Genomic DNA, 72,089 nt, shown 5'->3' on the forward strand with positions numbered 1-72,089 from the left:
AAAAACACTCGGCAGAACTTGAACGACAGCGGTAGATGTGCTAACCAGCTGTGTCATTTAACAGCTTTCGTATCGGGCTTAATAAAAAATGCTTTATGCCGTCATTAATCTTTGAGGCACGGCTGTGAAATTGTCATGTTCTGTTGAAATTATTAAAAAAAGCATAAATCTCTGCCGAATTTTCATCCACCAGCAATCGCACCACATAAATCACTGTCTTTTTTTTTGTTTTGTCCCGTACATTTCGTCCGTTCGCTAGAGGAATATTATATATATATATATATATATATATATATATATATATATATATATATATATATATATATATATATATATATATATATATATAGATGTACTGTCGATAAACATTTACTGCTTTCGAACAGTTTGTTTTGTTGGGAATTAAACGCGTAGAATTTTGTTTAGTGTTGCAAGACTTCGCGTTCATAAAATTTGAACTAGTGTTTGTCGTGTTTGCCTCAGGGAATGAAGTGTTACTTCTTGATAAGTCTATTTAAACAACTCAGTTTTAAACAACTCATCTCTACAATCCGGTGTTGGGACAAGCGGAACAAGTGTTGCTCAGCTCGTCACCCACTCTACTATACAATTGCTATTCTTTAGGAACAGTGAGAAGTGAGGGGAAATTTTAGCCACTTTTAGAGTATTTTTAGAAATTTCTTAGAATTTGGAAACTCAATTTACTAAATTGTAATTTTCTCTTTTTTGCAGGTTAGTTACGAGTTACTTCTGTGAATGACACTTAGCCTATACCTTCTAGTAAGTTACTTTTTTTCTATTTCAAATGATTCTTAGACGTATGAAACGTGATGTCATATTCAATCGACTGGTGTGTATAGTATTACTGTACGTCTTGGTCTCTTTCTTGTAAAATATCGTTGTGTTTTTTTCAGCGCACTTTCGTACGGCATGTCTATAACTTCGATCTAAAAGGGTCTATACAGTGGCGTGCCCAAAGGGGGGTTGATGAGGCCGAGTATTCCTAAAAAAAAAATGTCAAAGGTAGGAAAACATGACAAAATGAGGGCAGACTACCAAGAAAAAGTATACATAACCCCTACCTTCCGAAAATCTTGGGCACGCCACTGGGTCTATATAATTATTTTGCTGAAAATGAGACTGTATTGGAAAAACGTATCTGGACGCCAAAAGGTTGAATGGACAGCAGTTTTCAACCTAAACTATTGTCCATGAGCGTATCGTGGGGCCTAATTTTGAGGGGTCAGCATTGATGCTAAGTTGTAACTTTAGTGGAGAGAGGACTTGAAAAGTTTTCTCATCTCAAAAATAGCATCCAGAATTATTTGCTAAGTAACTCACATTTGCGAAATGACAAATATTACTATGTATTACTTTGTTCCTCAGGTTCCAGGAGTTGAACAAATTGTAAATTTTTATAAAACCGACAAATTCGTAGGGGCAGCTTTGTTCCAGCCAAGTTATGCGTATGCTATTGTCCATTCAATTTCGACCTTTTGGGACAGTTGAATTTCACTACAGAGACATTCGTGAAATATGATATTGTCCATTCATACAGGCTATTGTCGGGTATTAGTAGAATATTTAAATCAAGAAGACGTAGGTGGGCAGGAGATGTGGCACGAATGGGAGAGGAAAGATGAGTTTACAGGATTCTTGTTGGGAAACCTGATGGTAAGAAACCTGTAGGAAGGCCAAGACAAAGATGGAGGGATAATGTTGAGATGGACCTAAAATAAATCTGAGGATGAAAAAGATTGGTTGGATCTTGCCCAGGATAGAGACAGATGGAATGCTTGTGATGATGCTGCAGCCATAAACCTTCGGGTTTAAGAAGGCGAGAGTTAGTTAGTTAATATGGAGGCTATTGACGTTCAACACAAACCTATAGGTTTAATTTCATAACAATGAATATATTGTTGCTAAACCTAAATACTCAATGGCATTGAGTAGCAAGACTTTGATTTGTATAGCATCAACTACCTTACTCTCCATCCACTGTAAGAACGAAGTCAATTTAAACAAAAACACGTGGCTTGTGAGGAATCCTATTGGTTTTTCCAGTGGCAGCTGTGCAAAAATCTTGCGCGTTGGAATATAGTGCACGTGGTAAAGCCATGCCAATTAACGTAGCTGGTATGTTGAAGCCGTGGTTCTAATATTATGAGCTGTACAATGTATTCGTGGGCAATATAACACCAGAACTAACGCATAGGGAAGGAACTATTTCTCAGAAGTCACATTGCTTTGTTTATATTAACCTTGATTTGCAGTGGATGGAGAATAGGTGCAGTGGTGCTAGGTACGCAACTGCGTTGTGGCCGTTCATGTGATGTTTATTAGAAGTGAACCGTTCGTTTCTGCCTCCAGACGGCGAAGCCTTTATGTGAAATTCAAACAAGGGAGAGGTAGGGTGTTGAGGGAAAGTGGGGTGAGGCCAAACGAATTTCACCAAGCCGTGGTAATCAAGACAAAGTTTATGTGTGCCCTCCACGCTCTCCCCTTTGCAACCGGCCGACGATGTTATCGTAGGAGGAAGTTTAATTTCGAAACTCGAATTTGATTATCAGTTCGTAGTTGTGTCCTGCAAGCCCCGGTGATTTCTACAAAGGGAGGGAGGGACATCGGAAAATGCCCCGAACGGACACTGTCGCAAAATTGATTTTCCCCCCTTTCCAATTTTTTTTGTTAACTGGAAGGATGAGAGGTAATTTGCATTACAGCTAAAAGTACATTCGCGACAAGTAATTGCACTTAATTGAATTTCCGCTTTAGCTGAAATTACTCTGCATTGGAGCAGCACCAAGAAGGGGGTGATTTTTTTTAAAGATGAATGGATAAATAACGAATCAGACGTAAAAAGTGTCTGAATTGCTCACTAGATGGTACAATGAATAGTGATTAATCGGAGCGATTTTAATTCATACTGTAATAGCTAATAATGAGCGAATGTGCATAGTATTGAGATGTACGTTTCTACTGTACTAATACTTGTATGTTCACGTTATTGAAACCCATGGGGCAACAATCCGTGAGGGTTTACCTACCACCTGCCGAGGTGGGAGATCATCCAACTAGTTACAGGGTGACGTGTGGTCAGCACGACGAACCCTCAGTCGTTGTTGTTGGTTTGTCATTTGGCATTTGTAGCTCCCCAATATCCTCACGATGGTGGATGGTCACCGGTCCGATACAGAGGCCGAGATCTCAGGAGAAAAGTTGTTACGTTTCCTCCAGGAGACTCGAACCAGTAGCCGAATCCCAAAGCCTTAGACCGCACTGCCACGTTGCGGGACATCGATTTGTATATTCTTTATCAAAAGATGAGGACGAAATATCAGTGTTTATATTCATTAGTTGACAACTATTCTTAACTGTATACGTTCTAATGTATGATTTTACTTCACTTTTCTGCCACTTTTGGCTAATCGCGAAGATGAGGATGAGTGATGTGATGATATTGTGAAATTAATGAAGGAACACTCACAAAGAACACCCACGCCAAGGCCAGGATTCGAACCTGCGATCCGTGGCGTCGTGTATACGTTCTAAACATGACGTTTATATATAAAAAGAATATACATTGAGTGTTAAAATATAGCCGTTAGATGGCTGTTTTAATATGCCAACATTACCTCAGTAAATAGCACATTAATGAACTTAATAAGTATTACATTTCGTCCGAGTAAACAGCATAGATAGTTTTTGTGCACTTTAAAATCTAAGTTCTAACTGATATGTTCCAATAATGCAATTTTGATTTCAACCAACTAATATCGCGTGTATCATAAATTTAGTTTCATCTGTTTGAACTTTTGGTAGCATTGTGACTATATCGCTTCATATTGATCCTTTTTTAAAGCTCTTTGTTATTGAAATATTAGTAATAAAGTTACCCTTAAAGGTGAATACAAAGATAAAATAAGCTCGCCACTTTCATTATGGATGTTAATGGAGATGGGATTATTAGCATAATGCTTTGGACTCGTGCCAGCCATAAAGAAGCGACGTATCGAACCAAGAATGCGTTCCAGTATTGCCCTCGCTCCAGTCGCATTGTTTTGTGTACCAAAAACGCCCACATGGCGTCAAGCGGGAGGGTATGCACAATCAACGACGCGTTTAATATTTCAACAAACGTAAGTATTGCCTTGTGAATCTCTCAGTGGATACTTCATTTTTCACCGCACTTTTCTATGAAAAATTAACTAGGCAAACCAAGAAGAGGAACGAACCTGGTCATACGATATTGATCAAACTAGGGAAGAGCATTTCGATTTGGCTCTAAGAGGAAAGAACAAAAGAGGTCGAGGCGTAAGCGGGGTATGGGAGGAGGGGGAGGGTCGCTTCTTTTTCGCCAATATTCTTGGATCGAGTTTTATATGGGCGATGGCCGTCGTCTTGAAACGGTCGCAAATCTTGCTTTTTAAAGTTACGATTTTGGAAGAGACTTAGTTGCGTCATAAAACTTCGTCACACACAAGGACATCACTTTCGTAGCTGCAACCTTCCCCTCGGCTGCCAGCTGGAAGCTGCCCCGTGCCAGGGTTCCATAAATTTATCCAGGACAGTGTCGTATGCTTAACTGGAGGTTGAAATTTGTCACAAATGCCAGTCTGGAATCTTGGAAGGAAACTGGAGGACTCCGTGTTTAGAAAGAGGTATTAGGCTCTTAAAACGAAAAGTGCCAGTCTCGAGGATTTGGGTTTTATTTGTAGATATCTGGATACCCTTTTATGTCAGAGGCGAGCAAAGCTCTGTCAGCTCTCGATATCTCTGAAACTACTATACCTAGCAAGTTAAAATTTGATCCACCGGCAGTCCTTACAAATACTAGTTTATTTAAATTCCATGCGACTTACCGATAACTTTGAAAATGCTAGAGTTAAGGTGAGCTGCAGGTATCTAGGTAAGTGCAATTGTAATATAAACTACAGGGTGATCTGTTTGAGATGTCAAAAGAGTAAACCCTTATATAGGGAGGTTATCGTACGTATCTCTAAACAGCATGCATGGCAGACAAAGATGGTGGTCACACCGCAGCAGTGCTCACAGTGTGTCGTATGATATGCGAATTTTTCGAGTGTGACATTATCACCACCCCATTTCTTAGTTGTACAATAGACTTGGCAACGCTACATCACATGCTCTGACGTCACGCTAAGTAATATCGAGGCCTCGTGTCCGAGCCAGGAGAATCGCTCGCGCACTTGGTCTCGGGTAGCGAAGCTACACACACACACACTTGGGAAATTTTTACTACAGTTAAGTATTTCAATTAAACTATGAATTAATCATTAACTTAATCCGCTTTAGACTATTTATCGGTCATTAGGGTTAAAATTAACATACTTAAAATGTTTTTTTTAATAAATTAAACTTCCATAGCTTTTTTATGGTCGATAATATTACGTGTCTTAATGTAAAGAATTAATATCGTCCTATTTCAACATATACGGGTGGGGGGGGGGGGGGGTGAACACTCAATTTAGGTGCCAAGATGTCAAGGTTATTTACTGGTTATGTACATAAACGTTAGTGGTGTTGGAATTCTTGTTATTAGTAATTACTATTTATTGTTAATGCTTTGATTGTAATAAACAGGAAGGTGAAAAGATACCTTTGCTTGTAATTTACACTTACTTGATATGGTCTATTGCTCTCACTACTAGGTACGTATTTGTATGGCTCTAGGATAATGGGGCCCAGTCTAACTATCCACTGCATGATACGATGTTCGCACTTAATTTGCTTCCTATATAGAGGCAAAATACGTGGGGATGTCATAACATGCATATGCTGGCGCCGCCACGTGGCTAAGTCTGTAAACCTCCACTCACTCGAAACAGATAAAGGATAGTCATTCCATTCCAAATCAACACAGATATGTGCAATTTTTAACCTGACCATCTCCGATTTTTATGAAATTCGGGGAGTTGAAAGTATGCATGGAACTTAGTAATTATGAAAATTTTGAGTATCGTTAGTCTTTTAATTGCAAAATCATACAAGGTCAAAGTTCGCACAAACTGCCCATTCTGAGCTAGTTTAGCTGCACTAAATGTGCTGTAACTCTGCTCCTGTTTGGCCTAGGAAGCTGAAATAAAGTTTATTGTGCAGGGAATAGAACAAGCTTTCTTTTAACAAGCCTATCTTTGGATAAAAATAAAATTTTGTGACGTGACCTTGACCTTTAACCTTGAATATCTCAAAACATGGCACCGCCAAAATTAGTGAAAAAAATATATATTGCACACCATGCTATACTGTGAAACATATGAAAGAAATGAAACTGGGACTGCAATGGAATCAGAAGATACAAAATAATATGCGTAGCTATGTGACTGACAAAAGCCTCATTACAATGTACTAAGGTGAGTCAAAAGTCCCTTTACACCACCTATAAGATGTAAGAGAGTTATGCTGCCTACATTTGGCCCAGGGGGAACCATAGTTGTGTGTGTCAAGCGGAAGTACGCCATATTGTTGGCCGTCGTATTGAATTCAACTCAAACGTTTTCAATGGAAAGGGTCAGATGTGATGTTGAAATCAGGCTAGAATTCCATGAGAAATTCAGCGGCGTGAATTTCATGAAAATCGGAGATGGTCAGGTTGGGAGCTGTGTTGATTTCGTATGGAATCATTCTTATATTACAACAAACTGCTGAGATATACGTACATTAACCTATTTTTGATTACTATTCGGACATCTCAAACGGATCACCCTGTATATTGACAGTTCGAGTTAACATCGATACTCTCACCAGTATTCCAAGAGAAAGAAAAAGCGAGTTAGTCCGAAGCGAGGAGTGTACAATGCAGAAACCAGCCAAGAATTTGAAGTTTCATATCCTGTGGATTGACCACCCGAGTCATTTGCACGTTGGAACTGTTTGATATTGAATCAAAAATGAAAAAAAAATGACCGACTGGTTGATTAAGGTTCTCTGTGGGATGATGATTAAAAACGTTTACAGCGATAATGTTCATATTGAAGAATCATGTTCAATTCGGTCAGTTTCCGGCTGTGGAGCAATTAGCTCTTCAGTTTCCCTGTGCCTTGCACGTTATCAACTCTCCAGTTGGCGAATCTAATATTCTATTTTTGTCTGCATTTGTTTCATGTCTAGTAATAATTGTTTGGTTTTGAACACATATTGCGAATGATATGGGTCTTTCTTTGTGCACTGCGCGAAATGAGTGCACACAAATACACATATGAGAAATTATGTGCATATTAATGTAGTTGTAGGATCTTATTTTGTGAAGTTCAAGTGGTTAGTGAGATCCGCGTTGGTCTAGTAAGGTATAGCTCGACCACAAGGAAAAAAACCTTCCGTCCAAAGCATTCGCGCAACTTCCCTGCCGTTATCGGTGTTCGGGGCAGTGTTGCCAGGTCAGGTTTGAAAAATTCGGGAGATTGTTCCTTGGGAAACCAGAAGATCTGCTACAAAATCCGATGATCTAATAGTAGCGGATGAACGACGTTCTTGGGGGCGGAGGGGCGGCATAGTCATGCGCACTGCGGGGGGCAAGGGGAGTGGCCTGCATTGTTTACGGTGTAAACGTCACAGATACTTTTGTAACAATGGTGCTAAACCCAGCACCCTGTGTTTGGCGAAAATATACCGAAGATCTCCATTTCAGGAGTGGACATGTTTCAAACAAAAGAAAGTAAACCGCCCGAGGGAACCGACCAACATCTTTCATCTCTTCCGCATTTTCCCGTTAGAGGGTGCGTGGAAAACACCCTCAAATTTGCCTTTTCTCAGCACCGACACAAGGGGTTTGCGATGCCTCTATTATCGCGAGGAATTTTTATGACAGGAAATGGTAGAAAGTTGTGTTCACAGATGAAGCTAACGTGCCGCCTTTCGTTGTCGGCAATTTTCCACAATCTTTCAAGTCGAATGCTGACAATAACAAATCAATTTGCCTTCTGCTGGTGTTCGGTGTACAGCTATCGATAGGGGTGGGCACGCGTCCTGCACCATAATGAGAAAATGCATTACGTATGTGAAATATATTTGGTGAATTAGACAGCATGTCTTCCTCAATAATTCAAGATAGCAACGCTTCTGCTAGGGTGCCACCCATCCTCCCCATCTGCTAGAAATACACCCACACACCCACAAACACATACATGTATAACATAATTTGCCCACGCTACGAAGTCAGTGTTTCTACCTCGTAAGGCAAGGACGTTTCACTGTGTTTGTGCCACATCATCCATTTCATCAGTTTTTCATTCATCCATAGTGTCGTACTTACCCGTAGAGGCACAAAAGCGACGTAAAATAACTAAAATAGAAATAGAGTTTGGGGTGGGATAAAATACAGCCATCTAAAAATAGTAATGTAGTAAAAGTAATAAAATAATGTCCTAGCACAATTGAGTAGGGTTTGACATAATTTCACAGTTCAAACAGCACTTTTCACGGCTGAGTGGAGTTCCACTCCACATATCCCCTCCATGTTGAAGTAAGATGAGCAGGAAACGTGTTTTTAAGCTGGCCGTTGGAGGTTCCATAGCAATAGTTTATTAAAGAATTCTCCCGAGAAATCAATAGGCCTGGCAACGCTGACGTTAGCCGGCTGAATGTTCCTTCCCCCCTGGCCTTTCCCGCACCCGCCGGCGCGATGTGCTTCTGCGCAGGTTTTTTTGCTTGTGGTTCCACTATAGTGGATCTGACTTCCTGGATTCGATTCCCGGGGTGGGTGATCTAAGGTCGGAATTTTTCCGGACTTGTCCCCGCATAAAGCGGCTCTGTGGTCACGAAGCCTCAAATAAGGGGGGTAAAGGTGGCCGGAGCGTGGTGTTGATCACATCACCTCCCATTTCCCCTTACATCCCCTGAATGTGCCTTCATGGCACGGTGCTTATGAACGGGGAACTTTACCTTTTACCATTTTACCGAGTGGTTAGCGTAGCGCGCAACAACGCCAGGAGTTTCGGGTTCGAATCCCAGCCCGGGCGTGGGTGTTCTATGTTGAGTGTCCTTTCATCATATCAGTCATCCACATCTTCGCGATTGGTCAAAAGTGGCAGAAAATTCGAAGTAAAATAAACGAAATCAATTAATTTATGGAGTATGTATACATACGCACGCACACACGCACTATCAATTTGTCTATATTTCAACTGAATTAAGAAGGAACGAACTATTCCTTTCCAAAAATTTCGCGATTTTGTGTGTGTGTGTGGGGGGGGGGGAGGGGGTGAAAGTAATATATTTTTGTATCAAGCACGAATTTTTTTGTGGGACGAAACTAGAAGATTTTCATTCGTCGTGAGAAAATTTCACGTATTTACTTTTTGCAGTTCTCACGAAATTACAATGCACTCCCATACTTTACGTACGATCATTTTATTTCCATTCTACAACACGTTTTTAGACCACGGTCGTCAACAATGTATTTAAATAGATGAAATTGTCTGCACGAATTACATTGCTTACGGGTGGATGTAGACTGTCGTTTGCTCGTTAGACACACATCACTGGTTCTGATCTTCCAAATGGTCTTCCGACCCACGTTCCGATCCTACTGTTGTCGAAAACGTCCCTCTGGAGTATCGTGCAAGAGGAATATGATTCAGACGCCAGAATGGGGAACCAATCCAACTGCACGAAGCTTGTAGGGCTTGAAATGTCAGACAAGTTGAAGTCACGCTCCGAACTGCAGCCGCATGGATTTCTTATTCCGTGTGTGGTCGGCGACCGCTCTCAGCCGGCATTAAAACATTAATGGTGCCCTCCCAGGCCCTGCCTCTAACATCAAGACATCGATCAATATTCTGCTTTTCATTCTTCCACATCAAACAGCATTAATGAATTGTTCATGTCAACACTCAGGCTTTGTTTTTAACTCACGCTAGTTTCAACAACTTTTGAATTCAGTTTATAATGTGTATCGGCTATTTACATCCAGCGTTCGACTTGTATAAACTGCAGTGGAGGGAACTTATGGACCGTAGTGTTTATCTCGCTTTCATATGTGGCAGTTTGATGGAATCATGTTTATTATTGCCACCAGATGTCAATAAAATCAGTTACGATATGACTTACTTCATGTAGCGCATTTTGGATTCTGACCCAGGGAGAGCAAGTGGTATTTCCTGCAAAGTGTCCGATCAACCACGATATGGACGAAAGGCTAAGTATGTACATTCCAATCTCTTTTTAAGTTCCAAAGTTGCACTCACTCACATACTTATTATTTATTTTATGAACTTTCTTTTCCATGCTATGTGGAGTAGTGGCCGTTGGCCGGGAGCGCACAAACAAAAGGCTGCGTGCTCTTGTGATTAAAAGTGTATACCACGAGCGCACAAAATCCATGGCGATGTTGCCACGTTGTGTCAACTGTTTTACCTAACCTAACCTTAAAGTTATGGGGTATCTTTTCTGCGTTAACAAATAAGTTACAAAAAAGTCATTCATTGTATTCATGAAAGTTTTGTTATAATAAACACGTATAATACTTCTTGATATTTGACTTTTTATGCAATTAAATGATCATCTTCACAGGCCAGCCATTACGCAATCATAGATGTGGCAACGCAGCATTGGATGTTGTGCGCTCGTCGCACCTTTCATATACCACGAGCGCACACTTTCACATTTTTGTGCGCTAGTGGACCTCATCCGGAGTAGTTTTTATTTAAAAAGGCAAGAGACAAATTTAGTTCATTATTAGTTCAGTTGAATGAATATCCATCCATCAAACTGGCCGAAGTCATAAGATACCATGTTTTTCTTTCAGCGAGTTTATTGAACAAACTATATTTATGTAGTCTTATGGTGCTTGCACATTATGTAAATAAACTCGCATCAACTGTTGTATCGGTGTTGTATATGTACATTCGTATAGCTTAGCTGCCTCATAGGAAATAAGTGGACAAGCCATTTTAACTTGCATGGACTTCAGAACTATGTCTTTCCACATTTTGATATTTTCGAAGTATCGTGACTGTGGGAGTGGCAGTGGTAACCATGAATTTATACCACCTTGGATAAATATATTGAATTTGTATTTTGAGTGCCGGGAAACGGAAAAATTAGTAACCTTCGGAAATTGCGTAAAATACCAAAAATAGTGACATACCCTCTCCTGTGTGAATACCTTCGGTCTTTTGATGGTTCGTAGTGTGGAAGTTATTCATATCGTTATTTTGTGTGAGTAGAAAATAAACACACAAAAGCATTATTTTATAGGAGTGGTACCCATTATATATACTTCTAGACTAGAAGTAAGGATATCCAAACGTTGTCCAGCTTTTCCGACTTTTATCAGAGTATTGAATATAGATAAACGATATGGAAATACCAATACCCCAAAATTTATAGCTGCTATGGACAATAATCACAGGGGCAATGAGCTTCCAAATATACAGTTGACTCTTTATAGTTCGCAGAAAAGGAATCTCCATCGGCTGAATGTTTTGTGCAGGCACCCAAGTGGATTCATGGATTCAAACCCGATTTCCTTGGTTTCACCATTACGCTGTTGGGTAAGCCTCCAGAAAATTGTTGGTGGTGTGCCCTAATGGTTCATTAAAGAAACTCGGTTGCCCTCTTCCGTAAATTCCACCTATTCTGCCTCATAAATACTATTATTGACATTTCGGTAATCAGTATGCATGCGAATCAACGATTCAATTTGAAAGTCTGTTTTTTTTGTTTCCAAATTTGGAATGCGTCATTGTTTGCTCTTGCAAGAAAAAAACAAAAGCAGGCGTATGTTTATAACACATCATTGTTTACAAAGCCTTAGCGCAGAAGGCGAAAATTGTACAGAACTTTTAAAGTCCTTCAAGTTGTAATTTTATGGATGAGACTAAACTTCCTAAGCTATTGCTGCTGATGAGAAAAAAATACTGTAATTCTGAATACAGAAAGAAAAGTATAATAACCTTTGTAAAGGGAGTATAATATAACTTATGACATTCACATTACATCTTCGTATATTTTAAGTTTTCGACGTCTTCACTAAATACGTTTTCATCCTTAGTTTGAAAGAAGGTGCTTTCTTTTTAATTTAATTCAAGTTAATAAGAAATGGTGTTTATTCTATTTTAATTTTAAACAATTCTACATTAACACGACATTCCATCTATGAAAATATCTTGTTTTAAAAACGTTATCTCGCAGATAACCGTATGTGCTGTAAACATAACAAAATTTATCACTTAAAAACATTTTGAAATTTAAAGTAGATTTATAACATTAATAATGTGGATTATCAGAAATAACTTATTGTAATCCCTACTCATATTTCTCTTGAAGTTCGAAATATAAGAAAGCATGTATCATTGTATATTGTGAATTAGCGCAGAGATTTAATATGTAATGTATAGGTAAAGTGTTCCCCTGTGCATAGCACCACGCCATGAAGGCGTATAGGGGGTGTGGGGGTAACGCCCCACACTTTCTTGATCCGGTCGTGTGTGGGGGGATATGTGATCAGCATCACGCCCCTGACCGCCTTTACCCTCCCAGGGTTTCCCCCAGGTACCCATGTTATTCGACGCTGGGTAGGCGCCGGGGCCGCTTCCACCGTTAGAAAAGTTCCCGGATTTGAACCGGCCGGGGATCGAACCCGGGACCTCTAGCATGGTAGTCAGCCACCGCGGCCCAACGTAATGTATAGGCAAAGGTGATAAACTCTTTGAGTTGGGTTTGGTTTGAGTTGGTTTTAATTCCACTTTATGCACAGTAAGACTAATCGGGACTGGACCTACGGTTTAAAGTGGGATCCGAACCACTGTGCCATGTGCTTCCACCGGGTATCGAACCCGGGACCCCTTGACTACAAGGCGACGACGCTACCACTGCGCTATCGGGAAGGCCCGATATATAAACTCTTTGAGTCATAAAGTACAGCTCCATCTATCCACTACATAAACATCTATATTCCTCTTAATGAGCAGTTTTCAGGAAATTCTGCGTTTGAGGCAAAATTATCGTTATTGTATTTGTTTCATTTTCTTTTTAAGGACGTATTTGAGAGGAATCTTGGATATTATTATCCAGATTTCCTGAAGGTAGGCTCGGTTCGTCATAGCGAATTACCATTTTATTTTATCATTAATATATTTTTAAAGGACATCCGTGGTTTTGCAAACTTGCCGTCTCTCGTTCTGCGATTTTAATGCCATTTAAAGTACCTTTTGCAAACGCTAGCCTGTTCTGCTCCAAAGACACGGGTGTTTTATTTTTTTAAGCAAGAAGAAGACGGGTTCGTCGTTTGCCATAAAAACGTCGGACATATATAACATGAGTCAGCTTTGCGTGGATGAAAACTGGAGAAATTTTGCAATTTGGATGGGCGTCCCTTTTTTATGTCGTTTCCGTCTCCCTTTTATGACGTCACTTCCGAGTGCCATTACTTCTGAAGATGCGTATTCATCTACTCAATCTGTGGTTGCGGGGGCCGCTGCTCCTTCGCTTCATGTCACGTTCTGGTTGTCGGTTTTTCAGATTGTTTTTGGGGAGAAGAAATTCGCATTGAAATAGAACTGCTTCTAAGTTTGCTCGGAGTTTTCTTGTGCAGCAACCTTGTTTGCATTTTACCTCTCTTGGAAAGTTTTCTCTTGAACTTACTCCTGTCTGTATTTTGTGAGAGTTACTTTATTCTGAGGATCGTGTATTGTGATTTGTGTATTACTTGTATTTTTAAAAGCTGGGCTACATAGATTTCACTCTTCTGCGTTTGAGAAATTTTCTTTGCTCCAGATGGAAGTTCTGACAAATGTTCACACAACGGCATTTCTAATTGGCCTTTTTATTATTATTATTATTAATAATATTAGGGTGTTTAAAATGATAACGTTTAACAACACATGAGTGGAAAAATGAAAAACATAAAGTGTTAATGAAGTGTTATTCTTCTGAAAATCTTAATACCTCTGTCCTCATAACACCATTTAATTGTATTCGTTTAGTGTCTACGGATGACCCTCCCAGCATCATCATCATCAACCAATTTTATTGGACTTACAGTTTTTTATCTGGCTGTTTACGCCCATCATACATTTTAAGTACATAAGACTATGATTTTCCAGCATTCATATTTGTAATGGTCCAAGACGTTAACATGCAGGCGGGTCAATCGCAGATAGAAGATGGTCATTGGTTGGTTAAAATGACGTCAGGTGTTTGTATGGTGACATAGTAAAAAACACAACTATGTGGTAGATCGTAGTGAACTACAATACAGAGGGTCTTCGTAGCAAATTTTTTTTAAAAAATAATCTATTTATATTCAGACAGTCTAGTATTATTTGAGAGCCGACCTCGATGATGCAGTCGGTAAGGCGTCTGGCTGCCACGCGGGAGACTCGGGTTCGATTGGCGGGATGAGTGAATTTAGGGGGGAATTTTTCCAGCATCGAGTGGCTCTGATGTTCTAAGAAATGCGTACCTGGGGTCAACCCTCAAGGGGGTGGGTGGGCAAAGTAGGCCGGAGCATGGTTCTGATCACATCGCCTCCAGAAATAGCTGAGAATCGTACTATGTGTGGCCATAACTCCGTATCCCGCCACGTGCCTTTATGTCATACTCTTTCTCATCTTAGCTTGTGTGATAGGGTATTCATAGTAACACTTTTTTAGACGTGCTATTTTGTATATTAAACACACGAACTTCCAACAATTTATTCTTGCTTTGTAGAGATACTTCTGTGTCGAAGTCACGAATGATTGATTGATTTAGTTTATTTCGCTTTTTGTGCCACTTTTGTCTAATTTGCGAAGATGGGGATGAGTGATGATATGATGAAATTGATGAATGGACACTCACAAATACCCATGCCCAGACTTGGATTCGAACCCGGGACCACTGGCGTCGTAGCGCTATGTGATAACCACTCCGCCATGGGGGCCAGCGAAGTCACGAATGTATTTGTACACTTACTACATTTTATGTTATAGTTTAGCCTACTTTAGATGTAGAAACACTGGGCGTTTTCAACGAAAAAACTAGAGCGACGCATCAGTTCATCCCCTTTAAGAAACTAACAAATCGAAAAAAAAAAAAGGGCAATACGAAAGTCAAGAACTTCTCTCGTAAGTTTAATTTAAAATGTTCACTGAATGTTTCCAGTACAGGTAGTATAAATTAAGCATCTCAGGTAATGTGTAGCGAATTACCGAATCTTGTGAAAAAAGAAAGGGCCTAAGTGCTGACTGAACGGACTCAATGAGTTTATTTTGTTCATTGATCAAACTATGGTGCGGGTACGAATATTTTCATTTCAGTACATAAAATTGACTAAATATATTAAGTTGTTCGGAAAGTAAGTTCCGGTGGAATTACTCTGCTACCTGCGTGAAATCTGCGTCTGCGCATGCTCAATGAAACAACAGCGCCACGCGCGGCGCGAATGGAAACTTACATGTGCCATAGTTTGACGTGCATTTTGCTTTTGATATTTTATGTGTCATTTATGCTCCATTAAGCTAATTGCGACGATGAGGAAGAGTGCTGATTGGTTATGTGAAAATGATGAAAGGACATTTAGAAAGAATTCCCAAACCAGGGACTCGTCTCTAACCCGGGAACTGCAGTAGTAAGTTCGAAAGTTGACCACTTGACGATCTTGGTCACCGAAGAGGCTCGTGCCGAAGAAATCAGACGACTCTCGTCGAGTCTACAGAAAGCCTGCTTCCTGTGCAACAAATGCCTTATGGTAGACAATGGTAGTGATGCTAAGTATATAAAACAGTAGCATATGATCCTGCACCGTGACCATGCGGCCTAACGCGTCATGTTTTTGGCTCCTACTGCGGGACGCGCACAGGTTCGAGTCTCCTGGGAAGGAGGTGGGGGGGGGGGAGAAGCGTAACAACTTTTTTCCCTGCGATTTCGGCCTGTGTATTGGACCGGTGGTCACACACCATGATGAAGAAGTTGGGGAGCTACGAATGAGTAGCGTAACTCGGCCATAGTAAACCTACAACAACGACTGGGGATTCGTCGTGCTGACCACACGTCGCCCCGTAAGTATTTTGCTGGTAGGAGTGAAGCCAGCAGTCATTTCTCCAAGAACACTAAGTTGAAAATCGGAAATAGCAAATCCTCTGGCTGACGACAATGGCGCAGGCAACTTTCTCTCGGTGACCAAGTGACCAGGAACGTGTCAAGTAGAAATGCTTTTAAAAAATATATAAATTTGGTTCTTTAGTTTCTGACGCAATGTATATGGAATGAGGAGGAGAGTGCAACAGTGTAAATATTCTGTGGACTAATATTCTTTCGACATGCTTTCTGTGCATTCGGTCTGTTTTGGAAAATGTTCCTGTAAACATCATAGCTCATAGTTCAAGTGCTTCTTCCTTGTTTACTTTCCTTCGAATGTTGACTTGGAAAGCACCATTGTTGCGCGTGGCTTCCGTTCATACGGCTTCGTTCGTTCTCCAGGGCGACGGAATCAAATTTATTTTCCCATGTCAACGCGATGATCACTCGCAGCGACTTCCGGTCGATTGGCTGCAGCGCCTCAATTTTGCATGACGTCACATCCTGTGCATGCATGTTTCCGAATCAACCCTTGAAACTAGAATAACAGGATGTATCCTGCTACAAAAAGTGCTATAAGATTTCTGAAAACATTTATGCTAGTAACAATGTTAATGCAACTTACAGATGTAAATTATTAGCTAGCTTTAAAAGCTTAAAAAAGCCTACCTGTCCTAGCTGTCTGAGCGTCTATGGTCAAGTTGATGGTAGGGAGAGGGGTTGCAATATTGATAGACTGCTAGTAATAGCAATACGGCCCCCAAAGCTCTCCGCCGTATTGAGTGGGGCCCAACTCAGGTCTACCGGCGCTGCAGCGTGATGGTAGCCACTCTTGGGCACTACCACCTGTGAGGCAGGTACAGTAGAACTCTTAAGAGAGCCCTCCTTGTGTGTGGCATGCTTCATGCGGTTAGTCATGTTGTAACTACTTGAAAGCACACCTAGGCGGGTGGCAGAAGTTCGCGCTGTTGCCACGTCGGAGCACAACCCCTTGAGTTCGGAGGTTTAACATAATGAAAGATCTCATTGTAGAGTTGGTCTTTGTAATCCATATGATCCAAACTGACAGTATTTGCTCGAAAGGTCAGGGACTACACAAAAGTTCCCCGGTGAGACGTCTGTCTGACGCTCGAACTGGCAACGCAGCCCGGTTGACGTTGCCACACAGTGCGCGGGAACCAACGACTTTTGTCCCGCTCTCGCTTTGCTTTTCCCTTATGTGGCACCAGCGCAATTCTGCCCAACCGCCTATTTTCATGGCCACGCCTTTAGTATGTGTTGCAAATCCAGCTTCTGCCTTTCGGCACTTTCCGGGAAATCTCGTTGAAGAAGATCGAAAAGAAGGAAGATTGCAAATCAGAAGAAGCAGAAAAAAAATGTTTTGGCTTCGAAAGGTTGGGTGGGTGGGGTGGGGGGGACCGCCTAAAGGGCAGTAACAAACCTTGCAATTAAAATGTGTGGTGACTAGTGGTCACCTAGTATAATTTGTGTTTTTTATTATTTGTAGTTGAGATGGGTTGTTGATAAAATATAAAAAGTAAGATTTAGTAAAGGAATTGGAGAGATGAGTCCTATGGAAGAGCGACTCTAAAGTATCTGGTATGTAAAGCGTAGTTCAAGTGTGATTACTTGAATTTTAGCTTAGTATGATTTATGACAGAAGCCTTTGTCGAAGTCAGAGGCGTCTGTGTCTGTGTGGCTATTCGTACTCTGTTGATCGACACGAAGAGCAAGATCGGACTCAGTCCCCTTTTTAGCTTCCTGGTCCCCTTTTACACGCGACTCTTTTCTGTATTCCTTCTTGTTTATATTGGATGTTAGGTAAAGTACATTTCTTTCAGATACTGTCATGGAATTTTCATCAGCTCTTAAAAAGCAAACTAATACGAACATCAAACGTCTACGGAGCATATTGACTTGCATGTAAAAGGGCAAATATCCTAACTCTATATCAATTACAAAGCCTCTACATTGGCGGCAATTGTAAACCTGTGCTGCGTGGTTGATCACATATTCATGATAAAATCCCGATTTTCGAGTCCCCTTAGCGTCGAAACGTGACACCACCGTAGTTTCCCGGGTTCGAGTTCCCGGGTTGGACATATAAGGGGAGGGTTTATCGGGTCCAAGTCCCTCCCACTCGTGTAGTAATCATTTTGCATTAATTACATAATCAAATCAATAATTAATGATTTCATCATATTACTTGCAACATTTTTTTAATGTTTTATTTATGGTTTGTTTATAATGGTTGGTCACATATTCTTCAATTGCAGCAATGTTATTTTCTTCATAGCCTAAGCATGTTTCAGAATTTATGGAAAAACTATATTGGCAATAATTAATTGTATGTAGTCACAAGAGGAGAAAATTGAGGCATATTGGGATAGATTTTTCGAAAGTTGAAAATAAAAATATGAATGCACTCCTACAATAAGTAATGAAGTTGTTGCTCATAGGTGCACATTAATAGCCTATACGAGGAGATTGTTTAATTGTTAACTGTTTAATAATAATAATAATAATAATAATTATTATTATTATTATAATTAGCAACCCCTATTCAAATGTAATCATTATTATTATTATTATTAACTGTTTATATTAATTTTTTCTATCCTTGGCCTGCTGAAAGTTGAACCCTCCCATTGTTTCTCTCTATGGCGGGTTTCAAGATGGCGACCATATTTCAAAAGCGGTTCGGTAGGTTTTCCCCCATCCCCAAACTACATGTACACATATAACCGCATGCATTTCGGTTTTATTCGGGCAGTTCCGCACTTTTGGACCACCCTCTATATACGGCCATGCTTCCCAAAGATTTTTCGGCCGATTACCGTGGCGGAGTGTTTAGCACAGGCCGCTACGACGCCAGGTGTCCTGGATTCAATTCCTTACCTGAGCATCCATGTTCTTTGAGAGTGTCCATTCATAATGTGATCATCCTCATGTTCTCGATTTTCCATATACCTGTGTGTTTGGCAGAGGCTTACTTTTAAAATCGGCAGATGGCGGAAGGGATATTTTGCATAAATTTTACTCAAATAGAGCAACTTCTTTTCGATTTATATATCCTAGTAGGAGAAGTTTACTTGTAGGAAATATATGTTCCATTAATGTTCTTTATTTTCATGTTTTGAAAGGGCTTGTTTCATATCTTACTTTTTGCAGACATGTCTTATGTTCACAACATAACGATAAACTAATTTAAGACTGTTTCATTGCATAAGATTGAATACTTCCATGGAATTGAATATTCTTTCGTATTTGTGGAGGGAGCGAAGAGTAAGTTAACTTGCTATGGGCGCTCTCAAAAGTTAATCTATTTGTATAATCTGTAAACTAACTTACCAACCATGTAGCATTCCTAAAGACACTATTATACTGTATTATTCCTAAATGACTTAATAATAAAGTTATTGAACTCTCACCGTTACACGTCCAGATTTCTTGCAACATATTTCTTAATGTAAAGTTGTTGATTTTTTTTTTGCTTCATATCACACTGAAACCAAAGCTAACCATAGCAATGATATTCAACAATACTTTGTTTCGATGTTGCGTTTCCCTCTATGAGCATTGTTGCAAACGTAATTTAAATTCCAATGTCTTCCAGCTTTTGTCAAACTTTTAATTTTTTATGCTGAGATAGGCAGGCCCGTAACAGGATTTTATTGGGGGGGGAGGTGTCATCCCTCATCAGCAGCTGCCATCTAAAACCAAACAATTGGGTATTGAAGCCCTGAAGATGATTTTCTGAGTTTTTCAACTTATACAATATGTTTTAATCCTGCTAATGAAGTTCATATCAATGTACGCTATATAAATTAGATATTTATAGGACTGGTAGAGGCCACGACCTCTCCTAGGTAAGTGCCTAGGTTAATCTGGATTGGAGATTTTAAATGGAAAATCGAAAAAGAGAAAGTAATGTAAATTAATTAATTAAAATGATTGGGTGCGTCGCCACTTCAGGCCATTTTACAACCTTCAATATATTCGGGGAAATACCCCCTTACCTAAAATTCTGACTTAAGAGATTAAAACAAGAGGTGTAAAAAGCCCCTTGGGAAACATTAAAAGTGCAAGATTGTAAAAACACCTGCACAAGACTAACACAACACATTTAAACGACAGAGAAAAACTAAAATCCTCCTCACAGATCTGGAAGAGACCAGATCTTCGCAAAAACCTAAAAACATTGTGTTATCGTCGTTTAACAGGGACGACAAACAACCGGAAAGGTTAAAAGTCTGCCGGAAGTAAGCAAGATCGGCACAGAAAATAATGGGAAAAGTATCAAATTTCAAGATATCAGACTCTTATATTAGATTGGGTCTATTTTCCACTTCTTTCGTAGCATCATTTACACCCCCCCCAAATGTACTATAATTATTGTTGTAATTTGACTTGCAACAAATAACTAACTTCCCATATCTAATTCGAAAAATTATTGTAATAATACAGGTATTTTTAACCTAATGTTAACAGTTACCTTAAAAAAAATTTGCGTATTTTTTACGAATTTCCTCCATTCAGTTAATCATAGTATTTCTGAAAATTTGTATTTTCTAAAAAGTCAATGGTAATAATAACATGCATACTTTTTGTAACCGCGTTTTATTTATTATTATTATTTTTTTTTTTGGGTGAGGAAAAATTTGGTTGAAAACCTAAAATTTTGGACCTGCGAAAGCTAAATTTTGCTCACTGGTTTTGGCAACACTGGTTCGAACGCGGGACCCCCTAATTGCAGGGCGAGAGCGTCTACACTACGTCATCGGAGAGGCCCAATTTTTTCCAATATTGATGAAAGTTAGTCTGAATACGAGGATTCTAAACGAATTTGGGAATTTTCCCGCATGTTAGGACAATTCCATACCATAATGTACGAAATGCACCGATTGCTCTGTTTCAACTATGCGTTCGATATTAGGATAATTTTTTTTATAGAGAATTAAGAACAGTTTGGGGAAATTTCAGCATACATCAAGAGCACGGCTAATGTGTTAAGAAGGTGATTAAAAAGTAGTTTTTTTTCTCCAGAGAACCTTTCTCCATTTTTCAGTCGTCAATTCCCTGGCCCCTCCACTGTGGGATCCAGGGGGTAAAGTAATATTACAATAATAATTATAATATTAAAAATACACTCATTTGACTTTACTCTATAAGAATGGAAACAGTCTGCAGTTGCCCATTTCCCCCATGGATCTCCTTCGGAGACTTGCCGTGGAGGAACAAAAACTTCATCACAGCCCTGGTTTCTGTGTTCGCAAATCTCGCTTGCTGAGCATGCATGCTCACTTCGCAGGACTTTATATAAAAAAAACGGAAGGCTTCGATTAATACTCTGGCTCTGTCCGAAAGGTACAAAGTACATACTTGGAGTATGGTCTTGGCGGAAGTGACGTCACCTAGTACAGTTCGAAAGCGTCAAGTTCACGAGAAATCGAGACCACAGGGCAGAGGACGCCAAGGTTGCAGGCTCGGTCACGTGACAAGCGGACTTGTTGTTCATTTGCTTGAAATCGCGGAGGTAGAAAGCCAGCAAGTTGTTTGTTGTAGTTCTTCTAATGTGTGGAAATGTATGTATAAGTACATTTGCAAATGCTATGTGATTTCTGTGGTGAAAAACAAGTGTTTAAAACGTGGAAAACCAATGTATCCTCAGTCATATCTACTGATCGTATTTGGCGCTGCAGTCGAAGTGCATTTCGAAAGATCTTCACTTCCAGCCCACGACTTGGCATTCCCCCTCGCCAAGACCGCACTGCGAGACCATTCTCGAAGTATGCTCGCTTCAAGTACGGTCTTGCACGGACACGGCCTCTGACTTTTGGTACTTGAACTACGTACAAGAATATGAACTTCCAAGACATAATATGACTTTCCTTGCAATCGTTTGGTAAGACGGTCAAGCCACGAACTTCTCAGCACCCCTGTATTAATTCTGGGTGACAACTCACCGGGGATTGTGCGTGAATTTCTCTCCGTTAGACTTGAAAAATTGAAACTTTTATTTATTCAAATCACATTGAATTTATACATATTTAAATGCACTGAGGTAAGTTTTTCACAGTTCAGGTTTTATTTTCATCGAGGAAGGAAAAGAAAACTGAGTGGAAAAATAAAGCAGGTTCCTTCAATCCGTTTACTTTCTTTGTGTCCTTTGCAGAACAATCTATCTGACAGATGGAAGATTATTCCAAGATAATCTTGAAGTTGATTATGTAAATTTGAGTTTGAAGTTCTTGTACAATTAGTCGTACATTAGTGACTTGTATTTGAAGATGTATTTCAAGTCTGAGTGTGTGAAATGGCATGCCTTACTATGCCTTACTGTGCATAAAGTGGACTTAAAATACCAAATCTCGTACCCTCCAATCGACATGGTATAATACAGACTGTTCGAGAAGTCTTCTTACTCCTACTTTGCATGTGTGATGATGCGATTGTGTTGAAAGTTTGCCGGAATTCTTTAATTTCAACTTTACATTCGCTTTATAGAAATATTTATAATTACAAATCCTAGGACATGGCCTAATGGTCGTATTTTTTTATTGTTGTTATCATGGTAACTTCTTCTTGTTGATTTTGTTCGCTCGCAAGTATGTTATAATGTAAATAGATTGATTGATTGATCTGGTGTTTTTTAAGTCCACTTTATGCACAGTAAGGCTAATCGGGACCGGACCTACAGTTTAGAGTGGGATCCGAACCACTGTGTGCCACCACCGGGTATCGAACCCGGGACCCCTTGATTACAAGCAACGGCCCTACCACTGCGCCTACAAGGGCCATCCAGAAAAAAAGGAACGTTTTCGTGTAAAACACAAACGACAAATGATGTGTGGAAACAATTATGGTACAGAAACTACACCTTACTCTACTTTTCCGCATATTCACCATACCCATTCAATCATTTATCATAGTGCTATACCAGTTTGTTGATTCAGTCATTGTACCCGGTTTCCGCCAATGTATTCAACCATGTACTGACAGCGTCTTTGAGCCGCCCCCCGTGGCCAAGTGGTTAGCAAATTGCGCTACGACGCCAGGCGTTCCGGGTTCGAATCCTGGCCTGGGCGTGGATGTTTGTGAGTGGCCATTCGTAAGTTTTTCATCATATCATCACTCATCTCCATCTTCGCAGATTATAGTAAGGTATGTAGTTTATGTACCATAATTCTTTTGCACATATCATTTGTCGTTTGTGTTTTACAACAAAGCTTTCCTTTCTTTCTGGATGACCCTCGTATATATATATCTAAGGGTAATATGTATTGTGTAATATAATCTAGAGATAGGGGACTTCTTGGACACTCTGTAGATTAAATTAAATATTTAATTCACAACTCCTGAACAAAGGATAATATCAGGTCGAAATTGAAAGACAGACTGCACGAATATGAGAAGATTTAGTCCCTGGGACATACGTATAAAGCTTATATGAGTTCATTCCTTTTTTGTCATTGCCGGAAAGTCTCAATGAGAAGTACCACGATGTCTCAGGCACCTGCTAACTTAGAAAACGAGGCACACCGCCAATAAAAAGTTGCTGAAACTCATTTTCCACCGGTGGCGCTACAAGCGACGCATCATCGACTTGTCCAACAGCTCTGAGCATGTTTCGACAAGCCTCACGGTGCAGCTAACTCCCGGTTCCTGTCTCGGAAGATTTCCTGAATTATTTCACCGTCGACAAAGAGCGGGGCAGAACGTCGTTCCACCTTAATTGCAAGTGAAGTGAAGTTATTTGAAGGATCCGGCGAGAATTCATTACTCGTCCGGGAAAGTTACGAGGGAGAAATTGAATACACGAGTAACTGCGCTTGCCTCGTGGAACTTGGCCATTTCATAAGTCATTTCGCTTCTCGCCCCAGCAAAGGGAAATAATAACTACGGGGGTCTCTCTCTCCGCGTATGCACTTGCACTTAACTTCACTTAATTTCTTGGACGGAATTGGGCAGTTTACCATTTTTAAGGGGGGAAAAGTACCGCACGAACTCCTCGGGATTTTAAATGAGGAACAGCATGCAAGGCCTACGACCGATGCTAATTATGCAAATCATCTGCGTACGGGAGTCTTTGACTTCTGTCCCCGTTGCAGTAAACAGTTGATGAGGAAATACCACGTACATTAAAGGCGCGCATCCCAAACGGTGATGTCTTTATCAGAATTCACAACTTTTGATGGAAGTTGGAATAGCTGAAGATATGTCCAGAGACGTGATCTCGAATCAATGGATCCTTGAGGTGAAGAGCGACAGTAGTGCATGTATTTCAATGGGCACTGCTGTATGAAAGAAAGGCGTGCAAGAGAGTATGAATTTCTCCTCATGTTGCAAGAGAAAGCGTTTTTTTATGTTGATTGTTATGCTAGACACGATATTTGAAAAATATGATAAGAATTTTTAGAATCCAATGTACGAGGGGGTATCAAAAAGTTGTGATCATCACCATGAAACAACTACCTGAGAAACGTGATGTTATGTTGTGCTAATTAAGACTTCTCTACTTAGTCACCTTCCAAATTCATACATTTCTCCCAGTATTTTTGAACCCTCCGTAGGCCTTCATTGTAGAAGTCCGCAGATTGCATGGAAAACCACTGTTCGACCTCGTGAATGACGTCAACTGTAGCATCAAACCACCGACTTCGCAGTGGCTTTTTCATTTCTGGAAACAAGAAATGTCACTTGATATGAGATCTGGAGAATAAGGTGGATGTGGCAATAATTCATAGCCACAGTGCTCTGCTTCCACAAGAGCGGCTTGAGATGAGTGAGCGGGTGCATTATCAGCGAGGAGCCGGACAGCTTTGGAGAGCCTACCGCGCCGTTTTTTTCTTCAGAGCATCTCGTAATTTCTGCAAAAGTGAGCAGTAATATGTCTGGCCTTTTGGAAGGTAATCTGTCAGGGTGGCTCCCCGACAACCCCGGTATACCGACAACATGACCTTCCCTGCACACTTTTGCACCTTGGCCTTTTTGGGAGGGGGGGAATAAGAGTGCTTCCACTCTTTGCTCATCTCTTTGGGCTCCGGATCATAGAGGTAGATCCAACATTCGTCCATAGTTACCAAACGACTAAAAAAATCCTTTTCGTCGTGCTGCAACAGAGTTAGTATCTACCTTGACTGATCGCATCGTGTGTGCCTGTTGAGTGGAGTTAGCAGAGTTACTGACTTCTACCAGCACTTGCAAAAACAATGCACGACATATTAACACGGTATTTGCACTATGATGTACATAGACTTCAATGATTATACTGGCAAAAATTCATTCACGTACATTTATAAATTTTACCTAATGATCACTACTTTTTTATACCCCCTCGTATTCCTTATGGAGAAAAAACTGCACAACTTCAAAGTACGGCTAATCAAATGGAAGTTTCGACTTTTCCGCCTGTCAATGACATTTTCAATCTGTCCTCTTCCCGTTGATACCTTTTTCTATTCTATCGGAAGTTTCATATTCCAAAGAGAGCATATAACATAATCTCATAAGCATGATGCATTTCTCCTTGCCTCCTGCGGGCATACTGCCAGTGTTGCCAAACATGATGCGCACAAAAGAGCTAAATTTCACCTTAAATGAAGTTAAAACTGACTTTCCACAAGCTAGTTTTTCGAATGCTCGATAAAGTGCCTCCTAGGGTAATGTTAGGTGTCAAGGGCGGGGGGAGGCGCTGCTATTACCATTAACTTTAAAGTGACGACAATTTATTATTAGTTTTGACAGTCTAGAAATGGCGGCATCACCCATTTCAATAATCCACCGATGGTGGTATGAAATCGAAAATAAAAGAATTACCGGATAAGAATATTGTCATCTTTACGTTAGCCACGGCGCTATAAAAAGTAGCTGGGGACGTAAGAGTGGGTGGGGCGACACAGCCAATGTAACAATACCACGTGCAAAATGTGTTTTTATGGCAAAAGCTGGTCTGTGTGGACCGGAGCCATAGCGGGGCATTGCGCGGGCGCCCCAGTTCACAGCCATACGATTGAGCCAGACCTGGCCCCAAAAGAGCTAAGTTTGCAATAGTGCTCGCAGCCGCCGCAGAAGGCAGAGCCTTGCGGAAACCCTCCCTCATCCCTTTAAGTTTGAATCGCATTGGCGACACTTCTGTGGCGATGCAGCCAATGTCCAAGTTGGATAACTATGAATTTTTCCATTTCTAAACGACGTAACTCATTTAGTGACACCAATATTGAATTTTAGACCGAGTGTTAGTGAATCGTGTCGTCTTGTAATTGAGGAAACCCCGTTCACACCCGCCAGGGGTTGAAAACTTCCGTCTCGTACCCCCGTTTCGCTTCGGAACCATCGTTACACAGAATAATCAAGTCCGATTTTTTTTGGATTACACCTCGTATATAATATATTTTACTTCTGAAAGGACAAGAGCACTACATGTAAACGAACATTTATAGCAAAACGCATTCTGGATCAGATTCTAGTCGTTCTGAAAGTGGGTCACTGATCAATACAACGAATCGGTCTAACCCAGAAGGTGCACACGGAACCCCTAATCTAACTAGGATCTCTCTTTACTGCACCCGGTCCGGAGTTCCACTCCCGGACACTTAGGAAGAGAGAGGAAAATACGAGGTAGTTCCTCCGCGGAAATAAGACTCGCTGAGAAATTACGAGACACTACGCGGAAGAATAAGTTCTGAACTTCCGTCGTAAAACAAGGCTGCTCTTAAAGCCTACCAACCTTCGATCATTTTTCTTTCACGGAATCCTTTCCCAACAAGAGCCCCCAATATTTAGGTGGCAGGAACAGGGATAACTACAGATCAAATTGTATCTATATCATAGGGGACAGATAATACATTTATATACATTCAGTCTCTTTTGTTAACGGTTGTACTACAACTGTGAAGGCTTGAAAATTTCTCATCCAATCATAATGCTTGGAATTTTGGGAGTAACAATCATGGAATTATAGTGCTCGCATTTCCACCTGGCGGATGGGAAACAACGAATCGGCGATCAGTTGAATTCTCTTCGACTGACATCGGGCATTTTCGAGTCACTCACAAGGCACCGAAAGTTTCTGGCGGGACGAGACAAATGAGCATCGGATACGCAGCATGTTGCCAAACGTACTGTAAAATGGGGTGGGAGAGAGAGAGAGAGAGAGAGAGAGAGAGAGAGAGAGAGAGAGAGAGAGAGAGAGAGAGAGAGAGAGAGAGAGTTAGAGTTAGTTAGTTGATTAGCGCCGGTACTGGATAAAAGTTGTAGAAACACAAAACACCGAAACACTGTAGAAGAAAGCTAATAAAAACAGTTGACAAAGACAGAAGTACGCTTGGCAACGTTGTAACGGGAGACCGATGTTACCCCTACAGCTTTTACTTCGCAACTCAGATTGTTGGCACACATCGAGCTACACACCCCCGAAGGCGATTGGTGTACAGATAAGAACTACAGCAAAAAAGTAGGTCAGCCGCCAGTTGAGCTCGCGATCAGTATAGAGAAGGAAATTATATATATATCGATATATCGTCTAGATTTCGGTTTCGATTCTTGGAGTGGGTGATCTTACGTGGAAAAGTATACGTTTATGTCCCTGCCTAAGATGCTCTATGGGTCACTGAGCCTCCTACGAGTATAAAGGAGTACGGTAAAGCAAATGCGGCCGAATGGTGATGCTGAATTAATGTTACCTTTCCAGAAATTGAAGTTCAGAAACGAAGTCCATATCTTCTATTCCAGCCACGCCCACACTCGGTGCTACCACATAATCAGTGAACTGACTTCTTGTTCCTAGCCGACAGGGAGAAATAATAACACACTCGGCGTTTGATATGCATTTTTTACAGGTGATTGCAGATCAAATGTCATGCAAACGAACGGTTTGCGTTTGTGTGCAGCGCCGCGTATCGCCACGGAATGAAACTAGCGCTAATGGCGGGAATATGCAAATAGCCGTTGGCTATGCTGTGCAATTGCGAACATCAAACACTGAGCTTTGTTCCTCTATTTGCAGTCAAAATAAAAGAGGAGGTATTTCGTATTACTCTAATGATAATGATGTACATATGTTTTATGCATAAGGACTCAGAAAGTGTGAAATGGTGTATCTCTTTGTAGTCTATCGTGTCACACTACACTTCGAAAGGATGGCGAGAATTCTATGACTTGCTTCAAAATGTCCCCTGATCACGGCAGTTCCGTGCGATTTCACTTTGTATGTATACAGCGTGTTTTAATATTATTGCTGGATTCTAGAAAGCTATAACTTTAAAGTAATATGTTTATTACAAAGAAATATTGTATTTTTACACCGAGCAAAATTTAAAATTTTGTTCTGCCCACACTGCTGTATGACGTGTGTGCAGGTGATCACGCGATCACGTGATTCCAAGATTGTGTTGATGCAGGAAAAAGAGAACCCACACCTTGGCCCGCAAGGTCCCCAGACCTTACGCCTTGCGACTGTGTGGGACATGTCAAGACCCAGGTGTATCCACAGAAACCGACAGATCTTGACGACCTGAAGTTCAAGATACGTGATGTGATCCAAAACATTCCGGACTAGCACCGTCAGCGCAAATCTCGGATTGAAACTAAGATTGCAAGTGAATGGTGCCCAGAAGGGTATCAGACGATGAAGCAAGCCATTTCATACATTAATTTTAAAGTTTCCTCTGTGTAACAAACAATATTTCGTTGTAATATACCTATTACATTAAAAGTTATAGGTGTTTAGAATCCTGCAGGACTTTTAAAACACTCTGTATTTCATGTAGTGCCATAATGTGAACTAGTGAGGTGTTGTGAGGTGTGCAAGTTGTGACAACTGTGAACGGACATTTCCTTTTCTTTGGACGTCTGTCATGTCGCCAAATGGACTTGCACTGAAAAGTCTTGTCAGTGTTTTCCTACAGACAATTCAATAATATGTGTTGACTCCATGACACTTTTTCAATCGAGTAGGAAAAATATAATTGCCAAGTAAGAACCTCAAAATAAACGAAATAGTGCACATTAAACTTTGTGGAAACATAAATTTTGAAAACTCACAATATTTGAGTTTTTGTGGGCTTCCTAAGTAAGATGCGTTACGCATTTGTGTAATACGTTAGTTAAGGTGAGGAGGTACAATTACGCACTAGTTGTGCATTTATTTCAATATCGTCGGATTGGGCACTGCTATTTAAAAAAGGGATTAGTATGCAAGAGAGTATGAATTTCTCTCCATGTTGCAAGTGAAAACTGTTTTTCAAGTTGATTAATAAGCTAGACACGATGTTTGAAAAATATGATTAATAAGTATTTTCAGAATCCCATGTATTCCTTATGGGAAATCAACTTGAACTTCAAGTTACGGCTAATCAAATCCGAGTTTCGACTTTTCCTTCTACAATGACATAGTTCAACGTGTCCTTTTCCGTCCATATACTTTTCTACGACATTTGATGTTTGATATTCCCGAGAGAACGAATAAAATGATGGCCCCATAAACCTAATGCATTTCTCCTTGCCTCATACGGCCATCCTCGCAGTGTTGCCAAACCTGGTGTGCATAAAAGAGCTACATTTTACCATTAATAGAGCTAAAGATGACTTTCAAGGAGCTAGATTAATGAAGGCTGCATAAAGTGCCTCCTAGGATAATTTTAGGTGTCAGAGGGGTGGGGGCGCTGCTATTGCCGTTAGCTTCAAAGTGATGGCAATTTATTCTTAGTTTTCACCGCCTAGATTTGGCGGCATCACCCATCTCAATAATCCAACGATGTTCATATGAAATCGTCTTCACCTTAGCCACAGCGCTATATATAATAATACCTGGGGAGTAAATATGGGTGGGTGATGCAGCCTATACGTATATGAATATCACGTCACGTGCAAGATGTACACTCATGGCAAAGGTTGGTTTTTATGGGCCGGAGCCAGTGGTGGCAACATGGTGCGGCAGAGGGCGGGTGCCACAGTTCACAGTCAAACGAGTGCACGAAAGAGCCAAATTTGGCTCCAAAAGAGCGCAGTTGGCAACAGTGATCGGTAGCTGCCCCAGCTAGAAAGACTTAGGGGAAATTGTCCCTCCTCGCCTTAAGTCGCGTCTTTCACGTCTAAGATCGGGGCATTCTAATTTCGTATACCTGAAGTTTTCTCACTTTTAAGGAAAAGTATGTGAATGCCTGCAGGAGTTATTTTGCTATTATATTTATTTCATTTATCTAATTTCTAAGACCCAGTTTTCGTTCGTTGCTAGATATCCGTCTGTACTATAATCTTGCAATTATTCTACGATAGACAAACATAAGACTGAATATCTTACTTACCGGCTTGAAGCATGCGCTGAAAGAGAGAAAGCTAGGAAAACGGCATGTTCTGCTGCAGCGTGAGTGATGGCATGGACTGCGCATGTCCGTTGCGAGGATACGACGAAACAATCGCTGGCATACACACTGCTCACAACAATTAATTGGTCATGGAAAATATCGTGGTAAAAATGTGTTTGGAGCATCGTAATCAGACTTGCCCGAGATCAAACCAAGAAGCGGAAAAGGCAAGGCCAGTGGCAGGTAGACACCGGAATCGTGACGTCAGAATGAAGTGTCACAGGTTTAATTGTTATATTTGTTTATTTTGCGTAGACTGGCTGTAATTGTAGACTCCAGAGTCTCGTTAGTCCGAACCATTTTGTTGTACTGTGAAAAGAGTGGCTGACATTTAGAGGTCTTTAGAGAAGAGCACCTCTCCCAGAATAGAGTTGATGGGTTTGAGTTTTAACACTGTTAAGCCTTGTTTCCATGTTAATAAAACATTAAAATGCTGACCAAAGCAAACTTTTATAGTATAAAAATATACATAAAAACGTAACGTTTTCACCCTCTAACAGGGTCTTCTTCAGACTTGGAGGGTGAAAACGTTACGTTTTTATGTATATTGAGTTTTAAGTCCACTTTATGCACAGAATGGCTAATTTGAAAGGGACCTATAGTAGAAAGTGGAATCCGAACCACCACGTGTGTGTACCAGGTATCGCCAACCTCCGTGGCGGAGTTGTTATCACATCGTGCTACGATGCCAGGGGTCCCGGGTTCGAATCCCGGCGTGGGCGTTCTTTGTGAGTACCCCCTTCGTCAATTTTCATCATATATCACTCATCCTTATCTTCGCGATTAGCCAAAAGACGTAAAATAAACTAAATCAATCCATCGGGTAATGAATCCGGGGCCCCTTGATTACAAGGCATCCACGTTACGACTCCGTCGCCGGTGAGGCCTTACAAGGTGGGCTGGATACTTACAGCTATAAAAATGGAACACCTAATAGTAGATCCTGAGATATTCGCTTCCATGCAAGGTGTTATATGTGTTCCCTAACTGTACGGCGATAAGTGGATTTTAGTAGCAAACTTTCAATGGTCTACCACCGCCGCAGAGTTAGGCAACACCCATAATGCCTTGCGGGGAAGCGAATGTTTCACGATTTAGGTGTAGCATATTTATTGCCGGTCACTGTACACCTGCTGAGGTAATAAACCTTCGGGTTTAAGAATGCCATGGAGCTAGTTAATAACCTAATCCTATTTTTTTTCATATTTCTAGAATATAATTAATGATTTGTGAACTAAGGGTCGAGTTTGTATTACAGCTGATACACATGGATGAGCAAAGCAAATGCATTAATTGTTGATAGAGATGACAACGGGGAAGCAACTTAATTAACAAACGAACATCTTTAAGCCTTCGAGACCATTTCACCCCTCCATAAAAGCACACTTAACGTCTCCCTCAGCATTGGCGATTGAAATTAAGCGAGCATGAAACTGCCGACCCGTGCAACACGTAAAAATCAGGGTAGGGAAAGGGGTTGCCACCGTACACACATGTACGACTAAATGCAAGCACGCACGGGGCTCACGTCAGGTGATGCATCAATGTAGAGCTCCCCATCGCTTCCGAGAGGTGTGTGTGACGGTCGGCATCGAATCATTGGCTCTTGTAGTTCCCAGAGTGCACTACGGTGTAGAGCTTGAATTGAGGAATATCGCACGTAATGAATTTTACATGATCTGCTTTCCCTTCCGTCAGACCCCGTGTTCGATCGTGCACCAGTCGGCTTTGTACTACAGGCTCATTAATCTGCATATTGAAAGGCAGATGTCTCTGCTCTGATGGTGCACTTCTTAATTAATTTAGCTGCTCGTTGATTGCTCATTGAAAGTTTGGTATCTTAAGAGATGTCCTGCTTAAAATTATAGCCAAGTTATAGTGCTGAGTAACATAACTGGCTGCTACTTTTTATTTGTATTTTTCCTATTACTGGGTCTCCCATAGTGATGGGACACATTTTAATCACTATTATCTAGGACCGCAAGAAGCACATTTATCAAGGAAAAACAACCCTGTTCAAGTTTAGATAGTACCCACCTCAGTGAGAACATTGTCAGCGTCTGCACCACTCAATGCTTTGGTTTTGAAGCCAGTGGGCGGAGCTCAAGTTGATCAGCATAAGATGGCCGCATCTACTTCAACCAATGACTTCAACTGACAGAAGAACATCGCATCGCGTACTGCAAGTGCACGCAGGCTGGAAGTAGCATGGAAGAAGGCTACAACTGCAACCCCTAAATCTTATTCAAATGTACACAAAATTACATGCTTTCTTACAGTGATGTTTTGATCTGACTTCGCCGATGCTGACACCTGACTTGGCTTGAGAAACAGCGCGCGAAGCTTCCTTTCTGCCTCCATGAACATTGTCTCATTCTCACTATGGCGTGGAGTAGCACATCATCTAAAATGACCCCGTATCTCCTCCAGGTGCTCTCTATGAGCTCCAGAGCTCTGTGGGATTTCCGCTCACGTCCCTGAAATGCTGCCCTAATCGACTTTGTTCTGTGACGGTGGAGCTACTGCTGGTGAAGAATGCTTCCACAATGTATGGGATATCTGTTAGCGTTCACGGTAGGATCAGTGACTTGAAAAGGAGACCAACATTAACTCCCAAAGTCAGAAATACAATACATTTTAGAGATGAGCGAATGTCAGCGCTCTTGTAAATTAAAAATGAAATGTCCTATCATTATAGGACACCGTGTACATAGATTTCCTGCCCCTTTTAGTCTTAATGTGACGTCAAGGCTGATTAGGATTAGATGAAATTGATGAAAGGACACTCACAAGTGAATATCCACGCTGAGGCCAGTACTCGAACTCGGAATCTTGCACTACAATCTTGCACCAACCACACTGTAAGGAAAGAAAAGGGTTATAGCGACAGACAGTGTTCGCAATCCGGATTTCAAATTATCCGATATCCGTTACGATAATTCGGATATCCGAACAATACGGAATTACAATATCCGAATAATGCTGAAAATGTCTAAAATTAAGGAAATAATTACCAAATAAAGAATCGGGACACCAAACTGAGAATGATATATTCTAAAATCTCTCTACTTTTTTTGTTACTGAGAAGAAAACTTTGTCCATGCATAGTGAACTTAGTAATGTACAGATCTGTTTTAGGCAAAAAGTTAAACGTTTGTAAAATATGCTGGAAATTCATAAAACGGATAAGCAGACAGATTGATTGAAGGATTTGTAGAAATTCAGTACCGTAGAAATACGATCACAAATGAAAGAATGTGCAAAACGTATAAAGGTTAAAATCAGAGTACCAGGGTGGATCTGCACCAAACTTTGTACGGAAATGTCTCTGCACACTATTAACGGACTGGTGTACGTGGAAATCTAACACACACAACGCTTTCCTGTCTTCGCCGGCAGCCATTTTCTCTCTTAGTTATTTTTCAGCAGTGTTACCAACCGTATCTGAAACGATATGAAATAAAACTTTGAGTTACTGTTTACATTGATATCCCCTTTTTGTATCAGAGTTTCATTAAACGCGATTTACATGTGTTTGAAATCGGGAAGATCTTTTGAAATAACCCTGTATATAGACAAAGTTGGTTGACCGACGGTATATGGGTTAACGTGGAGAATGCACATTTGATAAAATACATTTCTTCAGCATGATTCTTCAGCCATTGCGAGGATGTAAGTTGGACATGAAAATTCGCTCCTAGTTCACTGAACAGAAGTGGAGACGGTGCCAAGCGGCGAGTCGTCATCTTTCTCCACGTTGTCTTCTCACAAGAGGCCATCACCAAGATGCGTCTTCGTCGCCTCTATCTGTCGTCTCCTGCAGATCACGTGATGGCTATCTCTGGATGAAGTGCCTGGCCTCTCTCCAGGCGTCGCCATCTTCACCTTATGGGATACATGCTGACAGCCCGGGTAACTGATGGCAGGGTGGAAGCATGCCGCAGGAGGAGATAAGGGAGGTCCAAGTGGGCTTTGTTTTTAAGATGAAGTGGGGGTGGATTTATGTTAGCCGTTGGTTGCTAGTGGCGGATTTGCAGCGGGTGAAAGATGCCTCACAAAACGTGCAGAAAGGAGAGTTCGATATGAGCTAATTTCGTCGTTCAATACAAAAGGTTTGAAGGTCGATTCTGCTAGCATTTCCCCTGCTAAATTGAAAAATGCAATTCTCTCGAGTAATGTTGGGATATTTACACCCCATAGCGGCTTTAGATGTCCAAAAATTCGAACTACAGTAAAACTCGTTAATCCGGATCCCGATAAGTAAAAAAGCAAGCGGAATGCAAGGTTTTAAATGTGGCTAGAAGTCAACAAGAGAACTTCCCAAAGAAAAGGCAATCAACCACTGATGAAATTGTTTCCCGCAGACTTTGTACTGTACTGTATAGTGTATTTAGGCCTATGCCTTTTAAATACACAATATTAGACATTTTGTTGCTATAAACTGAGTGTTAATGAACTTTCTACTGTTCTTTTAGGTTATTTCAGTTAATCCGAACTTTCGTTAAACCGGTCAACTTATCCCCCCATTAGTCCGGATTAACGAGGTTTTACTGTTAAAATTTAACGTTCAGTTAATGTGGTCATTGATTGATTGATTTGCATTATTTTACGTCGCCTTTTGTGGCAGTTTTGGCTAATTTGCGAATTTGGGGATGAGTGATGATATGATGAAATTGGTGAATGGACACTCACAAACATCCATCTGCTGGACTCTGTGGCCGAGTGGTTAGCACATCGCGCTGCGACGCCAAGGGTCCCGGGTTCGAATCCCACTCGGGCCTGATTGTTTGTGAATGTCCATTCATCAATTTCATCACTCATCCCCATCTTCGCAAATTAGCCAAAAGGCACAAAACGCAAAGTAAACTAAATCAATTAATCAATCATTGAATTCGCAAACATCCATGCCAAGGCTAGGATTCGAATCCTGGACCCCTGACTTCCTAGCGCGCTGTGCTTAACCCTCCGCCACGGAGCTCGGTGTGCTCATTGTGAAAAATAGGTGCAAGCACGAATTCAGGCTACGTTTTTTATAATGAATTTTATAACTTAATTTTTACAAATGACCGATAAGAAGTGCTGCACAGAAAATAGAAAAGTATAAACGAGAAATAAATAAGTTTGAGAGAAAGACATGTGAGGAAGACTAGTAGAGGATGGTAGAAAGACAATGAAGGAAGAAATACTAGGTTAAGAGTTAGAAAGAGAGGAAAAGAGAAAATAGGTACGTGATAGGTGGATAGAGAGAAAGGCAAGGTAAGATGTAAATAGAGACTGAAACGTTTGAGACCCCCCCCCCCCCCCGAGACGACGGTCAGAATATGCGATGGCGAAATTTCCACTTGGCAGAGCTATATTCTGGTAACACTGCTGGATTTTTTTTTGTTTCCCAAAGAATTAATAACAATATGTTTTTAGGTACTAAGACATAACTAAAATATTATTCAATATGTTAAACTTCTTTGTTTTCTCATTTCAAAATTTCTAGGATGTAAATATTACAAACCAGGGCATGAGAAGAAAATATCGAAGGACGTACATTAAATGTACGTGTTTGGTAGTGCGATGGTGGCGCCAAACTAACATACTACCTAGCTATATCTAGCTACGGCGCTGGAAGTTTAAGAGGAAGAGAAAAAGATAGAGAGTAAGGTAAAGAGAAAAATGAAACAAAGTAGAGAGATGAAAACATATATACGAGGGGAGAGTGAAAAGTTTTGAGCCCCACAGGGAAGGGGTGTTCGAGCTACAGTTTCACATTATGATTTCTCTACATAATCATATAATCTCTATAATCACACACCCCTCCCAGATCAATGCACTTATGCATTCTGTGCTGCAATTTGTTTACAGTCATCTGGTAGAATGATTTGTCCTGAGTCTCTCACCTCTGAATGACCGCCTTTGTGGAAGTGACGTCCTCGAAATGAATTCTTCGTAGCAGGGAAAATATGAGAAGCTAACGGGCCAGGTCGGGGGAATAAGGTGGATGGGGAAGAGCGGTAAAGCCACACTCGACCAAAGGAGCCTGTGCCGTGAGGCTTTGCCGACAGAGGTACCGAATCACAGCTCTGTCGGCCACTCTCTGCTCTGACACTTCATTCATTTCCAACCTGACAAAAAAATAGAAGAAAATATGTGAATTTCATAAAAGTTCGCACAGAGTGTCCTAAAACTCGAACCTTATTCTCCAAAATTTTAATTACCTAGCATCACTCCTTCCATGTGAGGCTCAAAACTTTTCACACACACACACACACAGATATAGGTATAGATAGGGGCCAGGAGAAGAGAGGTGAAAAAGTAGAAAGAAAAGTATTGGGAAAGAGGAAAAAAGGATTAATTGAAAAGCTAGAGAGAGCTCATCTCTTTCAAGAGAAGCAAGACAAGCGGTACATCCATTCACAGCTAATCAGCACCGAGAATGACAACAATCCAGTCCCTCCAGCGAGAGCTCCTGATCAGGCAGGCTCCTTACAGTTCGCACAGTATCCAGTTGCAAATCTGGGTGGTTTGCCAAGCTGAGATTGATCTGCCTCTTATTAAAAATTGTCTTCTCGGTCGCCTCGAGTTTCCGAATCAATTTGCAAGAGTACAGCCGTCGTCGTTGCGAACGACGTCATCATCCGAAGTTGGCGAAAGGGACGAGAGAATTGCTTAAATGGAAAAGGAAGGCAATTTTCTGATAGCAGCGGCCCAAGTTAATTAAATTCTCTGGATTCTGGATTGGAAGAAATGATGGGAGGCGGGCGGAGGAAAGAAGGGGAGGGGCAGGGGGTTCCATCAATCTTTTCTTTTGAAGTTGAGGAACTTTTTCTTTCCACAAAAGCGACCTGGTATGACAGCAAGCGAGGTTCAAGTGTAATTTGATGCTGAACAAGGAGCATCGGGGTTGTTTTCTTCTGTAAGCGGACGTTGAACATTTTCAATCAACATCCAATCGAGGAGGGTACCGATTGTGTTGGAACAGTTTGAGAACTTTCTAATGTTAACGAACGAAATGCCTTTCTGGCATCGTCAAATCCGTAGTCTTATTGTCAGATCAACACACTCAGAAGCCTTATACTTATTACTCCGTATCCTGAAGAAGTGATATCCATGTAATGATTTATGATATTTTTTCTTTTTCTTCGTATTTGTTCTTCTATGCGTTCATTTCTCTCCTTCTCTCCTTTCTTTTGCTTTCCTTCTTTCCTTCTCTCTTTTGCCTTCTTTCTTTCCTTTATTTTGCCTTCCTTCTATCCTTTATTTGTCTTCCTTCAGTGGGGACGCCAAAGGCGATCAGGGTGGTTTGGTCACCAGTGGCCGGTAACCCAACTTTTTCACACACACACGCACCATCCACACCCCCACACACATATATGAAAGTGTACATACATGTATGTATATACATACACACACACACACACACAAACATAATATATGTATATATTGTCGAACTTTTGCATTGATATTTCAGTGCTCCCCTGTGCTTTGCTCCACGCCATTAACGCGTTTAGGGGTTGTGGAGTTAGGGCCCCACACTTTCGTGATCACGGCCGATTATATACTTAATATATAATAAATGTATACAATAAATGAGAATTCTTGCATTAAACCATACCAAATTATCAGAATACGCCATTGGTGCTCCCTCCCTCTTTTTTTAAATGGGAAAACTGGTATCAGATAGAAGAACACTTCGAACATATTTAGAAAATCGAAGAAATAAATTTGAGCTCCCTCTTAGCCGAATGTTTAGTGCTCGCATTGGTGCGAGCGGGTCTCTGGTTAGTTTTCATGTGGAAACTGCTAAATTTTGGTGTTGACCCAGCATTGTAAAAGCAATTGGGGAGCTACTTGGAAGTAATAAAGCTGTCTTCGGTTTCAAAAACCAGAAAACAGAAGCGATAGGACTCCATGACCACTTCGTACCCGAGGAAGAGTTCTTGGTAAGCCTCGGAGCTCCAAGGGTTATTGCGCTGTAATTGTAATTTGAAAATAATAGAGTATGAAATGAGTTTCTATAAATGGGTAAAGGCGAGAGATTAAATAAGCTCGAGACGACAAAAACCTTATTTCCCCCCTCATCGACGGTTTATGTGAAGCAACACACAACCAATATCCTCTCTAGGCTTTCTCTAAAGCCATGCATTATGACCAAGGCAGGCCTTTTCTTTACAGTGGAAAGTTGATCTAGATGGGGGAGAATTCGTAACGATACGTGATGCACGTACATGGAAAGAAGTAACCGAGTAACCAAATAAACATTAAAAAGGGGAAGTTAACCCTCAACAGCTGCTACCGTGGCTTCCGACTTCTTGTCAGAGGGTGAACATAACGGCCAGTAACCCGCTTGGTGTCACCCCGGAAATTACTTCCCTGCAGAGGGGTCGGTGTATTTAAAAGGCCCCGGGGACACTTACACCCCTTAAGGAGAGTAATAAAATTGGAGATATGGTAATAGAAAGTACCAAGAAACGAAACATACTGCAAGGTGGAGGTATCGTGGGACTGACAGTAAAATCCAGGGAACACGGGAAGGAGCAGAGAATTAGAAATGGTAGGACGCGCGTGGAAAATGAGGGGTGAAGCTAGCAGGTAGCTTATCTTTGAGTCTCTGAAACATAAAGAGCAAAAATGTTAATGCATAACTAAAGTTTAGGGCTGCCAGAGTTTACAAAATAGGAAACTATGATTTGTCTTATCTTAGTATGGCCAGAGTTGCACAATGTCTTTATCTCTAGGATGTCGACAAGAAGTGCAATTTTCTTCACCACTCACAAGGAACCGACGAAAGGCAGATCTAGTACCTGCGCGACCTGGTATCGGTGCTTACTTTTCCATGTATACTGACAACATGTTACTTAATATAACTGCACAATGCATATGAACTGAGATCCAGAACTGCTTCCTTCGAAAATGTCAAAACATTGCTGGAATTGGTGGAAACTTGAAGTTGAAAAATGAGATTTTTTCATATTCCATAAGAAATGCACGGGAGTTGAAACGTATTTGAAGGGTCAGGGGAAGAAAAACAGGTAGGTCAATTTTCTGTCGTAAGCAAGGTACGTAGAGAAATCGAAATGCATCAAAGCGAATTTGATGCACTTTTAGTGCATCAAATGACACACCTAAACGTGTAATCTTGGATTATTGGAAATTGTCTCCGAGTTTGATGCACTTTCACTGCATCAAATGGAATTTCGACAGTGGAGGGTGTCTTTTGGTGCATCTTAGTGTGTCAATTGCCCGTCCAATGGGATTTTACGCATCTAAATGCATATTTTTCAACTTATACACTTGTGTGCATAATTCATACGAAGCAATTGTTCGGTGATTTTACTTACCTTATAGAGAAAGGAAATTTTGATCTTACGATAATATGAAAGTAATTTTCAATTTATGAGCTCACAAATTGATCGAAGTGAAAAATATAAAGTACTACCAAGAACAAAGGTAAATATATTTGAAGTAACTAAATTAAATTTCCTAATTCAAATTTCAAAATTTGTGCCACACGTGCATGTACAAGCCACGAATAATGTATTTTTGATGCATTGTTTCTGCACTGGAAGTTAATTTGAACTCTTTGATCAATCACTGCATTGCAAGGGTGTATGCAGGATTTTTATCTTCGGGGTAAAGAGGAGGTTTCACATCCTGCCCTCCTCATAAAAACTTAAAATTTCAGTTTTGTTATTGTTAATCAGTGCTTTTTTTTCTGGGAGGAAAGGTTCCGGTCAGGTACTTTTCAAATTGGTTTGTTCTTGCGTTCATCATGAAAACAATTTAAAATATTGTGGCAAAATAAAAAGGTGCAAGACGAAAAGTGCTGGTTATTATTATTATTTTACAAAACATAAAATTGAAATTATATTGAAAACACTGGCGTTGTTAACAAGTTCAGGCTTGTGTACGCTATTTAGGTACACTATACAACAGGCATGTCAAACACGCGTCCCGCGGGCCGCATGCGGCCCTCGATATATTTTTGTGCGGCCCCTTTGCTATTACCTGTTTTTAAGTAGTAGAGCCTTCAGATATAGTAGTTGCTAAAATATCTGTGTTATTATATAACACATGTGAAATTTCACACGTTTTCCTCTTGGACAGGATATACCCGTCGGTAGGTTAAAAAATTTGGTCGTGTTGCATTATTGGGCTGGTTGACGAATGTAGTGATTGCCAGTTGTTCCGAGTCCAAGGCTACGTCATCTGCCTGCTTGGTGTGCAGATCAACCATTAGTGTACCGAAGTTATATAATGTCAAACGTCATTATGAGCAACACTACAACCAATACGACGGATTAATGAGGCAAGACAAGCTGAGAGAGTTGAAGGCAGGATTAAAACAACAACAACAAGGTATGTTTACTAAAGTAGCTCAAGAAAACGAAGCTGCGGTACGCACAAGCTACGCATTGTCGAAGTTGATAGCTAAACACTCAAAACCTTTGGTCGAAGGCGAGTTTATTAAACGGTGCCTGGTAAAGCTGCTGAAATAGTTAATCCCGCAAGTGTAAAAGCTTTTCAAGGCATTTCACTATCCCGCAACACGGTTGCTGAAAGAGTAACCGAACTGGCCTGTGATTTGAGTGATCAAATTAAAACAAAAGTGTCAAATTTCATTGCTTATTCCATCGCTTGTGATGAGAGTACAGACATCGGTGGTGTAGCTCACTTAGCTGTGTTTCTTCGTGCTTGTGATGAGGAGTTCAACATTTTCGAGGAGCTATTGGACATTGTACCGTTGCATCACACTACTACCGGTGAGGATATATTTATTACTGTTCGTGAACTTTTGCGGAAGTATGATTTACCTCTGTCAAAGTTATCCTGTGTAGCTACGGATGGTGCCCCTTCAATGACGGGAAAAAACAATGGTTTTGTGACAAAACTGCAAAACTAATCATCATGTGCATTGCATCATTCACCAAGAGGTCTTGTGTTCAAAAGTAATCAACATGGAAAGTGTGATGAAACCTGTGAAAAAAGCTATCAACTTCATACGATCCCGTGGCTTAAACCAGCGACAATTTTCTGCTTTCTTAGCAGATTTAGAAAGCGAATATTCTGGAGTGCCCTATTACACAGAAGTGCGCTGGCTATCGTGTTCTATGGTTCTTGAAAGATTCTGGAACTTGAAAGATGAAACATGCCAATTTTTAGAAATGAAAGAACATAACACCAGCCTTTTTTCGCAACGAACGTGGTTACAAGATCTTTCCTTTCTTGTTGATATAACTAAACACTTGTCAGATTTAAATTTGAAACTGCAAGGAAAAGATAAATTAATCACCAACATGAATGATCAAGTCAAAACATTCGAGCGTAAGTTATTGCTTTGGGAAAAACAGTTAAGAAACGAAGACTTGACGCACTTTCCAAATTGTTCTAAATACAGATCAAGTTCAAAGGACCCTGTTTTGTACAAAAAGTACGCCGAAAAATTTCAGCTTTTGAATACTGAATTCGGGAAAAGGTTCCACGATGTTCGTTCTTTCGAAGATGAGATCTCCTTGTTTTCAGCCCTGTTTACGACTGACGTAGAAAAAGTGGCAGCACATTTGCAGATGGAAGTAATTGGAATTCAGTGAGACTCAACTTTGAAACAAAAGTGCAGCGAAGTGGGCATCCCTGACTTTTACAAGTACTTGCCTGCACGTTTTCCAGAAACCCGCAAATTTGCGTGTGAAATAATTTCCATGTTCGGTAGCACTTACCAGTGTGAAAAATTTTTCTCACTCGTTAAAGGAAACAAGTCACCAACGAGATCCAGATTATCAGAGGTTCATCTTAGCTGTGTTCTGAAAGTAGCTGCTTTAAATAAGATGTCTCCTGATATTGATAAGTTGGTGGTACAAAAAAGATGCCAGCTGTCAGGCAAGAAGCAATGATCAAGTTTCAATGAATGTTCAATATACTTTATTAAGCGTTATGTTAGTCATTCTTTAAAATAAAGTATTAAAGATAATTTAATTTTTTCCTTGCGGCCCGCCCCATCTAACACTACTGACTATTGGGCCCAGTTCAGATTTTGAGTTTGACATGCCTGCTATACAACATGGGTTCGATACTCGGTGGAGGCACATAGTGGTTCGAATCCCACTTTAAACTGTAGGTCCAGTCCCGATTAGCCTTACTGTGCCTAAAGTGGACTTAAAACAACAACTCAACTATACAACATGCTTTCCTTCTTAATGCATTGACACTTCCAGTTTTTTGTACCTTTTCATTTACAGGTCCAGTAACAGTTTGCAATTAAAATGTCATTTTCTGGAGTTTGACGAACGTTGACTTACCTCCCCCTCCCCTTCTGACCCTTCATTTATGAATGGTATTTTAAATAACGACCAGAACTTACCCTAGAAGGGCCCGACAAAATGGACACTAGAATATAATCGGCCAGCCTCTCTCTGTAAAATGTTTACAAAATTTGTTAAGAATCGGCTTGCTTGAAGCACAAACACACACACACATACCTGTTCACAGTCTGTCCCGGAAATCTCTGGAGCCAAGGAACGAGGACAAGTCTCTGCGCAAGTCGTGACTCGAGTGTGTTCGACCAATGAACGCATGAGAGAGGAAGTGAGTGCATGGAGGGGAAAACGCGACTAGAGTTATTCGTGCGGCCTAGTTCCACATGTTCCCTAGACATTCTGTGTTTCTCCACGGCGTCATGAAAGCCACGTTCAATGTCATCTTGAATCGAAATGAACGATTTTATGCATATTTTCTAATCGATTTTTCTTCTGTATTGTAGGCTAGGCTTCGGATGGCCTAGGATATATGCTTGCACTCTTGTGTTGATAAAAACGATAAAATATATTGTCACGTGGAACATATTTCATAACTGCAGGGTGGCTACTAACCGGGAATTCCGGGAATTCTGTGTGAATTATTGGCTCCGGGAATTCTGCGTGAATTCTGCTTGAAATTTTCTCCGTAGACGTGAAAGATTGCAACTTTTATTAATCCAAATCCTATTGAATTTATACATATTTATAAATGAGGACTGAGGAAAGTTTTTGACAGTTTAGTTTTAATTTTTATCTAGGAAGGAAAACAATGCTGTGCGAAAAATAAAACAGAATTCTCTCGATCCGTTTACTTTGTTAAGTGTCCTTTGTTGAGCAATCTGACAGACGGAAGATTATTCCAAGATATCTTGAAGATGGTTAGGTAGATTTGAGTTTGAAATTCTTATACAATTAACAATTTTTCGTAGGTTAGTATATCCCGTAACATTTGTGAAATTCTTACACAATTAACAATTTTTCGTAGGTTAGTATATCCCGTAACATTTGTGAAATTCTTACACAATTAACAATTTTTCGTAGGTTAGTATATCCCGTAACATTTGTGAAATTCTTACACAATTAACAATTTTTCGTAGGTTAGTATATCCCGTAACATTTGTGAAATTCTTACACAATTAACAATTTTTCGTAGGTTAGTATATCCCGTAACATTTGTGAAATTCTTATACAATTAACAATTTTTCGTAGGTTAGTATATCTCGTAACATTTGTGAAATTCTTACACAATTAACAATTTTTCGTAGGTTAGTATATCCCGTAACATTTGTGAAATTCTTACACAATTAACAATTTTTCGTAGGTTAGTATATCCCGTAACATTTGTGAAATTCTTACACAATTAACAATTTTTCGTAGGTTAGTATATCCCGTAACATTTGTGAAATTCTTACACAATTAACAATTTTTCGTAGGTTAGTATATCCCGTAACATTTGTGAAATTCTTACACAATTAACAATTTTTCGTAGGTTAGTATATCCCGTAACATTTGTGAAATTCTTACACAATTAACAATTTTTCGTAGGTTAGTATATCCCGTAACATTTGTGAAATTCTTACACAATTAACAATTTTTCGTAGGTTAGTATATCCCGTAACATTTGTGAAATTCTTACACAATTAACAATTTTTCGTAGGTTAGTATATCCCGTAACATTTGTGAAATTCTTACACAATTAACAATTTTTCGTAGGTTAGTATATCCCGTAACATTTGTGAAATTCTTACACAATTAACAATTTTTCGTAGGTTAGTATATCCCGTAACATTTGTGAAATTCTTACACAATTAACAATTTTTCGTAGGTTAGTATATCCCGTAACATTTGTGAAATTCTTACACAATTAACAATTTTTCGTAGGTTAGTATATCCCGTAACATTTGTGAAATTCTTACACAATTAACAATTTTTCGTAGGTTAGTATATCCCGTAACATTTGTGAAATTCTTACACAATTAACAATTTTTCGTAGGTTAGTATATCCCGTAACATTTGTGAAATTCTTACACAATTAACAATTTTTCGTAGGTTAGTATATCCCGTAACATTTGTGAAATTCTTACACAATTAACAATTTTTCGTAGGTTAGTATATCCCGTAACATTTGTGAAATTCTTACACAATTAACAATTTTTCGTAGGTTAGTATATCCCGTAACATTTGTGAAATTCTTACACAATTAACAATTTTTCGTAGGTTAGTATATCCCGTAACATTTGTGAAATTCTTACACAATTAACAATTTTTCGTAGGTTAGTATATCCCTTAACATTTGTGAAATTCTTACACAATTAACAATTTTTCGTAGGTTAGTATATCCCGTAACATTTGTGAAATTCTTACACAATTAACAATTTTTCGTAGGTTAGTATATCCCGTAACATTTGTGAAATTCTTACACAATTAACAATTTTTCGTAGGTTAGTATATCCCGTAACATTTGTGAAATTCTTACACAATTAACAATTTTTCGTAGGTTAGTATATCCCGTAACATTTGTGAAATTCTTACACAATTAACAATTTTTCGTAGGTTAGTATATCCCGTAACATTTGTGAAATTCTTACACAATTAACAATTTTTCGTAGGTTAGTATATCCCGTAACATTTGTGACTTGTGTTTGTAGATGTATTTCGAGTCTGGGTATGTGAAATGGCAAATGTAAACTACGGACCTCAAATTAAATGTTTTAAATATACCATTTAATTGAATTGAATTACATTTTTTGGATACATTTGAATGAGATCCTTTATATTGTAAATATATTCGTGTTTATGGGTGTTGAGAGGCGGTAATACGTAAGGTTGAAATAGAGAAAACTTCTGCTTGTATCCTTGAATTTTTGGAAAGTTCGCCTTGAAATCCGGGAATTATGCTTGAATTTTATCATGGTCGTAGAATAGCCACCCTGAACTGGCAGTCTTGTATCCTCACATCTTTATCAAGGCTTCAGAGACCCCCTCAGGGGTCCTCGAAAGACAGATTAAAAACCACTGATCTAAATGATTAGCGAGGCAAGCTTTCATATGTGTTTTTGATTTGAACATTAGTTGTGATAAAAACATCACAGATGGCGTTGCACTACTACATCCGTTTTTCCTGTACATATCACATTCACAGAATATTGTCCTCGTTGTGTACCGAGAAGACAACTGTCACAGCGGTCGGTCTTTAAGGGGAATTTGGGAGGCCATCAACGTTATCCTGTTTTTTGTCCCCATAGAATGGAACATGTAAATGAAGCGCATCGTATGGTCGATAGCGGCTATTAAATCGCATGTCCTCATGGGACAGGGTTTCTAGTGCTCGGGTGCAATTAGGGCCAGGGTCATCGATCGCTAATAGCACAGAGTGATTATCGTTCAACTTGTCCCTACGTGACCACAAATGAAAGTAGTCGTGACATTGACAGCGTGCAGAGAGGAGCACTAACCGAGAAAACGAGGTTGGAGTGTAATGTATGTTTTGATTGAATTTTTGATACTGAGCGTCGCTTTCCTCCCACGTTTGGCTAAGCGATTCGATGAGGATGAGTGATGAAGTTTATGAAGAAGGCAAAGTCACAAGATTCGAACCCGGGACCCCACTGTGATAACCAGTGGCGCAGGAACGTTTTTCATTTGGGGGTACAAAATTCAGCCTCCCATATATATATATATATATATATATATATATATATATATATATATATATATATATATACACACATACACACACACACACACACACACACCATCACACACACACACACACACCATCACCCCCCCCCCCACACACACACCTACTACTACTACTATACCTAGCTGGTACGTATGTAGAAATACATTTTGGGGATCCAACAAAGTGTCGCAATAATAATAATTATACATAATAATAATTAGAATAATTATATTTAATTAAATTAAAATATTAATTAAATATGTAAATTAATTAATGTGGCATTGTTATTATTACATGAATAGGTAAAATATAGTAAAAGAATAGATATACAGAACAGCACGTACTTATTATCTAGCTTTCGTGTAGTTAAGATCGCCAAGATTTGCATGAAAACAACTGCCCTGGCAAGGATTTAATGTCAAATAGAAAAATAATAGAATATTTATTGTATAACAAAAAAGGAGTTAGATTCAATTAACGAAAAGTGAAGTTGCTGATCAATATTTTATGGACATTATCATTAGTACTGTACATAAATATTTGGAACTCTTCAAAGCCGTATGAGCCAATTTCCTTGCCTTCCAATAAGTTCAGCGGAAATAATCATCGATTATACCTATATCTAATGCTAAACAATTATATTTTGATTATTTACTTTTACTACTTGGTAAGTCTTTCGGGGGTGGGTCCGGCCCCCTTGGACCCCCCCCCCCCAAATACATCCTTGATACCTAGGTATGATGTGAAGCCATGGGAAACATTCTATTTTAGAACAACACACACGAATGTCCTCTTATTTAATCCAAAATTTGCATAAATATATTATTTCTTTGTTTTTTCTTAGAATTTATGTTGTTTTTTTAAATAGATTTTAAAACCTGATAACAATTCTGAAACATATAAAGCTCTGGACCTCGTTCAGGGCTCATTTGGATTTAACGGAACGGAAAATCAGGAGTTTGAAATGTGAAAATTGCGAACAAAGATACATCTATTCATTTTAATGCAGGTTGAGATTAAAGGGGGTGAGGAGGATCTTGAGCCACCCCAACCAAGAATAATCATCTCCCACCCACTGGATATAGAAACCATATTATTGAATATATCATACTTATAGAGTTCCACTTCAGTTCAGTTCATTCTAATGTTATAGTCCCATAGCTACGCATAAAAATATATTTAAACAATTTATGGCAGATGTGTACCACGTCCAATGTCCTTTAGAAGTATTTCGTATTTTCTCAGACATCTATAGGGTGTTGTATTAAAAAAGGAAAAAAAAATAATTTAAGATGGTTCCCGATCAACTCGTAAGAAGTCTAACTTTGAAATATTTAGCATAGAGCGCTATGACGCCAGGGGTCCCGGGTTCGAATCCCAGCCTGGGCATGGATGTTATTTGTGAAGTCCATCAATTCCATCATATCATCATTCATCCTCATCTTCGCGATTAGCTAAAAGTGTCAGAAATGCGAAGCAAAATAAACCAATTGTATCAATCAAACATTCCCATCTCACTAAATGACCTTGTGAATCCAATCCAAAATCTACCAATAGAATCTGCAGTGTCTCATTTATCTCGTGCATTCATCTGACTAATGAAATTTTGTTACAGTTTGACTTGAGGGTTTAATTTAAAATGGCGTTGTGTTTGTGTTGTATTCGATATCAAAATCAGATTTTAAGCAATTAATGTCCAATTATATTATTAGTATACCTAATACATAGGTAAAAATAAGTCCCCCCCCCTTTGATAAAATCACAGATTGCACCCTGTTTAAATGTCTAGGAAAAAATTCATTTCACCTAGGAATGATATCCCGATGCGATGAGTCTAGAATTGTCACAGCCTCATCTAGTCTCATGTGTGGTGAGGTCCTTCTCGTTCTTGTTTGTGTTTATTTTAGTTTCGGTTTCCACACTGAAATTATTAAAACACATTCTAGATCCATTTCATGCTCAGATAGCTTAGGGACTCTATTTTATAAAAAATCTCTTAATACAGTTTATAGTTTGAAGTATAGTTTTCCGAACACCCTCTTACAAAGTTATTAAAAATATGGGTGAGGTACAGTAGTAGTACATTGTACCCCCCAAGTTGGTCTGTCGTGTCTCCTCTCGTTCGGGTATTTTGTTTCGGAAAATTCCATTTTAAATATTCAAAAGAAAATGGGGTCAGTCATACACTCTTCAGATGAAGATTTGTATCTTATCTTCGAATCGACGTGACCATTTCTTTAGAAAAGTGTACCCCCCTTACGCAAAGGAGCATTCGTCTGCAGCGTGATTTTCTGAGAGCAAATCTGATTCCATCGTTCCACACACATTTTAAACAATTTTCATCTCCTTAAAGATGTTTTCAAGAACATAGGTCAATGTTTTCAAGAACATAGGTCAATGAACTAACTAGTAGCAAGCACAATGTATTAGAATCAGTTTACAATGGTTTGAATTTCTGTGGTAAGGAAGATAATGCTTATAAGTTATAAAAAATATTCACTTTTTTATTGGGCGAATTTAAAATAGGTTCCTTTAACAATAGCACCTTGCGCGGGCTGTCAAATTACGAAAGGGGGGGTACAGGGGGTACAACTCAATTGACGGATTTAGGGGTACAATGTACCCCTGTACCCCCCGTTCCTGCGCCACTGGTGATAACCACCATGGAGGTAAGCTGTAACATATGCTGAACAACTTTGATGTGCCCTTCATTTTTTCCACTTTTCTCATCATTTTGAGTATAAATATTTCATCGGGAGTTGATCAGTGCTGTCAGTTTGTTCTCTTCGAGATTATGTTTGTGGATTACCATATGTTTTCTGTAATTTTCGTCACACATACTGAGTTAATCCCTTTAAATAAGGCCACGGACGCTTCTATCTTCTTCCACCTGTTGCGTCCTTCGTCGTTGACCTCAGCTTAACGCTCTTCCAAGATAGAGGTTCTAGGTTAGATCCATTTGTTTGTTATCCATTATCATTTGATCCGTTCATCTTTCAACCTGTTGCTTCCATGTAAATAATTTATATTATTGATTATTATTTTTATTAGTGAATTCTTGTTCGAAAAAAAAACATAAGCGGGTATACACGAAGTAAAATTGCATTATTCGTTGTGATTTAAAATCACAATGTATTATGGTGGTATATGAGCATATTTTTATATATAGAAGACTAGCTGATTGCCTGACGTTGCCCGGCTATTTATTTGTCCCAATCTTCTATTAGCCAGGAAAATAATGAATTCTAACTATAGTGTAAAATGTAACTAACTTTATTTAATCGTGAATGTCACCAATTAGCTTAGACACTCCGAAAACTATGGATTCGACACTAATCTACGTCATTTGTGGCTTTTTATTTTTCACCCCTCACCTCCCATGCCGATAGGTAATGAACTTGAAGTTGAACCGCATTGGGAGTGTCACGAAAACTATGGATTCCTCACTAATATCGAGTTTTCGCGTCTGTTTGTGCGGAATTTAATATCGGTGGTTTTCGATTATTTTTACATGTCACCCCTTCCCACCCCACCCCTAGGGCTGCAAGGGATGTTTAACCCCGAAAGTATTATTTCCAGATTGCAAGTGATACGTGTACCAAGTTTGGTTGAAATTGCTCCAGGCGTTCGAGAGTTATGCCGGAACAAACAAACATACACACACACCCACATACATCCATTTTTATATTATTATTAAGCTTCTTGCTTTTTTGAGTTCTGATTTTAAGTCCACTTTATGCCGTATGCAGCTACCCTGCAAACCCACTTTTAGGACTTTTTACATTACTGCAATCTTATGTTAGCCAGTGCTCCAAGACTATTTTCTCACCGCCGATGGTTTCAGGTTCGAGTCCTGACCTGGGCATGTGTGTACCTTGTTGTGTGTACCTTTATTGACAAAATATATATGTACATACATCATCAGCATACTGTAGAAACTGAAATGTGGAAACTATTATTGTTTTAATATCTGATAAATAAACATTAAATAATAATGGGCTCAGAGGACTTCCCTGTGGTAGTCCTTGTTCAATATATTTTGGTCCTACCATTTCTGAACCAAAATGAAAATAAAATTGCCTTTTAGATAACAATTTCCATGTCAATATGAGTATACGATGTGGCACTTTTAGTAGTAATATCTACATTGTCATATGCACTTTGAATATCAATAAAGGCTGAAAGTAATGATTTGTTTCTTTTAATATATAAATATGAGAAGATAATGTTACTAATGCATCCTGGGTTCCATAACCTTTACGGAATCCCATTAGTCTAGGAGAAAATACCTTTTGACCTTTTATAAACCACTCTAATCTTTTTAATAGAAGCTTCTGGAAAATGTTTGCCAATAAGGAACTAAGAGCTATTGGGCGATATGACTGACCCAACGAAGGTTTTTTTTTCCTCGTTTTAGAATTGGTATAATAATTTGATAGGGCCATACAACAGGAATTTGACCCGATAAGAATATTTGATTAAACATTTTACATAACATGCTTAGCGCATTATGTGGAAGATTTCGTACCATACAATATGTAATTCCATCAATGCCAGGAGCACCTTTGTTGACACCATCTTGTTACTATTCATCCTGAAAATTAAAGAAATGTAGACGCAACATTGGCCATGCTGTCTGTGTGTGTTGCGGCTCCATGAACGTCAATTACCATTAAGACTGTTTCACTGCTTAGAAAGGAAAAACTAAGGCGGCCAGAATCAACTGAAATTAGAAGGGATAGCAAAATTACTGGTCTTTTGAGGTATTTTCGCAGCGAACAAAGCGCTTTGTCTCTCAAGGATGCGCCTGTCCTCTCCCAAGCCACGGGTTGCCTTCCGCGCCGCGTGGAATGAACCACCAGGAGTGTATTATGTGGAGCCAAAATTGAAGCGGACTCTCCTCAATAGGAAACGTGCCCGGAGTCCCATTGAGTGCTTCCAGTTAAGTTTTCCGCCTCAAACCGAAGATTGAAGCGGGCCCCAATTTGGAGCGGAGCCACAGCACGCAGGCGGCCGGGGGCGAGTTCATCCGCTAGCAATTCCATCCGGCTGCGCTGATCAAACACCCGGCGGCCGTCGCCTCATATTGTCTTCCCTGGCTTTCAATTCGTCTTCCGCCTCGCCATGGAAACTGAACAACGTGCAAGCGAAACTGTTAATGGAGGGTTGGCCGTCATCTTTGCCAAACGATGTTTGAGTAATAAATTGATTTTCCTTTATAGCCAACCCTTTCCGTCTCCAGGCACCAGGAAACCGACGTAAAGTTTCACGGCGACGCGTTTTTGACCATGCTGGCGATGAATCAAGACATTCGACTAGGTTCACTTATTAGAATATTCTAATTAATGTTCGCAGGCCAAAAATTAATAGTAAGTAATAGGAAAAAAATAATGGGTAAGTTTGAGAAAGTTAGTTATTAATCCATTTGGTGCTCTTTTAGGCTGGTCCGAACTAGACCTACAGTTTGAGTAGAATCTGAACAACTGTGTACCACCGAGACCCGAACCTGGGAGTAACTAACTAACTTCTTAAACCCGAAGGTTTATAACTGCAGCCAAGGACGTATTGGGGGGGGGGGGGGGGTCCGCCCCCCGAAGGACTTACCAAGTTCAAAAATTAAATAATGAAAATATGCGTTGTTTAACATTTGTTGTATAATCGATGGTTATTTGCTTCAATTTATTTGAAGGAAGTAAATATTTAGTTCTTATAATTGTTTTATTGAACATTAATTTGATCTGTGTGTCTAGACAAAAACTTACATAGCCTAATTATTTTATTGGGAGAAGCTTGATAGTAAAGTATCCATCCTACCGCATTGTCAGGGACATATTTCGGGACGAGGTCAAAGGGTCCGGACACCCCCCTGAAAGACTTACCAATTCCTAACATTAGCTAAATAATGAAAATATACGTGTTTAGCATTTGCTGTATAATCGAGGGTTATCTACTTCAGCCGAACTTTGAATGACAGCACCAAAGATATTAATCTGAAACTTTAATTTTCGTCAACTTGATCTAACATACTTTCTTATTATTTAATAAATATCAAATTCTTTATCTATTTAGCACTGATTTCCTTGCCAGCGCAGTTGCTTTCATACAAATTTTAGTGAACTTAACAACACGCTAGATAATGAGTACATGCTTTTATATCTCTTACACAGTTTTTTACATATTAATGTAATAATAGCAATACAATATTAATGTAATATTAATTAATTATTATTATTTTAATTTAATATAATTATAAGATAATTATTTTAATTTAAACGTTTATATTATTATTTCTGAGACACTTGGTTCGGACCCCCCCCCCAGAAATAAATTTCTAAATAGCCTACGTGCCTGACTGCAGCAACACAAGGCTTCCATCAGTCACTATCCTGGGCAAGATCAATCCAATCTTTTCCATCCTGACCGATTTCCTTTAGGTCCATCACAACGTTATCCCTCCATCTTCGTCTTGGCCTTGCTACTGGTATCTTACCAATAGGTTTCACAACAAGAATCCTGTAAACTCTTCTTTCCTCTCCCATTCGTGCCCCATGGCCTGACTACGGGAGACATCATTTTACAAACTAACTAGGCTCTGGCGTTTGGACCTCGTGTTCCATACTCTCCAGTTGTGTTTGTGAGTGTCCTTTCATTTTATCACCATTCATGCTCATCTTCGCCAATAGCCAAAAGTGCCAGAAAAGCGAAGTAAAATAAACCATTCATTCACTTGGGCATATTTCACACCGAAGCGACAGGTGACCTTGAGGAATTTAGCAATCGAACGTAAGCTTGCACAGCCTGTCTGTCATGACGCTACGGTGTGAACGTTGCTATTGATTGGCTCATTTCCAAGGGACATGTTTGGCGTGTCGCTTCAGTGTGAAATCTTCCTTGGAGGAAATAAAGTGATAGGCAACTTTGAGGAAGTTCATTTTTAGCCCACTTTGTGTGTTTTAGTAATCGCGCATATTTGTGAAGAGTTACAAAAAAAAAAAAAAAAAAAAAAAATAGGTAAAAATTAACAAATTTAGCAACGGTAAGATAACATTTCTTTATGGTTCCCAAGAAGTTCACCTAATGTATTTCATCAATTCAAACGAATAATTTTTTCTCAGTGTGCACTGGAAAATGAAAATAAATAGGAGAGAGAGAGATAGACCAAGGAAAATAATAGAGATAAAAGTAAGAGTTGAAGAGAAAAATGAGAGTGAGGGAATAAGGGGAAAGCGAGAGAGAGAGAGAGAAATAGTTAAAGGGAATAGAGAAAGATAAAATGAGAAGAGAGAGAGAAAATAATAAAACAGGAAAAGAAATAGTAGAAGGAATGGAGAGAAAGAGAGAGAGAGAGAGAGAGAGAGAGAGAGAGAGAGAGAGAGAGAGAGAGAGAGAGAGAGAGAGAGAATAAGATGGGAAAAGAGAGAGACATAAATGGCAGTAAGAGAAGGAATGAAGAAATCTCGTGCAGTATGGAGCTTGAGGCATTTCCAGTACCCTTCACCAAGCCAAAGCAAAGTTCCCCGCCAACACCACTTTTCTTTCCCGTCGGGAACAATACCTGACTTCTCAAACACAAAGTACTTGGTTCGATTCGCTTAACACACGTGGGAACACTATTCTCTCGCCAGGTTTCAACGCCCAGATGTTAGTACCCCATACTTTTCACCCCATGAACTCAAGATAAAAGGCATATTCATATATTTTCTTGCCTTTCAGTAATGTTAGATAGGAGTTCAAGGTTGAGTGACAGCTGCACCACTCTTTTGGCAGCTGTCACGGAATCCGAAAGCGTGTCTATGAGCTCGTTGTTCCTCCTATTTCCTCCCCGCGGCGCGATGTACTGGAAAAGAGAAAAAGGAATGTGTTGAGTGTAACTGGAGATTATTGTGGTTCTGCTACAGCCATAAAATGAGAAGTGTAATAGCGCGCCGCTTAGGAGTGTCATTGTTTATTGTCGTTACACCCTTCTGGACATCCTTGCCTTTATGACTTCATTGTACATGATGTTGAAAGACCTGATTTATGGAGATCAGGCCATTACTGTGGTCGCCTTGTTTATTAGTCGCTTATGAGTAATTTTAACAAGTTTGTTTCACCATCTTTGACGGAAGAGCCCGACAAGAACACGTGTTCTTCGTTGCTGCTGTGTGTGTTACTGACACCGGAAGCGACTCTACAGCAGACCTTTTGAATGTGGACATTCCACAACGTCGTTTTTGCCAACCTACTGACCATAGGCATTTTCAGGTGTGGTCAGAGACAGGCGCGGATCCACGTGCAAGGTAGGGATGGCCAAACGGATCCGTATCCGAAAATTCCGCATTTGGATCCGGAAGTTCCAGATTTGGATCCGGATTCAAGAGTTCCGGATCCGAAAATCCGGATTAGGATCCGACAGTTTCGTATCTCAATCCCATTATAACATTACCACACCCTAAAAGGTATTATGATCTTCGATTACAAAGAAATTTTTCATTAGTTAGTCCTACAAGATTTTTTTCAAGTGTTTGTTCCTAAAATACTTTGCTACGCATCGGCTAACCCACTCGTGCACAAAAATAATCTTACTTGTTTAACATAAAATGTCAGAGGTGATTTTGTAAATGCCATTGAAACGAATATGTGTTCATTCGAATGTATTGGAAATGCAAACACACATAAGTGTGAGACGTTCCATCCCAGAATGAAACCTTTAACACATTTAAGAAGATAGAAATGTTATACAAAAATTATACAATTGTTCTACAGTTATAGTTTTAAATAAAAATAAAACATTGTAATATATGCAGTGTTATATAATTACAAAGTGTAAGACTAACAATACGTTTATTAATTACAAATCGCGCACGCACGCACACACACACATACTATATATATGTATATGCATATTAGCAGGTAACAATATGTTATAAACACATTCTTACTTTCCAAAGAAGCGCTCATGTGGGATGGCCAAACGGATCCGGATCCGAGAAATTTTAGGATCCGGATACCAAGGATCCGGAACGAACCGGATCCGAAATCGGCCATCCCTAGTGCAAGGCGATATGAGCGATCGTCCCGCCTAACTGCTAGGTTTTTTTCTATATACTATCCCTAATATTTTTGAAGAATTAAATGTCCTGTCTGATCACTAGAACCCGGATTTGTATGTAATTACATGTTCTATTCCTTTCTAGATACATACCTTGAACAGGAAAATGTCAACGAATTATATAACTGACATGATATTGCATAAGTTGTATGATACATATTGTTACATATTTGCCAGGATATTACATATTTGCTAATTTACTTTACATAAAACAACATATTTCTATCTTGATCCGTTTCCCTATATTCTCGATGTCTGAAAGAAACATGATGAAGAAAATTTGTAGCTCAAGTAATGTCATATTTTCTTATCAATGAGATGCATAGAGCTTACGGCCACCTAAAATTGACTGAAAAGTGGAATGGGAGGCTGAAAAGGGGGGGGGGGTTATAGGGGAACTCTTATTTATCGAAAGATGCTGGGGTTTGTGCTTTTTTTTAATTTATAAATTTGATATGGCCTTAAAATTATGTTGAATATGTTCAAATAAAATAAATATCTAGCAGAATTCTTGAAATTGCTTGGATACTCTATTATTATTAATAATATTACATATTCTTTGATACAACATATTTAGGTGCATAATTGTTACATATTTAAGTACATATTTTGTACTTTGATATTACATAAAAATCGTGGGTCTACTGATCACCAAGTTTAACAGGCGCGAGAATTTAATCCCGCCCTCTTTATGGTCGGAAGTAGACCTGCAATAGTAACCAGCCATGAACCCCTATTTTTGCAAGACAATCCTCTAATCTCTAAAACATGGAAGTCAGTTTTGTTCCTGTTTACAGTACTACATAATGTTTGTGTAAAATAAAACAGGGCAAGTGTCGCTTAGAACTGATTCACCGTGAGGTGAGGTATGGTATAAGTCCTGATTCGAACGCCAGTTTGGTATCTTTGACATAGTTCGAGAGGAAACTGACCGGACGCGTATCTGGTTTCGAGCCACCACCTGTTTTTCTGAGAAGCGGTGTTGCCACTGTTACCTCCAGTGTTTAAGCAGCCAACACGAACTGCAACGACGTTACACTCCCCAGGTCACCACACCATAAAGAAAATAGCACAACACAATAATACAGCCTAGCAATGATAACCGCCACCTCACGTTATGAAATCTCTAAAGAAACTGAATTGGCAACATCTAATTGAAAGGCTTGGGTGTAGCACATGATAAGTGACATTTTGGTCATTTTTGAGTTACAAAGTAAAATGTGCCATCCTTCAATTTTCGAGTGAAATTGCCATGTCATACAATTTGCACTGGGCTCAGTGATGCCTTCTGAAATTGGTAAACACAACACGAAAACAATTTAGCTACAGTATAGCTTCTAATATCTTTTTTTCTTAATGCTCAGACCAAAATGCCACTTAACCTTGTTTTACACCCGAGCTCTTCAATTTACTCCATGTGGACTTTTATAAGTACTGTCAGTTTCCATGGACGTCCGCAGGATTTTTTCCAGGGAGGGGCAAAGGAGGCATATTTTCCTCCGTAATAGTTATGCTCCCTCAAACAACACTATTTCAGTCTGAAAATATCATGTTCCTTGAACGATTTTATATTAATTAACATAAATTACTGTATCTGAAATGAAATTATGTGTGAAATATATAATTTTTAGGTGGACATTCATTTTCCAGGAGGGGGCCGTGCCCCTGCCTCCCTTTCGGTCGTCCATGTCAGTTCCTAATACGGACGCTATTAGTGGGAAAGGGGAGGATATACTGGGCTCCACATGGACTTGACTTATGGTCGTCAGAGGGAACTGATCTTTCGGAACTTTCTTTTTCAAATAAAGTTGCTTTCGAATCAGGACTTCAACTTTACCTGACTAAAATTTGCCCCTCCCAACTGTAACTTCCGGATCCGTCATTCGGAGAACTACTCAAATATTACATAATTTACTTCCTCGTGTTTCCAAGTCACAACTTTATACTTAATTTTTTTTCCGTTATTTTCTTTTCATTCTTCGACCTTGAATCTTGATAGTTTGTAAACCCTCTATACCATTCATCATTAAAGAGGAGACGTGAAAACAAAAAAGAAAAGCTGGACAATATATATCTTTTTAAAATTAGATAATTTATTATGCTTGGAATCGTCGAAGCCACTTGTTATAGAAACAATAAGTTAACACCTCTCCCTGCATTAGTAAGGGAATGTTAATTTTCCTCAGATCCTGTAGCGCATAAACATAGACGACTTTCAAGGTCCTTCTTCAGAAACCATCAAGCGAAGTTGTATGTGATTGTTCTGCGGAATTTCGCCTGTGCAGGATTAACAGGCTCATAACTCAGGGGCGGAGCACTTTACCGCTAGTTTCACCGAAGGCTTATCGTTAATTTTAGATGTTACCATACTGAAGGTAGCTTTTTATTGTTATTATTTTTTAAATAAACATTTAGACATCAAGGCGAGAGATATCCTTTATAGATGTTTATAGGCGCATCCCATTTTGCTCCGGTTATTTCAAGACTTCTCTGGGATAGTGACGGTACCAAAAAGGGGTGCAAGTGTCCCTCCCCGGTCATCCCTTTCGCTACCACAGCAAACAAGATGTACTCTTTTAACCTCAGTTTGAATTTTTGTAGCCCTGTAGAGTATATTAAATGGACTTGCAGTGCTAGTCCAGAAAATGTCCCTTCTTCCATCTCATCCATTAATTTTTCTGTCGTCTTCACCATCTCGGGTGGGGGGGTCGCTTAAATTTAGATATCATATGGGGCAGAGTGTTCGGTTATTACCTGGATTAATTGACGACCTGATACCCGGTGAGGCACGTAGCGGTTCGGATCCCACTTTAAACTGTAGGTCCAGTCCCGATGAGGCTTACTGTGCATAAACACAAAAAAAACACAAAAAAACTTTAAACACAAACTCAATCAAACCTTACTAATTTTCGGGAGACAGGCTTCCTCCTTAATCCGCTCATAGCACATCCAGATTAGAAATGTTTTGACACTTCCCGGTTTGGCGTTTCAAGAGAACCTTATTTTTTTTTTAAACTGAAAAAGTAGGTTTCCAAATCAGAAACTCAATTTGTTCAAAACTAAATATTGATTTATTTTAAGAAAGAAAAAGTTTTTAACAGCGTTACCTAGACAGAAAGTGAGATGTTCCGGCATCGCCCGGCCAGACATAAAAGACCGCTTCCGCGAGAAGGATCCCCGAGATACGTTTCACCGTTGATGGCAGCTTGGGCAATCAGTGTTAACATAGAAGGCGTTAAAGAGAAGCAGAAACACCCATCCGAACATTAATCTGTGGAAGCCTGAGGGGAGAGGGAGGAAGAGGAACAAAAGCAACCCCATTGATCGCTCTCGTCAAACAACAAGAGCCGAGGATCCTCGCGTATGAGTCGATTGCGAGGAGGTTTCATTCGAGTTCTCCGATTGTCAGACAACGTCCGCTCAGCACGGTTCGGTTCACGGAATTGAAGCTCCTTCAGGAATATTTCATTTCTGCGTCGTTAACGGTGAAGAGAAAGACAATGAGGATAGCAGATCCTTTGTGCAAGGCTGTTAAATAAGTTTAACAAATTCCTTGCACCTGCTTGTCTCCTCCTGTCAGATTAGATTCGAGCTTCGAATGAGATGTGAGCACGTTGCAGGAAAAGGTAGATTATTTTTGTTGCAAGGGGCATTGTGTTTCTTTCTCTCTCCTCCATACACACAGAACCTAAATAAGTGACGGATGTCTTGTATCTTGTATCTTGAATGCAACACCTTGTGCGTCATGGTTTCCCAGAAAATATTAAAGTATAAATTATGTTAGTGTTGCTGGACTATTGGTAACGCTAACGCTAGGCACGATAATGACCATCGCAATGTAATGAGTACAGCAAATGCACATAATTCGAATTCTAAACAGTGCAAAATAGAGGAGTTATTGTTCCCTATCTCGAAACGTAGTGTGTAAAGCAGTTCAGATTTGGAGAGAGAGAGAGAGAGATATTGATTGATTGATTGATTTGGTTTACTTTAATTCACATTTCTGCCCCTTTTAGCTTATCGCGAACATTAGGATTGGTGATGATATGATAATAATAATAATAATAATAATAATAATAATAAATCGTCTTTATTAGAGCGGGCGTGTTTCGGTCTCGAGGGCCGGTCTTACAACACACCCTTGTCTGGGTGATTAATACAAAGTATAATGGAATATATGAACATACCCTGATTACATGTAAACTTGATGAACACTGAATATAAAAATATAAATTGAATAGAAATAAAGAAAAGGATTATATGTATAAACTAAGACATATACGTATATCTAATGTTCTTCGCTTTCATCTTTAGTGCATATACATGTATAAGGTCAGCTGGAACAATGAATGAAACAGCAATAGCAAAAATAATAATAATAAATTGAAAAGCCAAAAGAAAAATTATGAAATTTAGAACAGAGTTGCCAATTATTACAATGGATATATATATTTATAATAGAAAGGTTGCTCGTGATTATGTTCTTAGCTGCGTTGCTAGTAGATGCTTTTTTAGTTTCTTTTTAAACTGATTATGACACTGGATGGATGTTAGAGAGGTTAGAAGAGAATTCCATTCATTGCTGAAAGATTCGGTGTACGATCTTCCGTAGGTTGTTGTATTATGAAGTGGGATTGACAATAAATTTTTCCTTCGCGTTACATGTTGATGCCTGCTCCAATTTGTATTGAGTTTCTTAGAAAGATATCCAGGTTGTTTGCTGCTTATGTGTTAAAGTTAGTAACTGATATTTAGCGAAGGGCCTCCCCGATGGCGCAGTGCTAGCGTCGTCGTCTTGTAATCAAAGTGTCCCGGTTCCAATACCCGGTGGAGGCATTTGGCACGGTGGTTCGGATCCCACTTTAAACTGTAGGTCCAGTCCTGATTAGCCTTACTGTGCATAAAGTGAACTTCAAACACCAAATCAATAACAATAACAAAATATTTAGCGAAATTCTTTCTGTTAAGCCAATTCAAACAGTGTAAGCATTTTGAAATGTGGTCCCTTGCAGGGAAACTCACAAAGAACACCCATGTCCAGTCCGGGATTCCAACCCGAGATCCCTGGCGTCGTAGCGCAGTGTGAAACCAATCCGCCACGGAGGCCGGCGATAGTCAGAATTCTTATACTCACGAGGGCAAAAAGTTATCCAGAAGAGGTGTTAATGCATGCGATCTCGAAACGCAGTGGTATCTAAAACTGTTCAGATTGAGAGAGCATAGTGAGAAAGAGTTTTATTGATTGATTGATTGGTTTGCTTTATTTTAAGTGATGATATGATTGAATTCGCGAAGGAACAGTCATGCCCAAGCCGAGATTCGATACCGGGATCCCTTCCCTCACATCGTAGCGCGCTGTGCCTCCACGGAGGCCGGCCAACAGCTGAACCCGTAGCTGTTGAATAGATGGCAGCGTCGCTGGACAAATATGTTTCAGTGTCCTCCCATGAAGATGTTTTTTTGGTATCTTTTAGCTATACTCTGTATCTCATCCGCAAGGTTCGCCCTCACCCTCGTCCCTAACGTCCTCCCCGTGGATCCGAACCTGCTACCGAACCACGCGAAAAATTTTCGGTGTTCGCTTCAGATGGCTATGTGGTTCATTCTTTGGTAGAGAACATCGTTAGGCAGGTATACAGGCGAGTCCATACACTTGGCGTGAAGTCCACCTAGTCGAGATCGCGCCAAAGGCCTTATGGCTTGGCACTCGCTCATCTATGTGGTCCAAAGGACTGCGATTGAGGTACGGGCCTGACCAGATCAAAATTTAATACGTTTGCAGGCCTAGTATCATCATGTTTGAGAGTGGCAGCGCAGCTTAATACAAAAGGGAAGATGGAACTTACCCCGTTCGTGTATGTAGAATGTAGACTCTGGAACCTTTCTCTCTCTCTCTCTCCTCTAGGCCCTCTCCAGCTCTGCTCTCATCTAATTTCATCTGACCCCTTTCCGCTGCCTTGCCGTGTTCAGTTCGCAATCACACCTCGCTCACACCTGCAGTGACCCTTCTCGTCATCTTTGAGTTGCGATACTCATACATGCAAAGACAGACATTCCACGAAATAACGATTATTTTCTTCAAAATAAAGTTGCCTGTGATAGAATAATTATTGACGTTGAAATAACGTACCAGGAATGAAAAAAACAACACGTTAAACTGAAGTTTAATGTAAAGGACATTACAAGTAGTCATTAAACAGGGTGGCTACTCACCGGTAATTCCTTGAATTCCGGGAATTATGCTTGAATTCGGCGTGCATTTTTTTTCGTAGACGTGAAAAATTGCAACTTTTATTAACATTGAATTTATTTATAAATGCCCCGACGCAAGATTTTCATAGTTTAGCTTTTGTTTTCATCGAGGAAGAAAAAGAAAGCTGCGTGGAAATTCTCTCAATGCGTTTACTTTGTTGTGTCCTTTGCGGAACAATCTATCTGATTGCAAGATAAGGTATCTTGAAATTGATTAGGTACATTTGAATTTGAATATCTTATACAATTAACAGTTTTTCGTATATTAGTGTACCCTTAACATTTGTGCTTTGTCTGTAGATGTATTTCGAGCCTGAAGATATGAAATTGCAAATGTAAACTCCTCACGTTAAATTAAATATTTTAAATATATGTGTATATATATATATACCGTTTAATTTAATTGAATTAGAAGCCTTATATTATCAGTACATTTGTGTATGTGTGTGGGTAGTGAGAGGCGGTTATACGTAAGGTTGAAATAGACAGAATATCTGCTTGTATCCTTGAATTTTTGGAAAGTTCGCCTTGAAAAGCGGGAATTATACTTGAATTTTATCATGTTTCTAGAGTGACCACCCTCTTAAATTATGTAAAGTCACTACAACCAAGATCAAGGATATTGAACTCTTTGTCTAATCACAATGTGTAAAAACAAAAGTCCCCATAAATAAAATATTTTCATTTCCTTGAAAGTTCCACTCCCATTTCAGTAGGCTAATAGTTAGTCATCTTCCATATTGTTGTCACGAGGATTTTTGTGACACCCTGTGGATGCTGCACGCAATAGAGACATAACTGCACAATGAACTCTCCATGTGACAGCTACTGTGTGCAAGTACCCGCGCTGTGCATCACCCACGTCCCTGCAATTTTGTCATTGAAATGGCTTTGTGCGACCGTTTCCATTACTCCTTGTAGCACGCGATGACGCGTGACGTCTTTGTTTATTGAGGCTCATGCTTCTCTTCCAGACAGCGACGGGCGTCACATGCGAGAAACAAGTAAGGGAAACCTAGAACTTGTGTGCAATCAATACACATTACATTTACAATGAGTAAACGTTTAATAAACTTTGTCATACTTATTCGTGAAATGTCTGTTCAAGAACATTAATTTTTTACAAGTTTGTTTCCTATTTTGTTTTGCTAAACTGGTACCCTGCAGCCGCCTCTTTAATGAGAATTCCTGCTTAAGTGATAAATGGGAGTAAATTACATGTTGAGTTGATGTTTTAAGTCTACTTTATGCACAGTAAGGCTAATCATAACTGGACCTACAGTTTAAAGTGGAATCTGAACCACTATTTGCCTCCACCGGGAATCGAACCCGGGACCCTTGATTACAAGGCGACGATTCAACCATTTCGCCATCGGGGAGGCCATGGAGTAAACTACCTATGTAACGGCCTAGCATGTCGGACACCAGATTCAAGACGCACGGACACATAGATATTATTTATAATAATAACTATATATAATAACAAAGTTCTTGATTTAAAATATTAGGTCATTATCCATTGTTCAGTACTGTTCATACAATAAAATCGTTACTATCTTAATACGTTATATTATATAATTGTAGTAAAAGACCCTCAGCAACTTCAAATATTATTTTGTCAGGATTAGAAACGGCTAAATGCTTTAAGAAGCGAGGCCAGATTTGAATAAATTGGTTGATATTCTATGACGGGGTACGTAAGCAAGAAAATATATTTAACGAAGATTCCAACGTCCTTCGTAGTGAATGAATGGTTAAGAGCTGCTGGTCTAGACATTACATAGGAACATACACGACTTTGTTAAAGTCTTTATTTACCTGTCTTTTTTTTTGGAATAGTAAACGTTACATAGGCTATGTTTTTGCAGTTAATATGTAAGTAATTGATTCTGATTTGTGACACACATTTACCTGTTTGAGAATTTGCTTACAATGGAAATTAAATATATACGTCGGTTGGAAACCATATATATTGGAAATAGTGGCAACACTGCTGTATATACGTCATGAAACTGAACTGGTGCTTTTCACTTATACCACGTGTTAGTTTGATACCTAAGGTACCTCCCGGTAAATGGACTCTTTCTTCCAACACTAGGCGCATGCGCAGTGACGAGACGAATAGAGTATCGTTGGAGTTGGCGGTCTAAAGTTGTGTATGTGAGGGTTCTGGTGATTCTCGCCGTACCTCCAGGACAGACGCAGTATTACTGTTCATTTTTGGAACATATCCTGCGACTTGCATTGCTAAAGAAGGGATTCTGCTGAATCCTCCCATCATTTTGCAGGGCAATGCTCTGCCACATATTGCGCTCGATGGGTCTGTCACATGCTCTATCAGCCCCCGTGACTTTGATATGATCCCTAAGATGAAGGCATTCGCTTTCGACTGTTCCAGAGATTCTTCAGGCAATAGACCGCTCCCTTTGAACCATCAACAGAACAGGCACTGCTTCAGAAATACTACGACTTCCACATCGCTGGCAACGGTTGTACACAATGCTGGTGACTACATCGAAGGGGTGTAAAAGTTTCCCACTATTAAATATCCAACCCACGTTCATATTTACACTGTATTTAGGAACCTAACCCTTTTGTGACTTGATTCTTGTAGATTCTGTCAAACACAACTCTCTCGGCATTTCACTGACTGTTTTATTTTGCTTTGGATGCAAATTTTTATCCAAAAGCTGAGTTTTTTTCCCCCTTTTTGAAAGTGAAAAAAAAAACAACAGTTGAAACTTGGAAAAAGAAGACTACAAATACGACAATACGTCATAAGCTGACGAAACTTCATCTTCTTTTCTTTATTTAACGACGTCTCCAGATCTTCTCAAAGTTCTCTCCGACCGCAGACAAGCTTCGTAAAATGTCTGGGGAGAGCTTCGTTGGTCTTAAGAATGTTTTATTGTTCCTTCCAAGCAAATTCGCAAAACTTGTCGAAAAGAAGGCAGACGCTCTAATAACAAGAAGATATTTGAATTCATGTTGCAATAAACCTTCCTTTTATTTATTTCTAATCTTTTTCTTCCGGCAGCAGTCGGTTTTGAGAAAAGAGGAGAAAGAGAGAAGAATTTCTTTGCTTCGTGCTCAAATCAAGAAAAGTTTGTAGATATTATTGAACTGAATGTAACAAGGAACTTTCTTTAACGAGCTGTTTTCATCCCAATTCAATATATCAATGGGAGGTGCCTTCTTTCGTAGAGCTGCCATTTCACGTCATTATTGGTATGCATGGATGTTCACCCACAATGATGTTTAAGAATACAGCGACGGAATTAAGGGGGAGAGGGCTAGAAAATGTTAATTTCAGGATTGTGTCTATGATCTAAGTTGTCGAGTGTAAATGTGTACGTTATGGATGGTATGGACAGTAGATTCTTCAAGATTTGTTATTTGTAAAACCGTGACGAGACAGAAACTTGTTGGGCGAGAGTCTGCACCTTGTTTGAGACTTTGGTATGAAAACCCTGACGAGACAGAGACTTATTGGGCGAGAGTCTGCGCCTTGTTCGAGACTTTGGTATGAAAACCGTGACGAGACAGAAACTTATTGGGCGAGAGTCTGCGCCTTGTTAATGAAAACCGTGACGAGACAGAGACTTATTGGGCGAGAGTCTGCGCCTTGTTTGAGACTTTGGTATGAAAACCCTGACGAGACAGAGACTTATTGGGCAAGAGTCTGCGCCTTGTTCGAGACTTTGGTATGAAAACCGTGACGAGACAGACACTTATTGGGCGAGAGTCTGCGCCTTGTTTGAGACTTTGGTATGAAAACCCTGACGAGACAGAGACTTATTGGGCAAGAGTCTGCGCCTTGTTCGAGACTTTGGTATGAAAACCGTGACGAGACAGAAACTTATTGGGCGAGAGTCTGCGCCTTGTTAATGAAAACCGTGACGAGACAGAGACTTATTGGGCGAGAGTCTGCGCCTTGTTAATGAAAACCGTGACGAGACAGAGACTTATTGGGCGAGAGTCTGCGCCTTGTTTGAGACTTTGGTATGAAAACCCTGACGAGACAGAGACTTATTGGGCAAGAGTCTGCGCCTTGTTCGAGACTTTGGTATGAAAACCGTGACGAGACAGAGACTTATTGGGCGAGAGTCTGCGCCTTGTTTGAGACTTTGGTATGAAAACCCTGACGAGACAGAGACTTATTGGGCGACAGTCTGCGCCTTGTTTGAGACTTTGGTATGAAAACCGTGACGAGACAGAGACTTATTGGGCGAGAGTCTGCGCCTTGTTTGAGACTTTGGTATGAAAACCCTAACGAGACAGAGACTTATTGGGCGAGAGTCTGCGCCTTGTTTGAGACTTTGGTATGAAAACCCTGACGAGACAGAGACTTATTGGGCGACAGTCTGCGCCTTGTTTGAGACTTTGGTATGAAAACCCTGACGAGACAGAGACTTATTGGGCGAGAGTCTGCGCCTTGTTTGAGACTGGTATGAAAACCGTGACGAGACAGAGACTTATTGGGCGAGAGTCTGCGCCTTGTTCGAGACTTTGGTATGAAAACCGTGACGAGACAGAGACTTATTGGGCGAGAGTCTGCGCCTTGTTTGAGACTTTGGTATGAAAACCGTGACGAGACAGAGACTTATTGGGCGAGAGTCTGCGCCTTGTTTGAGACTGTGGTATGAAAACCCTGACGAGACAGAGACTTATTGGGCGAGAGTCTGCGCCTTATTTAAGACTTTGGTATGAAAACCGTGACGAGACAAGACACTTATTGGGCGAAGTCTCAGTCTTGTTTGAGACTTTGGTATTAAACTGTCCGACCTCGGAAAGCGTGTGTAGCTTGGGGGAACCAAACGAGATGAAGAAAGGGAAAGCACATAGAGAAACATGCGCGGGTGTTAGATGGATTCAGTTATTTTTGTTCGTCATTTCACTTTGTGATATGATGACGTCACTACTACGTTTGAAACTTCAATTCTCTGTTAGCAGCGGATGAATTTCATTATACCTACTTCCCATCTGCCTTCTAGTTAGGGCTTCATTCTCTTTATCCAGAAGTGGTCTTTCTTATATACAGGGTAGAATTTGAAAAGGACTGAGGGAGATAACCCCCCCCCCCTTTTCTGTTGCTATTTTTTGAGTCTTGGAGGATAGGGGGAACTACATGTGTAGTTTATAAAATATCTTGATGCTTCAAGAGTAGCTGCTGGAATTTCCACCTCAGTAGAATGTTTGGAATGCAACACTCTGGCTTTGTAGATAAGACTTTTTCTTCATATCAGTTTTTATTGCAGAAACAGCATCTGTGGAAACTGAGTGCACATTTCTCTTCTTCCATTTCTCGATTGTGAATTGCACATAACAGAGGACAATAAAGTGCGAGAATAGAAAATGCGCATGGCAATTTATTTATAAGATGGCACGGGAGTGAGGAGATAGAACGTAGAAACAAGCAGGGAGACAAGGAAAGTGGAACTCTCAGAGAATCGTCAGAAGTTTTTCCTTCTCTGCTGTCAAGATTTTACCTCCCCAAATTTGGGATTCCAGCTTCTCCCCCCCTGGGTGATTTATTGCCTTGTTCTCCAGTTTTGGATGGAACTATATGCATGCGTCAGAACTTCCACAACATTGTTACCTTGAATAATGGTTATTTCCTGTTTCTGCAGTAAGAGTTTCTTTCTTGATATTGTTCTGAACGTTTCTTTTGCTATCTCGAGAAAAGGGCATGATGTAGTTGTTTTGTCTTCTAGCAAAATGCTACTGCCATCTTATATTTTGCTCCCGTTGGTATATACTTGAAGAATCTTACGCTAAAGAATGGAAAAGTGCAACAAACGCCAACCGAATGCACAATTATCTGAATGATACACTGTTAGAAGTTAATGTAAAACTTACAATGTTCTATTGTTATAATTGAACAGGCTGTCTGCTAATTTACATAAATGGGACGCGACCGAACCTATGGCGCCATCTCTCTGCCGGAGCTACACACAGAAAACTAAATGCATTAAATATATTTGATGCACCAGAAACGCATCGACTAATACACTAGTGTTTTCTTTTTGCCTTTGCCAAGAATCAGGTTTACAATGTGATGCATTTTTGTACATTTGCTAAGGTAGCACCAGAATTCATCATGTGATGCATCTTTCTCGATGATGCACTTAATCGTTTAGTCTCAGCTAGAGAATTTAATGCATTTTTTGTTTTATTGATTGGTTTAGTTACCTTGCTTGTTTGCCACTCTTTCCTTATCGAGAAGATGAGGATAAACATAATGAAATTGGTAAATGGACAGTCACAAAGAACGCTCATGCCCGGCCAGGATTCGAACCCGGCACCCCTGTACATTTTATATTTCTGCTGATGCATTTACTTTTATGTAGAATGAGAAGCAAACATGACGTCGATAACAGCTTGAAATATTATACACTGCATGTTACCGTGCGTGTGTTTGCGTACACTACAGCATTGAGACATGAAAAACTTCCAAATTTAAATCTTGAATAAATATAGATAATGATTATAAATTCTACTTGTGTGTATCATAAACACTGTAGTCTTAAAAACTACACCATTGAAATTACATTAATTATAATTATCTATTGACCGGCATTTCTCTAGTGAAGGTTTTACAGTGTAAACGAATGTTACTACTCACCTCCCCTCGAGCATGTAGATTCGTCCTCTCGAGATAGTCTCGTATTACTGGTCGGACAGTGTTGTCCTGTTTACATCAAATTCTGACAATGGACGGTATCTCTCCACACACTGCATACATGTGCACATAAACGCAATGCTCAGAACCTCGTGTAATGTCAGAAACACAACATAAGTGTTTTTAGGTTTGTTTCATTTCATAAACAACAGTGGAGTTATAGTGTTGCCTCTATACTCATACATGCTTCGTTACGATCGGTTGGAATGTTGTGGAACGTAAGTAATATCGAGATGCATCCAAGGTGAAAGATAGCATTACTCAATAGAGAACATCTTTTGGAAAGTAACGTCAGTTTATCCATAAATAAGAACATCTTTGCATTGTGTGATGTGGGTTATCTGATAGCTAGGGGTTTGATTTATCAAGTTCACGTTTGAGCTCCAACTTACTTCTCATCGTAGGGCCTCCCCGATGACGTAATGGTTCTGACGTTTCTTTCCAAGGTGTTGTCGACCTCTGTGGCGGAGTGGCTAGCAGAGCGCGCTGCGACGCGAGGTCCCGGGTTCGAATCTCGGGAAAGACATTGGTATTTGTGTTTGTCCTAATGAGAAAAACTGAAAATCCTAGAAATGTAAAAGTTGAGAAGGTAGTGAAAAACGGGGAATACTACCGCTTAGGGATAACGTCGTCGCCTTGTAATCAATGAGTCCCGGGTTCGCTACCCGGTGGAGGCACATGGCACAGTGGTTCAGATCGCACTTTAAGCTGTAGGTACTGTCCTGATTAGCCTTTCTGTTCATAAAGTGGACTTAAAACAACAATTTAAGTATCAGAAAACGAGTCAAATTTACTTTCAGGCCTGTGTCCAGATCGGGATTCGATTCCTTGACCTCTGCCATCGTAGCGCAGAGGTATCCTAATCGAATTTGGACCTCAGTTTAAGTGTGTTTTTTATTATGGATTATAACTTTGTCTTTTTACCTCTGTAAGCAACGGGATTGAATGATAAGGATATGAAATGTGAAGGGGCGAGTACAAATTAATATCCATATTCACGCCTGTGCTCGAACCTTGAACTTTGGGTAGCGAGATCATGAGTCAAACACTAAAAGAAATCGGCCAGTGAAGCAAGTTGACAGTTGCATTGATTGAAGCAGTGGCGTCCCCAGAAATTCTTGGGGTGGGTTCAAGGGTGGGTAAAATATCTTTAGGTGTGCTCTGGTTCTGTGGTCATGGCCATGCAATTTTTCAAGGTGGAGTGACGTTCATGAACGTTGTACTGTACTGGCTGAAATTCATACTTATAATTCAATTTTTATAAATATTTTATATGTAATTTCTATTAGTGTTAAAAATTCGGCATATAAATTTCCTGTATTTTGTAAAAAAAATAATGAAGATTACCAAAACTCATTTAGTCACAGTTACCGAGATACTAAAAAGAATTTTGGAATAACCATTTTGAAAAAAATATTCAATAAATGTTTCCTATTTTTGTAGGTTAACTCATTGTTTTTACATGTGTTAAATGTTTAATTTGATCATTTTGGCGCACGTAAGAATTGTTCGCACATTAATGAAAGGAAACCAACCTAATGGAGAATGTAGAAACGTTCTTCACTTTTGAAGTGAAACCGAGTTATGTGTGCTTTATAATATCATTATTAACTAGCTTGTTACTTTGCACTATCTAAACAATATACGTATATCATGTATTCATTCTATTTGGGTGGGCTGAGACTATTTTAAGGTGGGCCAGAGCCCACCCTCGCCCTCCCAGTGGCGATGCCCCTGGATTGAAGTTAGTCGAACCAGGAACCACGAAAATATCAGACATTATTTGTTTATACCCTGTTTTGTATCATTTCGAAATGCTCAATTCATTTGTCTTACCTTGACGCTGTTTTCTGATCATAGGGGTGCAAGGCATCGACCTGTTCCTCACCCTACAACTTGATCACTGCTAAGGTGTTGATTAAGTACCATTATGAAGGCATATCTTTACCGAATTAGGTTCTACTTATGCAAAGCAAATGGTTCATTCCTTGTGAACAATAGATTCGCTGTTCTATTTGTGATGGAGCGGGTAAAGTTTAGAAGCGAGTCTCTCTCTCGATCTTGGATGTCGCTGTAGTGAACATCTCACTGCGCAAGTAGGTCAGTAGGAACAGCTGCCGGTTATCGATCGAGCTCTCCCAACCCGTACCCTTGGCTCGTTCTTTCCACCGAAGAGCACTGCAGGATGAGAAATCAACTTAGAAAAGAGAAAAAACGTCGAAAAAGTCGCTAGAATGACTGCACTGTCCTTGGACGTCGCAGTTTAAGGCCCTTGCGGGACTGATCTCCAATTCCGGGTTCCACGCAAGGAACTGGAATTAGCGACAATTGAGGTATTTGCTTGTTGCGTCACGTATTATCACTGTTTCATGACCAACAGCGAGCCGGCCTAAGTGACAGCGGAATCAATTTTTAAGCAGCACTTTCGGAAGGATGTTACAATTCCTGAGGAAACGCGTGTCAATTGAAACGAAATGGATGTCGAAACGCTTTTGGATTGGTATTTAACTGATCTTGATCTCTTCCTATCAACGACCAACGACTCTGTTTTGTTCGTTTTAAACTGAAATTTTGTACTGAGAAGTTTTGGCGTGAAAAACCTGTAGTACAACGGAAATAATACAGGGTGGGCTAGAAAAAGTTGATGATTTTAAAAATGATATATTACAGTAATTAAAAGACGCCAATTTCAACATTTCAAGAGGGTCGATAACAATAATGATTTTTATTTAAAGGAATTATTTTTGATGATTTTTTTTATTGAAATCGATTTCTTTCATTAAGAAAACGCGCTTTAAATTGCTTGCATGTTTTTTGGCACCATATATATATATATGTTTTTATATACAAAGGCTTTTTCTAGGAAACTGCCCTGTAAAATATTTAAACAGTTTGATTAAAGCAAATAAAAAAAATTGTAAATATACATTTTTCTGTTTCTGATACTATATGATCCTATGATGACATATGCACCGCACCTACTATGGAAATGTTTGTTGAGTGTGTTAAATCTATAGACTAATAATTTTATTCCAGTGAAAATAAAACTTTCTGGATGTACTTCATAATTATAACTTATAATATTTTTTATAGTCTTTGTAGCTGAATTTTAGCAATTTTTTAAATGATAGTTTGAAAAATATCAGCTGCCATGTTAATTTACAGTTTAATGATAATGGCACTATTTACGGCTTAACATGATTAGTATTTTGTATATTTTTCTACACAAAATGCTTGTTATTTTTGCCTATAAAAATTATTGAATTTTAAATGCCAGAAATTAAAGTAAGTTTACAGTTTACATATTACAGGCCCTTTCGAATGAAATTCACCCCATCAGTTCATATGTTTTGTTTCCTTTTTTTTCTAAGAGCCTAATAAACACCATTAAATGAATATAAGATTAATGTACTTTCACCACCCAGAAAAGAGAAGTTTCAGCGACCGACTCCCTCAGCGTGTGGACCAAAATGCATTCAATTTGGAATGATTGACTGAATTGCTGTTTTAAGTCCACTGTATGCACAGTAAGGCTAACCGAGACTACACCTACAGTTTAAAGTGGGATCCGAATTACTATGTGCATCCACCGGGAACCGAACCCGGGACCCCTTGATTACAAGGCGACGACGCTACCGCTGCTCCATCGGGGAGGCTCTCTCATGCAATTTGTAAGATGTTATTTTACACACTTAATGTTGGTGTATTTTTTTCT

This window comes from Lepisma saccharinum, chromosome 28 (genome assembly GCF_977018435.1).
Source record: "Lepisma saccharinum chromosome 28, izLepSacc3.1, whole genome shotgun sequence".
NCBI lineage: Eukaryota > Metazoa > Arthropoda > Insecta > Zygentoma > Lepismatidae > Lepisma > Lepisma saccharinum.